The 71,832-nt window shown below is 44.5% G+C and overlaps 1 protein-coding gene across 2 annotated transcripts; it reads left to right on the top strand.

Moving 5' to 3' along the window:
* Positions 1 to 51,632: 51,632 nt before the first annotated feature.
* On the top strand, positions 51,633 to 70,122 carry CXCL12 (C-X-C motif chemokine ligand 12). 2 transcript variants are annotated; one of them, XM_074907391.1, is made up of 5 exons: positions 51,633 to 51,741; positions 56,781 to 56,898; positions 60,248 to 60,334; positions 64,021 to 64,118; positions 65,928 to 70,122. In XM_074907391.1, the coding sequence occupies exons 1-5, from the start codon at positions 51,681 to 51,683 to the stop codon at positions 65,957 to 65,959; spliced, it is 396 nt and encodes a 131-aa protein (XP_074763492.1). In that variant the 5' UTR covers positions 51,633 to 51,680; the 3' UTR covers positions 65,960 to 70,122. The 2 variants fall into 2 exon arrangements, with proteins under 2 accessions (XP_074763492.1, XP_074763493.1); XM_074907392.1 differs by lacking the exon at positions 64,021 to 64,118.
* The last annotated feature ends 1,710 nt before the right edge of the window (positions 70,123 to 71,832 follow it).

The following is a 71,832-nucleotide window of genomic DNA, read 5'->3' as shown; positions in this document are numbered from 1 at the left end:
CCAGGTCTCTCTGCAGAGCCTCCCTACCCTCGAGCAGATCAACACTCCCACCCAACTTGGTGTCACCTGCAAACTGACTGAGGGTGCACTCGATCCCCTTGTCTAGATCATCAATGAAGATGTTAAAAAGGAGTGGCCCCAAAACCGAGCCCTGGGGGACACCACTCGTGACCGGCTGCCAACCAGATTTAACTCCGTTCACCACAACTCTCTGGACCTGGTCATCCAGCCAGTTTTTTACCCAGAAAAGTGTGTGATCATCCAAGCCTCGAGCAGCCAGTTTTGCCAGGAGAATGCTGTGGGAAATGGTGTAAAAGGCCTTGCTAAAGTCAAGGTAAACTACATCCACAGCCTTTCCCTCATGCAATAAGCAGGTTGTCCTGTCCTAGAAGGAGATCAGGTTTGTCAAGCAGGACCTGCCTTTCATAAACCCATGCTGACTGGGCCTGAGCATCTGGTTGCTCTGCACGTGTTGTATGATAGTACTCAGGATGAGCTGCTCCATCAGCTTCCCAGGCACCAAAGTCAAACTGACAGGCCTGTAATTTCCTGGATTATCCTTCCAACACTTCTTACAGATGAGCATCATATTGGCCAATTTCCAATCATTCGGGACCTCCCCACTCAGCCAGGACTGCTGGTAAATGATGGAAAGCGGCTTGGCGAGCGCCCCAGCCAGCTCCTTCAGCACTCTTGGGTGTATGCCATCTGGTCCCATACACTTGTGTACATCTATGTGATGCTGTAGGTCACTGACTATCTCCTACTGGATTGCGGGGCTGTCGTTCTCCCAGTCTCTGTCTTCTGGCTGAGGAGGCTGGATTCCCTCAATACAACTAGTCCTGTTATTAAAGACTGAGGCAAAGAAGGCATTAAGCTCCTCAACCTTCTCCTCATCACTTGTTACCATGTTTCCTCCTGTGTCTAGCAGGGGATGGAGACTCTCCCTGGTCTTTCTTTTGCTACTTATAGAAACATTTCTTGTTATCCTTGATTGCTGAAGCCAGATTAATTTCCAGCTGGGCTTTAGACCTCCTGATTTCCACCCTGCATAACCTCACAGCCTCTCTGTAATCACTGTGAGTGGCTAGCCCCTTCTTCCAAAGGCTGTAAACTCTCCTTTTCTCCCTGAGTTCCAGCCAAATCTCCCTGTTCAGCCAGGGTGATCTTCTCTGTTGCTGGCTTCTCTTAGGGCACCTGAGGACTGCCTGCTCCTGAGCCATTAACACTTCCTTCTTAAAGAGGGTCCAGCCATGTGTAACCCCAGGAGCAGTGCCCAGAAGTTCCTGGGTGCTGGGGGACTCTCCTGATGGCCTTGATCCACCACCTGCTTGAGTTTCCCCTTCTACTATATACAGATATTAACCGGGGAGAGATTGTGAAGAACATAGTGACATACACGAACCGTAAGGCTCTCTTTAAAGAATTAACAAGAATTGCTGGCACTGGTGACAATAGGAAATTACATTTTCTGGGTAAAAGGAAAACTGCGCTTTCAGGCATTATAGTTGCTGGGAGGAGGGAGGCTAGTTAATGAGTGCATGTTGAAACATACCCACTGCCAGTGAAGTCACATTTGAAGAAAATCCAAACACAGTAACCAAATGGCTCAATTTTTTTCTTTCTAGGAACCAGCCCAAATCCAGTTCATGCTGGAGACTGACATCTGAGAACAGCCTGTGTGAGATTCTAGCCTCTCTCCCACCACCAGATGCTGGCAGAAAAAAAACCCCACCCATGGTCCCTGAACTCATGGCTTTAGACCCCAAAGAGGTATCCACTGTGGAGAGAGTTTTTTTCTCTGCATGGTTCATGTATGATGGGGGTGGGGGGGGGGGGGTGGGGGGGGGTGGCTAGGGGCTGAGAAGAGAAAATACTGAACTTGCCTTAGGCTGTAGCCTCCTGATAGTCAAGGAGTTAACATATTTTTTAGTGTTTTTGTGTTGGATGAGTCTTACATTATGAAATTACCAAGGAAATGGTACCTGGAATACCAGGAAGTCTGCTTTTGCACTGAAAGGATACATGAAGAAACCTTGTCTTTTTAGCTTTGCATTACAAGCTTCTTTTTGACTCCAAATGGTCTTTTTTCCATGCACTCATTCAGGAAATACGGTGATTTTTGCCACCATCCTGGGGAAGGGAACAGAAAAAAATGGATATTTCTACATTCATAAAGAATAGAATATGCAATTTCAAGCCATTTCACCCTTTGCTGTGAATATTTTCACACTGTCCTTCTGGGCGCTCCAGATCCAGATGGGGTTTGCACAGTGCTGCTGGGGCTTCTTATCCTGGGCAATACTGTTATCCAGTGTTAGGAGATGTATTTGCCATCGCAGCAGTTGTAAAGAGGACAGAGACCATCCTGGGCAGACTCTGGCCTGCAGTTCTCTGCTGATAAATAAACATCTCTGTTTCCCTTTTGCACTATGCAACTTCATGTTAAAGGTTTCAAAGAAAAGTTGAGCTGACATCAAAAAAAGACTCTCCAAGGCAAATAAAGGAAGATTTATTTTCTTATTCAGGTTTCTCAAAGGCTCCTTCTCTGTGCCCTTTCTGTACGCAATGGTTTTCACCATTGAGGAATGCTTTCATTTAATGTCTGAAATAGCTTTTTGTATCTCCTGGTATCTTTCTTTAACTGTAAAATGAACATTCTTTCCTTTACAGGTCTAAGGATGTGGGTTTTGTGGCAGCATGTAAATAACAGATCCAGAATACAATTATTTTACTCGTTGTACTATGAGACTTTACTTTTCACGAGGCTACTCTCTATGTCCTGGTCTCCTCATAAAAGTTTGGTCAGTATAATGCTGTAAAAATGTAATTTTGTGTTTAAGCCAAAGTAGTTACATCAACTCAGCTTTAGTGTCAAGATTGCCTTTTGTATTGGTACAACTCATCTCCCTTGCTGTGCAGGAACAGAAATGACAGGATGTGTTTCCTTACACTGGTATCAGGGCAGCTGTGGCGGACAGGGCTGTATTCATGCAAGTCTGCTGGAATAGTTATGGGGGCAGGTCAATAAATCCTTATTAATAAATGGGATCTACTGTGGGGCTTTCTCACAGCTGCTTTGCCAGGTCCATGCTGCTCTTGGTAACAAGCTGCTGGGCAAGAAGGACCACAGGGCAGATCTACTCTGGTTTCAACTTTATGACCTTCTCCGAAGACTAATTTTTCTGAGGAAAAGAACAAACCATTCCCAGCCTTCCGGGACAAGTAATTGCCACTAGCACTATTGAATAAGGCAGAGTGTGCTTTATGGTGCTGCTGATTTTTTCCAATTTTTTTTTAAACTACATAAATAAGATGCAGCTACAATGATGATGGGACTTAAGTGTATTAAACTGCAAACACTGGTAGGCAGGGATGCCTGCCTGCGAGATGAATTCCTGCACAGTGATAATGGGTTATCGGGATTTCCTGCATGGCTGTGTGTATCGGGGCCATCTGTCAGCAGCTTTCTGTGGTGACAGACCAATGCCAAAAAGACGGATGGAGGGAATCTGAAGCAAGAGACCTTCCCAGCTGTAGGGGAGGCTGAGCTGGATAGATTTACAGTCTGCCTCATTCTCTTTAGGAGTGATGCTTTCCTGATTTTTTTTTTTTCTTTTTCTCTGTAAATGTGATATTTTGGCATTAGGTTGTTCCCCAGGTACTGCATTAGCTGCTGGGAAAGAGAACTGCAGGGTCTCAGCTCAGGTAACCCCTGTACCTCCTGGGCAGCTGTATCTCAAAGCCTGCCTGAAAGTGGGAGGATGTTCTAGCCCAGGACTAACTTTCAAAGCCTGAGGAGAAGACAAATCAGGAAGGGCAGAGGGACCTCACTCATTATTTGTAACCAGACAAAGATTAAAGATATAGCTTGAAAGTAGCTGCTTTGTGCTCTGACAATAGTTTATCAAAATATTTACTATATCCCCCTTCACTTAATGTAGTTTTTGGTGATTCTCTGTGCCACCCTACGTAACTAATTTATTGCAATTCAAGTATGCCATTGTTGGTTTTGAACTCAAACAAATGGTTTTAGTGGTGATTTATGTTTAAGAAATAGGAGCTGCCAAGTACTGGTGAGCTATCCTACAACAACAAACCGGACCAGGCAGTGCAGTCCTCATAATAATGTTGTTTTGTGTCAGTACAGATTAAATATCCAGCATTTCTAAGATTTCTACGCTTTTTTTTGTGGTACTGGAATTGCTGAAGATGAGGTAGCTTAAGGCTATAAGCAAGGCAAGGATGCTGGAGAAAAGTAGTGTCTTTCATTGGGCAAAAGTCTTCACTGACCAAAGACTTGTCTAGTTTTTCAAGCTATGTCATTTAGTCTAATAAAAGATATTGCCTCCCCTTCCAAACCTTTGTTGTGGGCATTTTAAAATGGAGCTTACTTTTAAAGAAACTGAAAAATTAGAGAGGATGCAGTGGAAAGCCACATACTCCAAAAAATTATTTGAGATTTTGTGATTGCTTTGCAGTATGGGAATTTGAGTGCTCAGGCTACTTAGAGCACCAAGAAAAAAGAAGAGCCTTGCTCAGACTGGTAGGTGCCTTCATGGGAAGGACTCACCAAGTTTTGAAGGGCTTTTTACTTTTGTGGAGTCACGGCAAGAACCACAGCTGGAGATTAAATATGAACTAGGAATAATGGCATTATTATTTTTTTATGGTACATTGCTTTCTATAAACTTTTCTCTACATTCGGTTTGCAGGCTCAATTTGACAGTAACAGAGAAAATACAGGACCTGTACATCACATTGACTGATCCCTTCCCCTCTTACAAAGAGTAACTCTATAAATGAGTTAAAAGAGCATGGGATTAGTTCCAAAGAGTCTGAAGTCTCACAGTGTCTCTAAGGCAAAGGAGGACACATAGATTCCTGACTCTTTGTGTTTGCTATCCTCCTCCAGAGTTAATGAAATACCATACAGTGAGACACATACTATAAATAATGAATGACCTATAAAACCAGTTGGAGACCACTGAATACTGGAAGGATTTAATGGCTAGCCTAGGATTTAAGAGACCTGCATCAAAAGATCTGCTCTGTCCAAAGGAATTTGTAGCTCTTCTCTCATATTTATCTGTGAAGATAAATGCATTAAGGCTTGTGGGAAGCTCAAGGTGCTGCAAAGTGAAGGCCAGGTGCTTAAGAACTAGCCAGAGGTTGTGGAGATACAGTAAACAGGTTGGTGACTGATGGGACAGGCTTCTAAGAGGATTCAAAGCCTCTCCCCTACAAAAAGCAGAGTGAACATTTGTCTTCCTGACTGTTCAACATTGTCCAAGCAGTTCTAGTACAGCCACCTAATGTACCTGTCCACCCTGTGACCTGCTCCCACTTGCTTCTCAGTGGGGCAGCCACAGCAGCCTGGTGAGAGCATGGAAATCACAGGCAGAAACAGTGAATGCTGGCTGATGATTGAATAGCATAGCCTTGCACCCACTTAGCAAAGCCCAATTTAAAACCAACTCAAAATGAATGAAGAACAAGAGTGTGCACTTGCAAGTTTTTCCTCTCTTCTCTTCAATCGTTCCCTGCCTCTTGGCTTCCTTCGTCCCCAGAATAATTCTGCCCTGAAAATAATCAGGGTCCTCTAAACCACACATATTAACAGCCTTGTGGAGACAAAGCAGTTTGCCACCCACACGTGCTGAAGCAACCAAATTACACCAAAAGGCCAGTGGCCCACTTAGGGACCCCCTTCCTTCTGGCTGTGAAGCTGGAATGATGTTGCCTGACACACTCGATTTGCTGAGGACCAGTAGTGCAACATGTCTGACTACAAGAAGAGTGTCGGCAGGTCTCCCTGCCCAGGTTTAGCCTTTTATCTGCCTTGGGGGTATGAGGTGAATCTCCTACTGCATGAAGATTTCATCTGGGTGAGAGGGCTGGCAAGAGATCTCACCCAGGGAAGGAGACCTTTGTAGACCTTGTTTTGTACATTTACAGAGGGCAGAAACACCAAGCAGGAGGGGTGAGATAGTTAACAGGAGCTGCTCTTGATTCAGTTCATAGTGTGCAGTCCCCAGCCCCAGAGCAGCTGGTGCTGATGGCTGCAGCTCAGCCCAGGGCCTAGGTCTCCTGAGCTGTTACTTCCAGCCTGTTCAGGGAAGATCTGATCCACAGCCTGCTGAAATCAGCAGGGGTCCCTGGCTGACTCCGGTGATGGGGGGGATCAGGCTCGTACTAACAGGTGCTGCCCCTGGTGAGGCTCCAGTGCAGTCATAGTAAACTTGAAGAAATGGGGGCTGATAAAACAAGCCACAAAAACTGGCTTCCCACTGGCCCTCTCCTACCAGGCAGAGGCCCTCTCTGCTGTGCTTCTGTTAAGAGGTGTCAGGTGTCTGCTAATTACAGCTAATGAGGAATTTAATTGCCCTTCAGCACATAGATGGCTGTTCAGGCTGTTGTGTGGTTGGGGGTGGGTGGTGTTTGTGTTTCCTTGTTCTGTTGTGGCCCACACACGTGGCTAGAAGGGGCAGAAGGCCTTCCCCTGCGGTTTTGTGGGGAGGGCTTGTCCCTGACCTACAGCTCCAAGCACATGTAGATGTATGTGCCCTTTTGGTCTGCTTGCTTGCATCTGGAGGCCCTTACTTCTGGGATCTGCTTCTTCTGCTCAGTCTGGGGACTCATGAATGCTTCTTGGCAAGGTACATCCTTCTGAAAGGGGCTTTGAGTTTCAGCAGTGTCTGTTGTTGTGGGTTGTATGGAGATGGTGGAAAGTAAGATCCTGATGCTCTTCAGTGGTGAGGGGCTGGTGGGCCCCTGCTGACAGGCTGGGTCCCTGTGCCTTGCCATGTGCTGGGTTGCTCTGATCCAAATTGTCCTGCTTGGTCTGTGTGTTTGGGGGATGGAGCCAGGTGGGAAGAAGGTGCTGTGGAGCCTGCACAGAAGGGCAGGCATTGGCTTGGACACACGCTGTTTACAAGCATACTGTCCTATGCAGTGTAGCAGGCATGTCCTAACCCCATCTCTGATAGCAGTGTCTTTCCCACCCTGACTCCCCAGCACCATGCTCTGCCCTGTGTGCCTCCCCTATTCTCTGTTATGTGGTATGTGTAGCCCCTCTCCTTTCACCTAAGGATCTGTATGTAGACTGTGTACCTACTCTGAGAAAAATGCATCCATGCTTCATATTATGCAAAAGATGGTGGCTATGTTCAGGTAAAGTCCATGTGGGCAAGGAGATGTGTAACATATTGCATGTTTTAGGGATTTGTGTTATACCCTACAAGAAGCCTAACTTCCCTGGTAAGCATTTAACAAGTTAAAATTACTGCATTCCGGTTTACCAGTTCAGTCACCTTTTCCTTTACAAAAGTAAAACCTCCCTCAAAGTGTGTAAGTCCCAAACTAAAGTTGCTCTTAGACTACTTACATTCAGCACATGTCTTTTTCTTTCCTGAGGGTGGCTGATGTGTAACCAGGATTTTATAAAAAGACCATTACTGAACAGCCTAACATGAGATAATGCATTTATGTATGTTCACTTGGTTGTGTGACTCCAGAATAGCCATGCTGGCTGGAGAGTATGGCTGTGGGTTAGAGCTGGGGGTGATTTTACCCTCAGCAAAACTGACTGGCTCCAGCAAAATGTCCTTGTCTGTTTGATTACATATCAATTGAATGTGTTCTCACAGACTTGTTGAAAACTGATGAGGGTTGGATTTAGTTTGATAGGGCACAGCCAAGAGCATTTCAGAATTTTTAGCAGCAGTTTTTTGACTGCTAGGAAATTCTCTGAGACACCTAATCTGACTAGATGACTGAAAAAACCCCAAACAAGTAGTAAATGAAGGAAATGGGATCATTTCAACAGCTACCAGGTGGTAGGTTACAGGAGATCCAAATTCCCTGGGTATTACCATCTGATGTATGGCAGGCAGCTCAGGGTGTCCTGTGGGGAAAAGACTACAGGCCAAATTACAATTCTGGTCATGCTTGTGTAAGACTAGAAGAAGCCTTTCAGCCTGGAGAAGGTTAGAGAAATGGCTGTGTTCTGAGCAAGTCAAATGCACTCTGAAGAACTCTGTTTTGCCAGCAAAATACTGCAAATGCTAAGCTATGCATTGAAGCCTGTACTGAATCTTTGCTTTCCTGTAGAAGTGCCTCATTCAGTCATGTCTTTAAGCCTCCTTTTCAGTGGCTGGCAGGCCAGAACTGTGCTGGGGGGCTGTGCAATAGCCCTGTTGTAGTTCACTTCTTATTGGTGACGTGGGCTGACACTGTTGTGACACATGGGCACAGGGGGAGGCATAAGCTTTTATGTGCCCTGAATGCAAGGCTCTGGGTCAAGTCTCAGATGAGTGCACCTGCAAAATGCAGGAGGAGCTGAGCACCAGAGCACGGAAAGAAAGGGCAAACTTTCCCTGCTGCAAAGATACCCCTTGCTGGAGAGTGGGATTGGCTAGCCCTGTTGCCCAGTTGGGCGTCAGATCACCTGCTTCGGTCCCTTATGTTAATCCTCCCCCTGAATAACTCTTTTGAAGTCATTCTGCAGGCTGGCCTTGGCCCCTTCATGCTCTGGGATGGGTTCACTTCATTTTTAGTGCTTCCATTTCCACAGATTGTCTGTGGTTTCTGGCTTTGGTGTGTGTAGTTAGTGGATGTAGCACAGATGATGTACAGGGTGGGGCAGGAGGCTGCAAAGGCAGGTGCATCTCTCTCCTCTCTGGAGGACCTGCATTGTTTGGTGCCCATCTGTGAGATATAAATTGAGAAGGCAGGTGCATCTATGTTACAGGTCATGTAATAAACAGTTACTTTCAGGCAACATATAGCTGGTACACCTTAAAGTGGTACTAAAGGCTGTCCTGGATCACTTTCGGCTAACATCTGTGTGCTTTCAGTTAGAGCGCACTTCCACAATACTCCTTTTTTAGGATGAAATCAGCACGTGAAAGCTTAGGTAAAGTTTGACCCTTGCATGTGGGTCAGCCTCTTTCAGCAGACCTCTGACAACACCCTGCAAAATGAAAAGGGAAAAACCAACCTAATAAAACAAGTTCAGACACTGCTGCCAAGGCAGACAGCAGGGATAGATGGTACTCAATGTGTGGCAGAAAAGGTTGCACCCGCACATCTCTGAAGGCTTTTGGATGCTGAACTGCCCATGGTTTTTGTGGGAGAGGGGTCCCAGCTTTATCTGGAGGATGAGGATTCTGTGGCCACTTCCCTCTCCCGCAAGGAGTCTGTGAGCCTTAACTCTCTGCATATCTGCAGGAAACTAGAAAGCCCAGAGCTTCTCCCAACATAAACATCAGCATTAGCACAGACCCATGCAGCTCACCCCTTGTGGCTTGCTGGTAGCAACAAATACTCTTTTAACAGCTGCCATATCCCAGAGCACCTTCAGGTCTTTAGTGTTCCTTGGCTCACCAGCTGGCTCTGAACATCAGGGTGATGGTAACACGGATGTGTCTCTTGGAAATGCCTTGTGGCCATCCTGGCCTTCTGGCTGTGCTGGCTATTAAAGGAAGAACAATGGTTTGGCAAGATAAAGTCAAAACTTTCCAACAGGCAGAAATTTGACCTGTTATTTGCATGTCACCTAGGTGACAAGTGAACATCTGTCCATGGACATCTGATCTGAGCAGCATGGGCCTCCCTTTCTGTGTTGCCCTGGGGCTTTGCACCCTGTCATTGATAATTATATTATGTTACATATAGATCTAGAAGCTGACCCTGTGTAACACGGCATAAAGCAATGCAGGGAATATACTGGGACAATGGGTGGATCCTAATCAGAAACATATGTAGAATGTATTTGCTCTAGTGAAAACTGTCCTGTCTGGAGACTTTGACTTCTCCTTTGACAGGAGTCAAAGGAGAGGGCAGATCATTAAATGCTGAAGTATCCCTGGGTTGGTGGGTCCTGGAGCCTGAGAAATGTAGGACCTGAATTTCCCTGGTTTACACCTGGCTTACAGCTGTGGATATGGTGCAGAACAAAGAACTGATACCAGGGTAGAACTGCAGGGAGAGGGTGATGTTGGAAATTGGACACAAGGATAAATGACCCTTGAACAACTGCAAACTACTCTTGGTACTTGGGACCACTGTCATGAAAAGAACTTTTGTTCCCTTTTGCCAGCCAGAGTGGGAGAAACTGAGACTAAGAGGTGATCATCCCATTGCTGCCTTCACCATACTCATTGTGAACTTGCAGCACACCCTGTTTAGGATTTGAACATCTGTGGATCTATCTTTTAGAAGACAGAGTTTTCAAAAGAAATAGAAGATGCTTATGGTCACAGGGGATTCATAGGTGTCATGCTTCTCTTTTATTCAGTTAATACAACTGCCCCTGGAGAGCGTATGAGCTGTTAGGGCACTTTTCTTCCTCTAAATGACTCCTCTGGCAAGGAAAGCTGTGACTTCCTGACTCTCAAATTCAGGAGATTTTCAAACAACATAATTCCATTTAAGAAAAACTGATTAGCAGCAAAAGCTTTACACTGTCCTGTGAAAAGGGAGATTTCTCAGCTGTTTTCATTTCAGGATAACATCTAGAATAGGTACCATGAAGAGGGATTGCTACAGTAGAGCAGTGCTTGCAACTTCTCCATCTCACCAGCCACCAGAGTGCTCTCAGAGCTGAGATCCAGCATTCTTTTAAGAGAAGGGTATTATCTCAGCAGGGGAGCTGGGTCTCTCCAGAAGTGTCAGTGCAAAGTGGAAACTGCTTAGCAAGCTTTGTGTTAAGATCCTCAAGGTGATTGGTTTCATCCTGGTGGCAACGACTAGCCTCCATCAAGCCCCCCTGCCAGAGGCATGTGCTATTTCTTGAGCTGTTTTAATAGCCAAAATGTTGATGCTATCTGCCACAAGTGGTTGGTGTATCATTAGCCATGGGCTCAACTCTGCTCACAAATGGCTGTCTGGAAGTTTACTTCTCTGAGAGCTCAAGCTTCTCCAGTGCCACTGCTGGACTAAATGCAACATTCTTATGATTTAGCAAGTATCAGAAAAATCAATCTGTAGAAGCCAGTACTTTTTTACCTATAACCTCACAACCCTTGGCTAAAGTGGCATCACTACTTTAATTCACTTTGCATAGTGATTTTTTTGTATATTTAAAACTTCTAAAATAAGCAGACTTCAGAAGCAGGGGTGACAGTTTTGGATTATTTATTGCATGGGGAGATGGAAACCTTTGGTTTGGGAAATACTGCATCTAAAAACTTGCTGTGCTGTATAACCATGGATTGGTTTTTGGTTGGTTTTTTAGTGTCCACTTTCAGAGGTGATATTTTAAGTGTGTCAGAGAACTATGAATTCACATATAGTGTTTACACACTCTGTATTTTATTGATTTTAAACAGAATTCAGGGATCTAATTTCTTCTCTTGAGCTAAAGAGTTGCACACGTGTGCAGTGGAGTTGCTACTGAGTTGATCCACATGCTTGTAGAGGACTTCTGGCTGTATAGGTAGCCCTGTAAGAGTTACTGCACTTCCATGGAAGTATTTGACCTATCAGTATATTAGATGTCTGCACAGCCTGGGCAATGTTCACCCTGATAAAGCATCTGGCTGGAAAAACAGTTAATTTCCAGTGAAACCCAGGTGCATGGTAGTCTTAATTGAAACAAGAAGTACCATTTCCATGGAGCTTTAAAGATTTAAATTAGGGTATTATGTTGTTTTAGAATGATTTAAAAATTAAACCCTTTATAAGGAAGGACATAGAAGCCACTGTGAATTGGTGTCTAACTGTATTTACTCAGGAACAAAATCCATTTCCTTGACTCCCAATTTTTGCCCATTTTCAATTGAAAGCACTTTGCAACCAGTCAGTTTTGGTTCTTTAGACCTGGAAGCCCTTTGCCACTCCTCAGAGTCATTGCTTTACAGTTACCTTGGATTTTTAAACTCATGGGACTCTTATTCTCATTCTTGTGATTTTTATGTCCATGCATTTCCTTATGTCATTAACACAGAAGAAAAAAAAATAAAACGTGTTATTAAGGTATTTCTCAATATTATGAAGTTGGATAAGACTTTTTCAAATTACTCTGACATTACATATGTCTTTTAAGGATGTGAATAAACCATATGTTTCATCTATTTCAAAGATGATTAAAATAAGTGTTAAGGAGTAAATAGTGTAATTAGTTTACAGAGATGATTCTGAAATGTATATGCAAGTATTGATAACATTACTTTTCCAGTGCTCCTTAGGTGGAACTGAGGGTAGCTTTCAATTTTATTTTTAGCATATTGATTATGATTTTGCTATTTGAGTGGCATTGTTAATACAGTGATTCATCCTTAGCTTTTTTTTTCCTCATTTTTGCAGCAAGCCTTATTGTCTTGAGTGTGGGAAGTCAGGAGAGACTGGTCTGCAGGGTCTGGGCAATGCAGTGTGGGACATCGTTATCTGTGGATGAGCCTGTGCTAGAATTGTGCTGGTGTGTCCCTGTATTCCGTGTTGTTAGGTCTGTGAAGCATCAAGGGTCGTTGGCTGAAGTGCAGGACTGTGCTAGCAGGCCTACCCTGCTTCCAGGAGTGCAGCTGGCTCCTCTGCCCAGGACAGGCCTGTGATCACCATGTCTGGAGTTAGCACAGTGAGAGTTGATATCTCATGCACAGTCGTATCCTTGCCCTGATGTCTAAACAGATGCAGTGAGTGGAAGCATTGCTAACTGACCTCTTACAGATGTGAACCAATACCAAGAGGGTTGTCTTCAAGAGTAGAGTTGAGGCTGGTTGTCTTAACAGCTGTGTATTTGAAGCCCTAAACCAACCTTTCTTATATCAGGGTCTCTCATCTCATACCCCTTTCCCTACCTGTGGCTGGGACACAGTGTTACCAGCCTCAACAGCCACATCTTTCCTTCTTGTATCAGAGTGAGAGTACCTCACTGATTCAGGACTTTGAGCTGCACTACTGACCTCTGCAAGCCATCACAAATGTGCCATAGGGTTTAGTTTGTGCGGCTGGATGGCATCCCTTGCTGCCACCATGCCACCACATAAGCTGCCACTCGCAGGTCTTATCTGCCAGATGGGATGAAGCGATTACGCACAGTGGTGTTGTGGGGGAAAATAAAGTGGATGGGTGTGACAGTGGGAGTGCAGGCATATTTATTATTCCCCTTCACTTACTGAATATATGAATCCACGGAGGAGATGATCACTATGCACTGGAGTGTGGGAGGTGAGCACTGATTGGGGAGGCACCTGGAGAGAGCACGCTGCTGACCCAGAGGAGAAGCAGCAGGTGACTCATTGCAGGGTGGCCTCAGCAGAGTGTGAAGACCAAACTAAGTAATTGGACCTGTCCCCAGAGCATCAGGGAGGAGAATACACCACTCCAGTCTGAGAAAGATTTTGGCAGCATCGCTAACACATGGGGGTCTCAGCGGCTCCTCTTCCTTGTGAACCTTTCCAGACCGTCATGAAATCAAGCAAAAGAATCATACACAGAGCAATACCCCTTCTTAGCCAGTCATCACCAGCTATAAAACATATGTATGCTTTTCTAACCTCTTCACTGCCTCTCCTTTCCATGTCCTGTCTAATTACTAGAGGATCCTGGGTTTGACCTTCTTTATTCCTAGTTTTGCCAATGTTCTGATCCTTCTTATGGTCCTCCCACTACTGCACTTGCCACTGTCTTCCCCCCTCCCCATCTTGTTTCCTTGCTATTCATCCCTGTTTGTGGTGGCTTCCATCATTGTGATAATTCAGCCATTTCAGCTGCCTTGGACTCTACTGTACGTCTTATTTGCATGTCAATAAGCTTATGGGATGAACTTATTGCAAAATGTAGAGCCAGGAGCTTGTGGTGATGTGTTTGTGTTAGCATTAAACCCTATTGTGTGTAACACCTCTGGGTGTCAGCCACAGAGCAAGGAAAGTACTTTATTAATTTCTAACTTTACCTAGAGAACTGTTGGAAGCAACACACCCTTCAGCTTGCAACCCCCCCATTTTCACACAAAATATATTTTCTGCCTTTGGTGGAAAAATGAATCCATCAGACATTTTTTTACTAAAGAAAATGAACCCAATTGTTATTTCTATATCATGGAGGAGAAAACTGGAGCACAAAGAGCGTGAATTACAGTGAAAATGCTGAAAGCCTCAGTCCCTGCCCTCTGTGGGGTAAACCACTTTGCCTCACAGGGCTCTCATGGTTTTATGTGTTTACATTTCTTTGAGGAAGAACTCTTTAAATAGCCAGAAGTATGGGCATGTTTTTGCAGATGGAAAGGTGTCGAGCTTGAGGTTTTATGTGTCTGCTCTTTATGTATCTTCTATGGCTGCTCAAATATTTTTTTTTCATAAAAATTTAATATGAAAAATTAATGAGGAGCTGGCTAGTGAAAAGATACAGTAACTGTAGCCAGGCTAGAAGCGAGTTGTCAGCTCTGGACCTTCTCAGTCCAATAGGTAATTGCAGAACTGTGTGAGTGAGATACAAAGGGAGGCTCTGAAAGGTTCAAAGAGATTTATAGAATATTTCAGACCACAAAAACACATAAAACAAAGTCCAAAAGGTTTCAGAAACAGGACAAGAGGGACCTACTGTCAGAAGCAGCCCGTCATAGAGTTATGATTTACTGTCCCCTCCCAAGCGATCTGTACAATCTCTGTCAGCAACATGGCAAACAAATAGCGTTCAGGGGGCTTGAGATGAGTGTTTGGGAGAGAAGGCAGCAGTGACAATGACCACCATAAACTTAGGTAGTGAAGTCTCTGAAGAGCTCTTTCTGAGCAGAAAGCACAGAACACTTTTCACCTCTTTCTTTTCACTGTGAAAGGACAAACCTGGGTCAAGTAAAGTAAATATCCAAAAATAACAAGAATTTAACTTTGAGGTTATTCAAAGTCTACTAGGTAATTTAGATAGTAGTTAAAATTAATGGGATGGTGCATCTGAATCCCCACCATAACTGAAAATTCCAGTCTAAAGTTTTCAAAGCCATACCCTTCTTCCAAGTGTCATTTGTTTCTCCTTCTAGCCAGCCGTGGGCTTGTGTCTTAATATGATTTATATGTGAAGCAAAACTCAGTTCTGTTTAGATTGAGTACTTTGGACAACACTTCCATCTTTATAGCTTTCAAAACAGCAAAAGTTGATAAAATATTTTGCTTGAGATCTTCCTCCATGCACGCTTCAGGCTGTATAGAAGATTTCAATTAATGGTAATAGCATAGAGGTTTTAAAAGCATGTTGGTTTTTTTTCTTGATGTAATTTGAAACAAGGACAATGATCCAGATTGTTTGTCACTTTTTAAAACAAAACAGACTTACTGGGGTTTAATGGAGATGTGTGTGTGTTCTTTTTTGCTTGGGTTGGGGTTTTTTTGTTTGGTTTTGGTGGGGTTTTTTTAAGTGAACTCCTGTTCAGAAACTAGTAACTGAACAGACTGATAAATTCTGAAGAAGTTTATTTTGTGCCCACAGAGCTGGTGCTATATGCTTGTCCAGGAAACCCTAAACTTTTCACAGTAGCTTATCTCACTTAAGAACAGATATTAATTATGACATTAAAAACAATCTAGCAAAGCATCTTCCTTTATGGCTCATACACAGGTCCATTTCCACTGGTGGATAGCTTGACCCAGGGGGGTGTGTGTGTTTTGTGGGTGTTTTTTTTCTAGAGAGACTTCTGCATTGGGCCATCAAGGCATTGTTGTCATATTACTAGCAGGGCTGCTCCTCCATGCTATGTGTGTTCTTCCACATACAGTCTCCACAAGCACTACATGACCTCCTGGTTGATGCCAATGTATCTCCCTATGCTGAATTCCTCTGAGTTCCCCATGTCCTTTTTCTCTGTCTTCCCTCCTTGTTCTGTCCTTCATGCCTATTCTTTCCTTTATCTTTCTGCACATTATTATTTTCTCAAGCATCCCATTCCAAGTAATCTGTCATCCAACCCCCTTTTCCCAGATCCTAGACTTCTTGCCTAAGTTTCAGCCGTCTCAGAGATCTATCATCACTCTTCTGAGGAAACCTTTCTTTTCAAGCCAGCTTCCTTCTGCTATGAGGGAGGTGTATTCCCAGCTGCATCTACGACTGAGTCACAAAGTCTCTAAGAAAGCTCTATCACAGCTGAAACCAGGACAGGGACCTAGAACCACTCCAGGCCTGCATGCACAAATTCACATACCTGGCTAATCCTGTACTGTCAGCTCTTTGCCCTGGCTTGCTGTCATCCTGTCTGCCTGTGCTTGCGGGAAGTCCTGTCAGCCATGCTCCATGTTGAATGGCAGTTATCATCTACTGTCGTCTTGGACGGCAGCAAGGAGAAGGGAAAGATATCAGAACATAGACACCCTTGTGACTTGCTTTGATCTTTATAAGGACAACTACTGATGTTTCCAAGGGAGAAACCTTATTTCTTCCAGGAGAACTTCAGGAGAGCAGCCCTGTTCTCCCTGTCTGATGGCTCCTTTTCTCTCTGTGGAAGAGGACAACTCCATTCTCCTCCTAGATTTCCAAACAGGTGCTAATAACCAGGACACTGGCAAACTCCAGGCAGCATGTTCAGCACTTTAAAGGTGGATGCATTGCTAACATCCCTACTTTCTCGCTGCCATGTAGCACGTTTCCCTTTTACAGCAGGAAACAAGGTTCAGCAGCCCCTCTCTCCTTGGACTGTCCTGCTGGCACAGAAAGCCTTTGTGGGGAGAAATCTGGGGTTCTAATCCCTTGGTAGGTGCAGTCTCGGCATTCCTGTCACCAGTTTGATGTGTGGGCAGGGACTGAACAGCCAGCAGCAAGCATGCCAGTTGATTAGCAGCGCAGCATGTGTGAGATTCCTTGGCGCAGCACTAGGTTATTGAGAAGCTGGGCTGCATCCCAAACTTGCCCCCGGCAGAATTGGCAGATCACGTAGCTAGTGTCACTTTCAAGCACTTGGACAGGCAAAACCCACCCTTCCTCCATCCCAAGCTCCACTGTACTTGGCTTTGCACTAGATTTGTTCAGTGGGTTGGCTGCCTCCCCACCAGTGCATTCATAGGATTTGAGGCAGGGTGGAGTGTGTATCTCTACAGTAAACTAATTCCATCTTTTCAGAGGTATGTGACTGGGTATCAGAAGCTGCAGCTTCTTTTAAATTGATTTTTTGGCTATAGCTTTCATATGAAATATATATCACAAGGTTTAAATCCAGTGGACTTACAGCAATTTTAAAGCTAGCAAAGTGTATTTATTTTTTAATAGAAATTAGAGCTAGAAAGGTTTGTGATAATAATTCAAGTAATCATGGAATGATTGGGTCAGGACTCTTCCCCGTGCCACTGTGCACCTCTGCCCTCCCTAATATGCAACTTCAGTACAGGACTGGCGTTACTGCCCCAGGCTGTGCTCTTGGGAAGAGAAAGTCCTTAGCAGAGCTGGCTTTGATCACACCAGTGGTGTTCAGCTAAGGAGGCCTGTGCAGCAAAGACCCTTAACCCCACTTTTCTCATCTTTAATCCCAGATGCCTATTGCATTTTTTTGGTGGAACAGTAATACTGCGCCTTGCAAACCAGAGCCTCTCCACAACCCTAGAGGTCCTCAGCAACCACCTGAAGGACACTGACACCAAACAGCTGTCCCAGGCAAAGGGAGTGTGGAGACAGCCCACCAGGCTGTCTCTTGCTCCATTCAAGATGACACTTGGCAGCACTGAGCTCTTGTACCAATGACTCTGGCTGATAGTGAATAACATAAAGACCTCCACCAGTCTGGTGTCATGCACATATGCACAAGTATCCCATACCAGAGCTACCCAGTCTCTTCTTGGACTGAATACATGCTGTATAGTAGCTTTTGAGTGTGCGCTCTGCACCTGCACAGTGTAGCACAGCCCTCCTTCTCCCTGTCTCTGCAGGCTGTGGGTGAACTTCAGAGCTGGCCCTGATGTGTCTGAAATAGAAGTGGCTGCTCCATTATTCAGGAAGTCCTTGAATACTGGGGCTGAGCTTTTGCCTCACAGTTGTCTGTGTTACTGCTAGAAAGAGAGAGCCAGCGATAGCTGATAAGTTTCTGGTTCATCAGTAACTTCTTAGAAAATTCCAGAAGGCGAAACCAAAGGCATTTCATTGGCAGCAAGCCTGATTTGATCTGTGTGCCCTGAGCTGGCAGGGTGTCGCTGGGCATCACTATTTCTCTCCAGCATCACTGATTCTCCTGTCTCCAGGAGACAGCAGTCCCTGAGGGCACTTCAGGGCAGGGCTGGGTGCAGATGAGCTGGCTGGATGGTGCTTTTTACACAGTAGGACCCAAATCTTTTATGTTAATTATCCTTGCATTTTTTTGTGAGTCTTGGGGGATGCTACCATTCCTAAATAAGAAAAAACGCAAGCAGCAGCCTGCTAGTAACTATCAGAGCTTAAAAGGTTCTGGCTTAGGTGAAAAGAGTTTGTAATTAGCTGCTTACATTTGCATTTCAACTACAGAAGTGGAGCAACTCCAACCCAGAAGTGACTCCTGTGAATCCTTTGATTCAGGGTTGCAGTAGGTATCGGCAGGCCTGTTGCAATCTGTCACTAAGTCTGCCTAAAGAGCTAGACTTGGGGCAGTCAACATACAGTGCTATTGAGCATGCCACACCATAGGATAAAAGCAGATGGCTGGTGGATTTTTATCTTTCTCAAAAGTGAGAGATGCCTTTTCCTTTTGAGGAGAAAAATGTTACAGACTTGGCTCTGTTGTTAGTTTACTGGACACTGACTGTAAGTTTTCTTTTGAAATGCCTAGCTATGTGCAGACAAGACAGATGCAGTGCTTTGGAGTGCACAGGTTTCATGTAATAGGTTGTATGAGAGTCCTAATTGCAAATGGTAAAGAGATAAGAGGTAAAGTCTGTTCCCCTGACTCCTTCATACTGAGGTGGTCACCAGCAGAGGCACCAACATTTTACCGCAAGCCTGGTAATGACTGTCATTTACAGCTGACTGGGCTGCTGAGTGTTAAGGTCTTCTCTTAGTAAAATTACCCTTCCCTTTCCCCCTCACCCACGTCTCTGAACATGGTCTTGTTTTGATTCTTGTGGTCCCTTGAGCATCTGTATCTGCCTTATGACTCAGGAGGCTATTTTTCTGCCACGTGCTCTTGAATAGGGTAGTTTAGAACAGTTTTAGCCACTTGTGGCTGTGAGCCCAATTGGAAACATGTGTGCTAGTTAAAGGCAGGTGGAGGGATTTCTTTTGTTAATTAGGGTTCAAATTCCATTGTGTTCCCTGTAACCAGTGGCCAAGGCTCGAATCTCAGTAAAACCAAACAAACCCCATTGGTGAAGGAATAACCCTGGATTTGCACTGCTTATATACCTCATAAGTTTGTTTTGATTTTTTTTTTTTTGCCTTTGCTTAAGACAATTGCATGTGGCACTGATTTTTCTAAAAATAAAAGCCTCTTTAAGCCTGGAGGGGGTAAAGAGAAGCTTTTTGGGACCAGCAGTGCTGCATGGCCAAGGCCAAGGTGCTAGGATCAGACAGGAAAAGCCAGGGCTCCTTTCCCACCAGCATGCTGTCCTCCCTCCTCCCCCCAGCCTATTTCCCTTCTGCTCTACACCCAGTTGCTAATTTGATCTCTGAATCAGGGGGCTGTTTTGCACTAGGCTGGGAGCTGCTATTCACCTACTGTGGGCTCCATGAGTAATTAGAGTAACACCTTGTGTAATGGTTTAAGCAGCAAATGCCTGTAGCTTCTGCCTGTCCCAGATACACCTCAAGTTCATGATCACTTTAGGAGTTCTGGCAATAAGTATTGTGGGGTCAATCTTGTTGCAAAGGAGAGTTATTCTTATGAAGAGTGTCTTGTGGGGATGGCACAGAAAGAAACAGGAGTCTTAGAAAGTTAACTGGAAGGGGGGTCCTAGATTTATTGGCCCCTCCAGGGGCTAGGTGAAGGCACAAATGGGCCACTTACCATGTGACTACCTTAGTTGTCTCCTTCCTATGGACAGAAGACCTCAGGCTTATCTCCTCAGCCACGCTTACTCCCTGCATCACAAGGGGTTTTGCTGTGAGTTCGACACCTTGAATGCATTTACTGATTTGGCTATCAGGTACTTGCTGCCCATTAAAATCACATCTGAAAAATGTAAACATCTATGAGGTTTTGTTTCTTTATCTTTTGGGTTTTCAGTATGACACTGCCTGCCAAAGTTTTTGGTTTGGCAGAAAAGCCACTGCAGCATTGAGCCTCCAAGGTTTGAGGAGTTTTTATGGTTGCCACCTTTCCCGTTTGGGATAGGTAGCTGGTGTGTGCACCGCTGTGCTGCAGTGCCTCAGCTGCCTTCCTGACCCATTGGACAGGACTGTTGTTAGATGCCATCCTTGACCATGAAGACAATGGGATTTGGAGTGCCAGTACAGGGAGGGTGAAGGAAAGAGGGAGACAATGAGACCAAAGCTCCTTGCTCTTTTTTGCAAGTGAGTTCTTGCACTGCACCCACTCCTGAATGCTATCTATGAAGGGACAGGGAGGGGGGATGTGAATTCTCAGGGTAGATTCCAGTGTAAGCAGGAGGATCCAAGGGGCAGAGAGGTGTGGTCAACATTAGCACTGAGATGGAGAAAGCGGTACAACTGCCATTTGAGTATCAGGCTCCAAATGCTGAGGCTCTTTGTAGATTGGACCAGATAAAAAAGCTGAAACAGCAAAGTTTTGTGATGATTCACTGCCAAGTGCCAATGGAGCCACTGTGCTAAGCCTGGACAGGAGAGCAACAGGGCAATAGTGATGGGACCACTAGGTGCCAGAAATCACAGTAGATGTGATTTTATTTGCTAGGTCGGTTCAGAGTGAGATTCCCTAAGAAGCTTAGAGAAGCTGTGCATTTAACTGCCCTGACCCTCAGGGAGTTCCTGGGGTGTGAGTCCTGCTCCCAACCTCATACTGAGGAGAGGAAAGAGGATGCTGAAGTCAAAACCTTGCAATACTGTTTCTCCCTGCTGTGTCACCTGGTTCCTTCCTAGGTTGCTCCCAAAGTCTGGACCTCTGGAATTGCTGTGAACAAGTAATCACTTTGCACAAATATGTATGCGCTCCAGTGTGAAAGCTAGCATCTTCCCCTTTCTCCACTTTCTATTTAAACTGTGAAGGCTATAGAATTAGCAATTCACATGACATTTCCAGAATGCTGTACCCAATACAAGGAGGTGGTTGAAAGTTTGACTCAAAAATACTTTTCCACGTAGGATTTAGGACTTAAATAGAAGGAAACTTTCAGGGGGGTGGGGAGGTGGAAATGGTCTCCTTCCTGCAGCAATCTCCAGTTACATTTTTCAAAACCTAGAATGCTTTAAAACTGAATTATTTTAGCCAAAACATCCTAGCTAAAAGACAGAACTCCACTTTGAAATGCTCTCATAACGTCTCATGGGAGTTACTTGCTTCATGTCCCCATGCAGCTCTGTGGTCTGGGTGCTGTGCTCAGCACACACAGAATCACAAGTCTGTAGATATAATAGGAGAAGATACCTTCATTGAATGGGTCATCTAGCCTATCCCACTGTCCTAATGCAAGATTAATTGCACACATCCTCTTTCTCACATGTTTTTATCAATCTGTTTCTAAAAATCTGCAACAATGAAAGCTTCAAAGTTCTTCAGGCCATATATTCTAGTACTACTTTATTTATGGCTATTGGAAATTTTTGTTTTCTCGTTTTCCTTTTATTTTGAAAATTTGTGGCCTTGAGGTTTTTATTCCAAAGATTACATACTAGTTTTAAAATTCTTTTCCTCATGTAAGGGCTGGGGTTTTTGTTTGGGTTGGTTTTTTGTTTGGTTTGCATTTTTTCAGTCCGCATTATTGTCACTGTTTTTAGAGAAATCTCCTAAACTGATCTGTATCTTTAGTTCAGTGACTGAAACTGCAGTCCATATTCCAGTTGAGACCTTTCCATTACTGAACAGACTGGAAGACTTTCTTGCAAAATCTGTTGCAGGGCACTTCTGTTTATTTCAGGTTGGCTTTTTTCACAGCAGGGTGGGAATGTTGACTGTCTTTCAGATGTTTATCCACTGCAGTCCCCAGAACACTTTCTGCAGACCTGTTGTTTTCTTGGTCATTCACCATCTCTTGATTCTTGTGCAGTTGTTTATTTCTGCCTAAGCATAGTATTTAGCCTTTGTCGGTACAGATTTTCAACCAGGCAATCTCCAAATTTTCTTTCTAATATTGTTGCAAATGGTCAGTTTTGGTGTTTGGTTGGTTTCTTTAACTTAAACACAACGTCCAGACTTTATTTCCTCTGCTCCATCTCACTACTTTGGTATCATATTCAGGCTTTATAGGGGTAATCCCTGTTCTCCTGCCAAAATCATTAACAGAAACAAAGAGTAGTGCCAGAACAGACCCCTGAGTAATCCTTCTCAATATATCTTTCTAGGGTGAGTCTAACCGATTGATAACTGTTCTCTAAATTTTTTTTTTTATCATTTTGGCATTGAGTCTTGAGAACCTCCATTTAGACTGTGTTTCCCTCACTGTTTATGAAAATGTCACCTGGAACAGTGTCATAAGCCTTACTGAACTCAAGATATATGTAACCTATTGCTTCTTGCTTCGCTCTAAAGGCCTGAGAAGAGAACAAGAGGAGAGAAGATCATGCATCACAGGAGATCTAGCCCAACCTAGGATCGTGCCTGGGGGACAAATGGGAGTGTGAAGCACATGAAATACAGCTCCCAGAAGGTCCCACAGGCCTCCATGACAGAGCTGTTATGGTTTCCAGCCAAATATTTTCAGGTTTTGAAATTTTACCATTTAAAAAAACTATCAAGGAACATTTTCTAAATGGCTGTAACACACTCCCAAACCCTGTGTGTACATGTTAAATAACATCATGCCCTGTACTAGACTGGTAAACTAATTAGCACACTGATATACTTTGTCCTTGGTGTCTGGTGAAGTACATATTGACACAGAAATCTATACTGAGAGCTCAGCTGCACTGCAACAGGAGGTGATAGAGGTGTTTTCAACTTTTTCCTGATGTGCATACACTTTCTGGTCATTTCTGACTGTATCTGAGACCCAGTATTCTGATCTTGTGGTAGACTATCAGCTTGAAATTTATCCTTAAGGCCCCCGCATCCTTATCTGATGAACCCAGGTGACTCTCAAAGCATGTTGCCCTGTCATCAGAAAGTAGAAAGCATATGCTGTAGGGAACCAGTTCTGCTCAGCAAGCAGTTAAATGGTTCTTCAGAAGTACAGCAAACATGCTGATCATCAGATGAGCTACTGTTATTCTTGTTCAGTCTCTAGATTGTGTAGTGCCTTTCAGTCACTTGGTCCTGAGTTTAATTTGGAGGTGGCTCAATATACTCTAGAGGATCTAGTTTTTCATGCTCAGGGGAAGGAAAAGGGACAGGAAATGGTCCCCTCAGCTTGAATGCTCTATTTCTAGTTAAAGAAAACAACTAAGGAAGAACAAATTTGAAAGCTCCCTATCACTGTTACAAAATAATATTATTTCCTATCTTCAATCTACTTGCCTTAAATAAAGGTGACACAGATATGAAGGCCAGGAAAAGGAACTAATCTTGGGTCCCCATCAGTTAATTTATTTTCTCCTTTTAGACAGGAGAAACACTGGGTTAAAGAAGGGGTAGGATTCATGTGAGAGCTTTTAGCTAGTGGTCAAGGTAGTTTCTTGTAGCACAAGATTATGTAGAAAGAAACAGCTTGCAGACAAAGGCTCTTGACTATTGTCTTTCCGTGTTTAACTGTGTGGGGACAAAAGCACTAGTTGTAGAGGGATGCTAATATGTGTATCTCCTAAGAATGGGCAACTGGAAATGCCAGGCTTCAGTTTTTTATTTTTCAAATAAACCTGCAAGGGAAATGATCTTCATTGAAAGCAAAAGTGGAGGGGGTGCTTCCATCTGAGTTTATTTTGCTTAGCGGGTAAAGATCAGAAGAGGCCCAAACAAGGCTCTTTATTTTCAGCAACACTGATGATCTGCTTTGAAGTAAGATCCAAAGAAAGTATACTCCCTCCTTTGTCCCAATTAAAAAGCAATAAAGGCTATTTTCATTTTTTAAATATTGAAGGTAGGATATCTGCCAAGAAATCATTTTCCTTCAGAGGGGCAGATGTCAAACACTGTGAGGCTGCATTCTCATCTGGTATCATCCAGCATTGCTCTACTGGTCAGTCCAAGTGGTTCTGAGTTGTGCTGCCTAAATGCCTGGCTCCTCACCTGGCAGTGCCATGCAAAGATACAGCTCTGCAGAGGTCATGTGCAAACATGATATTTAGAGATAATGGCTCAAACTATTGCTAGCAGTTTTACCTAGCAAAGTATATGACCTTCTGCTTTTTAGTGATCTTTTTCACCTTGAAGGCTCCAGCAGCGCAAGGGTAGTGCTCTGTGCAGAGCAGGAATCATTTAGGTGATAGGGAGGGGCAGTCATCCCTCAGGCAGGTCACTAACCTTTTCCTGGTACCTGGATGAGAACAGGAAGAGAGATCCTATCTTCAGCTAAAGTAGGGCAGCTCATGGAGGCATAAAACCTGGTTTTCCACACTCGTATCTCTAAGAAATTGAAATTGGCATCTGATCTACAGAAATATGATTAGGAGTTCAGTTTTAGTTAAAAGCAATGGATCTACTTTACTGCTGTGTTCAAGGCAATTTGCTCCTTTCTGTCCTGGAGTGTATCTAGTCTTATATCTGAGTTAGTTTCCTTTCCCGCTGCATTTATAAGGCTCACCAGTGAGAGTATAAAAGATTTCCCTGAATAAAGGAGTGGAGAAGTCAGTAGGTATGAGAGAAGGGGGTGGGGGGAAGAGTGATAAGAACAATCTACCTTAATGTCATGAAGACAAATCTTCTAGTTTCTGTGACTTCATAATTAACCACAGATGGATATGTAAGACAGGCTTTGAGCTAGGAATGGGTCCCAAAGTTAATCACTCTCCCACTGTTTCTTCCTTTGCATCTCCTGCCCTCTCTTTCTGGAGGAAGAAAAGAGTAATACAGCTGTCCAAAGTGGGAGTGATAAGGCTATATGCTCAGGGATGAGTCAGTAGGGTGGAGCAGCACAAAGAAACAGCCAGAACTCTCCTTGTTGTTCTTACAGAGGTCTGCAAATGCTACTCCCACTTATCCTCATGTCTATCAGTAACAAACTTCTTGGATTCAATGGAAGAACACAGGGTTAAAGCCAGTATGTGAGGAGAGGCCAAACAAAAGGCCGCTACTCCCAGTTTTAAATTAATTCCTAACAAGAAATAAGATCCATTATGAACTTAATCTACAATCTTAAGTGGATTTGAATATTCTTCGAGCCCCCATAGGATTTTTGCCAGAGAGCTTGGATCATAATTTGCTGCTGTTTCAGGTGTTCTGAACTCAGTGAAGAATAAAATGCTACAATAAATGTACTTGACCTCACATCACATGTTGAACACAACTATGGGCAAATCAATACATACATAAAGCTTGCCAGTTTCTAGAATCCAAATCAAACTCTGTTATTCCGGTTAGAGCCAGAAGCTGTTCTAGCAAAATACAATGGCTTTCAATGGCATTTTCAGCTGAGTCAGTAGGTTCAAACATTATAAATGCTTGAAACATAGAATCACAGACAAATTTAGATCAGAAGGCACCTCTGAGGCTCATCCAGTCTGTATGCTCAAAGAAGGCCCTACTTCAACATTAGATCAGGTTGCTCAGGGTCTCATCTAAGGAAGTTCTGAAAATCTCCAGGGATGGATATTCCACGTCATCTCTTGTCAGCTTGTTCCAATACTTAACTGCTCTTTCAGTGATGAGTGTTTGCCATACATCCAGTTGGAATTATCCTTGTTGCAACCTGTTTCCATTGTGTCTTGTCCTTTCACTGTGCACTTCTAACAAGAGTCTGGTTCCATCTTCACTATAAGACTTCAGGAAGTAGAAGATGCAATCAGTTTCTCCCTTCTCTAGCCTTTTATTTCCCAGGTTGGAAAAACCCAACTCCTTTAACCTCTCCTTGTATTTCATGTGCTCTAGACTCTTGACTGTCTTAGCAGCATTTCTTAGAACTCTTTACAGGTTGTCAGTATCTCTCTTATATAAGATGGCACAAAAGTGAAGTTTAGCTATTGATCTAGACCAAATGACGTCTACGTTTTGTAAAGTTCACCCATCATTTTCTGCATAAGGAAGTCTGCCAAGACTGTTGTTGTCTTTGTCTAATTTTACCTTATGTTCTTCTGATAAGAAAACATTGAGAAAACCAAAAAAAGATAGATCTATGTGATTTTTAAGCTACCAAGGACCTCTGCACTTATAGCATCGCTATCTTGCATATCTCTACTCTATCTGGATGGGGATGAACCCTCTTGTTGCCCTGAGATAAGCAAGAAGAGTATCAGACCCATAAACTGCATGGGAGACCAGGAAGCTGTTTGGTCCCGTCATTCCCCTTCCCCCCCCGGGCTACTTCTTTCTGGAGGAAGCCATTGATCTTTGGGAGGCAGACACAGTTGAGCATTCAGTCAATCTGTCTGTGACAGGCTAACATAAACCAGTGGTAAACATCCTCCAGTGATCTTGGGGAAGGGCTCCCTGGCTGGTGAAGCACAGATTCAGCATTCATTCGAACTAACTTTTGAGGGATTTTTTTATTACAGGAAACAACAATGATAATAATAATCTGGGGAATCTCTGTCAAGAAAGAGCCTTTGGATAATCTCAGGACAAAGACATCCAGACAAGAAGTCTCACCTGGTTTTGTTCATTTAATGAGGTCTTACAGGTCTCCAGAAATAGCTTTTCATTTTATTCTGAATGGAATTTATGGTGGAATACGCAGTAGTAGACAAATGTTATTTAATTCAACTTTGCATTAACTTGAATGAGCACTTCCAGGAGAACCTGAATTTCAGAGAAACTTTTTGGTTATAGACAGCAGAGTTTTCCTGGGGTGTCTCTCACTCCACCCTTGGAAGCTGAGCCCAGTTTGCTTTTTCTGCTGTATATTTTTTTAGTATTTTTTTCTAGTCTAGTTTTGTGTATTTGAAGCAGGGAGGAGATTATTCCTCTGAGTAGTATCAGCAAATTCCTCCTGACAGCCATGCTGTTTTGTTGATTTCCTTTCTCTGTCCCTTCTTATCTATCCTTCTGGCACCTCAGTGAATTTGTCTGTTCTCCATCGTGCTTGCACACAGGGTTTCAATATCTGTAAATAACTGCAGTGTCTCCACACCTTCCCTAGATCACTTTGTCAAGCTAAGCAGAATGCTACTACATGTCAACATTGCAGCTCCACAAAAGGCACCCCTAAAGGGTTACAAGATGACTAGCTTTGCTAGTTAATATGTACTTCTTCCTCCACTTCTTGATAGCTTTTATTGAAGTCCAGGACCATCCTTCACAGGAAAACATTGGTCAGGTATACTGGGCTGTTTGTGGCCATACGTCACCCCCTGCTTCCCACAGCTTTGAACAGACTGCATGCAAAGAGACAACTATGCTTTTAGGGACCTGTGTCTAGGCCTGGGCTGACAGGGTGATGTTATGTGATGTACTTCCAGATGGTACAGCACATAACTCCCATCCCTGGGAAGGGTTGTGGGATGGTGGCTTTAAACCATGTTTGTGTCTCCTCAGCCCCAGCCTACTGAAGGAGCTGGAGAAAACTGTGCTATAGCTGAGACCAAAGTTAAGGCAGCCTGCCTGAACATGTCTTTTGGACTAATGTGTAGCTTAGAAATTCCTCAGCATTGTAGACAGAATTTGCACACCAGAATATATCAGTTATCCCCTACCTGAAACCCTCCACAGCAGATCCTAGGAGGCAGCAGATGTCCTGAGAATGCTCCCACCACTGGGAGTTTTGTTAGCCCAGTCATACTGCCATGATGCTCTGCCAGGTGTTAGCACAGGAAGAAATATCTCACTTGGATTTACTCCTGGATTGGGCAGATGCTGGAAAATATCAGTACAGAACCCACTATGCTGTAACCTGGCTAAAACTGGTATTATTTAACATGATCTGCTCTCTCCCTCAATAGTAGGCTTGCTACCTTATTCCACTGAACTCTCCTTAGCTCTTTTGATTAGGAGAAAAGGCCATAAACATCATAAAGACAGAGTGGACCAAGGGCATCTAAGGAAAAATTGGTGCCCAGCACTCATTTCTAACATGACCAGAATCATCTGGGAGGTCTGTTACAGGAGCAAGAAATTTTGGGGCTTAGCCTGGTTGTATAAGCAAGAACTTAATAGAACCATGTGTCTGGTAGAACTTCCTGGGCTAGAAAGTGGCTGTACTCTTGTGAGTAGCTGAGGGAACTGTAGGGCAACACACATGGCGCAGGATGAAGGAAGCTGTAAGAATTTAGGCATGTTGTATTCATTTCACCAGCTTTCCCCTCAGCAAGCAAGGGCAGGGGATAAGTAGGATGAAGGCTGAAGAGTTTCCACTGTTCCCTCAGCCCAGCTCATTTAATTTGTGGACAGGATTGAGACGTTGCTTGGTGAATTGGTGGGTAGAATGGCCATCATATTTTTAGTGATTTTGAGGAATGGACTAATCAGGAGATAAATTGCTAATAACAAGCAAAGTCCTGCATTCATGAACAGTTTCATCTGGGGATGCTGGTAAGCCCTCATTTTATGCCTTTGCATTTTTTCAGCTTTTAACTGAAACAGTCACAGTCTGGTCTGTGTATACAGACACACATTTACATATTGATTAATCATCTCTGGCCTACGAAGACTGCGTGACTGATGACTCTTCCCCATCAATTCAGAGGCCAGTCAATTGCCTGTGCCTGTGATCTAACATCAGAAGGAAAATGGTATCATGTTCTCATTGCATATTTGCAGGGGAGAAGCTGGTTACGTTGCACAGACCTAGGGGATCAGACTCCTTGGAACATGAGATGTGTGTGGGTGAACTTGGCCAAGAAGACAATTTACTAGCCCACCCCTGAAGAACATGATGGGACTCCAGAGGATGGAATCGGGGGCCCATACAAATACTTAGAGAAGTTAGTAACTTTTTTTGTATTTCAGTGCTAGAATTTTAAGGCTCATATTAATTATCCTTCAGCAAAGAGTGTTTTACTATGGAAAAACAATTACATGCATAGTGGGAGCTCTCCTGACTCTAAATTGAAGCAGCAAGGGTGTTGAAATTTTAATGAAGACCTTCTTTTCATGCAGGGTTTCTCAGGTGTTGAGTTAAACCACTACTAATAAAAAGCAAACAAAACCAAACACAAAAGATACATATATGCGTAAACCTAAGTCCACCATAATTTAGCATGACTCTAAAGGTCAGTGTCTTCCAATACCATACCACCAGTTCTGAAATATCCATGACATTCTAAGATGGAAAAAGGACAACATTTGCAAAGGTCATAGAACACAGAACAGGCAACCCAAGTCAAGTGAAATAAATCACTTTCTAGCAGAGTGCCAGCCTCCATCAGCTGCCACCATGCAGATACAGGCAACTTAGGAAAACATGCCTCATTTTTAGACATCTAAATTTTGACTGGTTGAATTTCAGCCTAAGTGGGATGTAGGTCTTTCATTCACTGACAGTTAACTTACATTGGAGCTTTGACTCTACTTGTTTTCAGCAGAGTTTAGGAAATGCTGACTGCCCACGTTACCTCAGTACCACTCAGGATCTAGAACTGTAGCACTTGCAAAAATGTGCATTAGGCCCTACAGTGTCTTCTGGAGTCTTTCAACATCTGAGCTGGTGCTCTCTGCTTGCATGGTCTTGAATTCTTATCCAGAATTTGTATCTATGGCATACAATCCTGGACCTCCGGAAGAAAAGAGGAATTTTCCCTTGGGCTCCAGCGAGGTGTGTAGTCATTCCATACATAGAAACAAAATGGAAAAATCTCTTTTAAAGTCAGAAAACCTTTCAGGTCTAATGTGTCCATGTTAAAGAACCAAAAAAAGAATGTGTATCATATGAGGTTTTTTCATCAGGTTATTCCTAAACAGTGGGATTCACTAGCATCCTTTGAAGATATTACCGACTTCTTACAGAAGAGCTGGATTCCAGAACACTGAAAAGCGGTGCATTTTTATCATATACTCTTGGGCATCAAATCACTGAAGTGCCAAGGGAAGGAGCAGCTGCTTTTAAAAGGTAGTGCAGAAACTCATGGAAATCAATGCTGAACTCACACAATTTGGTAGGATTCAGACAGAGACTTGTTCTTTTCTGTTTCCTCTCTAATTTTAAATGATGATTCATGTAAAAGTGAGGCTAGGACTGATGGTGGTATTTGTCAGACAAATCTCTTTACTCTCTCCAGCCACTGCGTGCTCAATATTTTTAAGCTTTGCCATATCCAAAGAATATTGGGGCATTAAATCTAATTATGCACCTCTGGGAAATAATCTATACCTTGAGGCTTTTGAGGAAGGGAAAATTCCACAGTTGCACCTGGTCAAATGGTTACACATGAAGGAAATGACCCATTGACCCTTTTAGGTGCTCTGAACATAAAACTTGTTTAACCCTCTCTTACTTGCACATCTACAAACAGTATTACTGTTCACAAATCTATGCTGCCCATTAAAAAAAAAAAACAAAAAACAACCCCAAAACAAACTATTTGACTAACCTTCAGCAGTAGAGACTTTTCTAGGTGGCATGAGAAAGCTACAGAAATTAAAATTTACTTAATCCTGAAAGTCCTGTAGGGTTAGGAACTGCCTGTTCTGTATGTGAGTACAGACCTTAGCTTGGTAGTATCCAGGTCCATTCTGGAAGTCTCTGGGGTAAATGCAAAATCAGCAATGCTATAGCCATGCTATTTGTTGTGAGGAGAGGGCTGTATGCCTTATTGTCAGGATATTTTGTCTTTATATGGCTGAAGGCAGCGTATCAAATGATTATTCCATTATGAATAATTTCATATTTCATCAATAGTTTATGGCAGGTGTATAACTATTGCAAAGCCTTTGTATGAGAAAGCACTGTCTTGCTTTGTCTGTTGAGAAATTTTACAAAGATACATTGATAAAGGAAGGTCATAGAGGAAGTTCAGATTTGTATGTGTCACACATTCCTCCAGGCTCCTGACAGTGCCTGATGCAGGAGATGGTTGCTCCAGACTCTTCCATTATTACTTCCCCTTTGACTCTTTTGTATTGCCTCTGAATTTGACCTGAATTATCTATCAAGTTAAGGGTAAGAGTGGTATCATTGGTAGCCTGGTGTAATTCATCACCTGAGTGGCCCAGAGAAGTAAAAAGTAAAAGGAAAAAATGAGAAGCATGCAGAAAGATGCCAGTCAGAGACAAGTTTTCCAATTGAAATGCTGCTTGGTTTTGCTCTAGGTATATAGAGTGTTTTAGGTGTCTACCTGGGGCTGTAGATAGGTAATAAAGCATATTACACCATCTTGTACATCAGTCTCTGAATTTGGCCTACAGGAGGAATAGGAACTCTGATCACTGATTACTAGGAAGCAAAAGTTGTGAAGAAAGAAAGTATTCTCTCACTCAGCCAAAACATATATCTCAGAATAAACATGAATAATGAGGTATGAAAGGGCAGCAGTCAGGAGAGAGGCTGTGAAGCTGTGTCAGCCCACCAAAACCCCTTCATAAGGCTGGGCACTCGCACGTCAGGGTTACAGGTCTACAGTTTCCCATGAGACATGCCGTGTTCTCATGCTGCAGGGGAAGAGCCCACTGCTCCAGCAGCGTCAGTCCTGCCTGCTAGACGAAGGCGCTGTCACTGTTTCCATTATTTCTATTTCAGGGCACTCTGTCTGCTGAAATGACTTGTCCAGGCACAGGAGATCTTGAGCCAAAGGCAAAACTTCCTTTCCCCATGAGTTCTTCATAGAACCAATTTTTAAAGAAAGCAGCATCCATTCCTGCTGCAGGGCTTTCCCCTTCCAACCTGTAATGAAACTGGTTGCCATATCTGATAAGAGCACTGAAGTAAAAAAAGAACGTCAAAACTGATGGGAAGCAAAGTGGCCTTTTTTGAACATGGCAGGGCTTGCCATAGCAGATGGCACCTGCTGAGAGCTCGAGGCTTTAGCAGATAATTACCAAATCCCTTTAGTGCTCTCCACCAGCTGGGTATGAGTTTTCTGAGTGAATCCAGAGTGGCTACTGTGTTACGGGCACAATGACACAGTCTGCTGCAGAACACCAGCACGGTTGTGACCTGACTGATCCTGACCAAGTAACCAAGTACAGCCTTCTCAGTGCTCTAAAGAGGTGTAGCCAGCACTTTTCTTCTTGAATCACCTATATGAGTAAGAGCTATTCCCTTGGATACATACATAGCTTTCAGTTGCATCAGGACAGTTCAGACGGAGTGTGAGGGAAGATGTGGAGAGTGTGAATGTGGTAGAGAATGTTGCATCTCTCAGGTGAGAACCAGCACCTTTACCCATCCCAGGGCTTAACAGTGTCAAAAGGTTTTACAAGATCCTTCTGTGCCTTAGCACAATATTATACATTGTGCAAGAGTCCACAAAGACAACCCATTAGCCAGAGAAATCAAGAGCTATGCCATGAAGTGGGTACCTTTATGGAGTGGTAACTTCATGGTGCCCTCATGGGTCTCTAGTTAGACCAAAGGCTCCCCTTCATTACTAGAGACAGCTGGTGGTCACCACCAGGCCTCCTTCAGCACTGTTGGGCAGTAGAGAAATACTGTGAGCTAAATGCATTGTGATGCAGTAACAGTGTTGACAATCCATGCTCTGCTCAGCCCTCGTTTGTGCGGCATTTCTGACTCCAATATTGCAGACTTGGAGCAGTTTGGAAGATTTGGAAGGGTTTGTGAGATGCTTTCCCAGGATTAATTCCTCATTTGGTGGGAGGAAGGAAGTTTGAACTCTGTATCCTGTTTGCTGTTATTATACACCTCTTTTCTTTGATACACATTTTCAGTTCAGAGTTGAGAGCATGTCTTTCTTGTGATAAAGAAGAGACAAAAAGAGAAATCTGAAGATTGCCATTTTGTGCTTAAATAAGCCCAAAGCATCTAAACTCTCACACTCCCCTCTATTAGTGCAAGGAAAACAAAGCAGAATATTACATTTCTCAAACCTGCGCAGGTTTTGCTGTCATAAACGCAAAATTTAAAAGCTTCACATTTAAAAAAAAGCCTTACATTTAAAAAACCCTCACATTTTCACCAGGAGACACTAGTTATAACAACCAACCAGGATTCCTCACAGCTCCAGTTCCGGTATCGTCATCGTTTGCTGACCAGGGATCTTTCCCAGCATGGAACACAGACACACCAGCTGGCTGGACTACCACCATCAGTAAATACATTTGGAAATGACAGTGCTATTGCAAGGCCTTACAAATACATCGAAGTGTGCTACATGCACAGCTTGGATTTGTCTCCATGCCTGCTGCCAGGAGCCTGTGAAGTTCCAGCTTCTTCCCCTCAGTCTTTTCATCCATATATTCTCAGTTCTTCCTCCACCCTTCAAAAACAAGCTAAATGGTGTATTATTAATGATCTTTTCATTAAATAGCCACACCATTACAGAAAGTCTGAAAAGAGATCATTCCACATGCCAATAATCTGTCCATCAATTCTTCCCTCTTAGTGTCAGATGAGCGTGCAAAGTATCTTTATTACTATTTTGGTTAGATTTAGTTCTCAGGCAAATAAGAGGCCCTGACTAGAGCTGAGGGATAGTGCTGGCAAGCAAAATGAGAAAGGACAAGGCATTTCAATCCCAAACTTCATACTTAACAAGTGATATCACCTTGGGCGGCTGGCTGTGTTAGGATTGGTCCAGCAGCCAGGCCTGGGGAGGAACAGGATAACTGAGCATCAGGGGATTCTGTTCTGGACCAGGCATGGAAATTTTCAGGTCTCCTATAAAAAATGTTAACACTACATTGCAGACAACTTCCTGTAATCTTTGTGACATGGATTGTGCACCAGGCTCTGGAGAATCTTTTTGTCCAAAAAGCTTCCCTTGGTGGATTTTCAATGATGCATCTGGGAGGCAAACTGGGTCCATCTCATTTGTATCAAGGATTATTGCAGTCTCTGTTAATTCTTGTTTCCTGTGTTAACGATTTCTTTCCGACAAAGTGCTCCGAGAATTTTTTCTTGCAGCATAAAGGGATAAAAAACAACCCCCCACTGCCTTGGATCTACTGCCCATTTCTGCTGAGCTAGAGTGAAGATGGAAGCAGAAGGTTTTTGTCATTCTGAATTTCTTGGACAGTGTTTTTTTTGTTTTGCCTTTCCCTGTATGGTTCGTGGATACCTTTTACCCATTTGGAATTCAAGTCTCCCTGTTTCCTATGATGGTGATCCTGCCTCCATCTGGGTTTCTACAACATAAAGTACTTACAGAATTAAATACTGGAACCAGGAGTCTTTAACTGCCTTCAGAAGCATCTTCACCACTAAGCAGTGTTAGACTAATATTTGAACTATGGAAGGTGATGAGAACACCAGATTCATCTAAGGTGCCCACACAGACCTCCCTGACACTAATTTTTGGCTGATTTCAAATTAGTGAGAATGGTTCTCTGCCCTCAGACATCTCCTGTCTGTGTCAGCCATGGAAAAATATGGTGCAGGCAAGCACTGGAGTAGAGGAGAATTTCTTAGGAAGTGGAGGGCAAGATCCCCCCCCCCCAGCATACACAGCTATTTTGACCCTCTTAAGGAGCATTTGCCATCAATGACTGGAGGCCATTCTAACCTAAATCAGGTTGTCTTATAAGTTTGATTGTAATCACAGCCCTTAAGGGAAGCGTTCATAACTTTCCTGTCCTGCAACCAAAGCTGTCACCAATGCAAAAGCCCCAGTGTTTACAGGTCAGGGCTGCCTTCAGAGCACTGTGAGTCAATAAAGAGATGTCAGCACTGGACATGCTATAGTAACTTTGCTATGGGTTGCCCAGAAACATCGTAAAGTTCATATTTCACAATCATTAGCCTCAGCAGTGCCCATCTGTTAAGCACTGGTAACAATTGAAGTGTTTCATAGCAGATGTTCTCCCTGAGCAAGTGCCCACACAATGTTTGCTGATTTCCTGGATCACAACTGTTTATCCAAAATAACTCTGCAAATAATTGCCTAAGGTCAGTTCAGAGTGAATGCCCTGTCTTCTGAATTTACGCTGGTATGAGCAGTGCAGAATTGCACCCGCCACACTTTAGCCCTTTTCTCAAACACTGGTACAAATCAAGAGGGGAGTCAGGGGAGTATAAAACAGATGGAAGTGAGATCAAAATAAATCCTTCCACTTTTTCCTTGTAATACTTCAGATCACAGATGGGAGAGCTGGGATGCAGACAAAATATGACAGGGGTTACTTGAACATCTGGAGTCCAAACAAATGTTTCTTTATATAAAATAACGTTTAGCAAAGAATGCCTAGGAAATGTGAAAACTGGACCCAATCCTGGTCCCATGGAAGTTGCTGCCAGCACTCTTGTTCACGTCAGCAGTCCTGCTCTAATGACATTACAAATGTCATGTCTGAGTTGCATCCGATGGTAAATGGAATTTTAAAAGCTTTCTCTAAATCTTTCTGGTAGAATTGGCTTTGCCAAAAAAAGCTTTGCAAGGATATTTCAGGCAAGACCTAGATGTCCAGTATTTGATTCTCTCTTCAAAGCCACAAATATCTGTGAGGGGTCCAACTCCTCATGAGAGCCACTGAGAAACAAGCACTTAATTCCGCTTTGTACCTTTAGAAATGTCCCATAGATTTTGACATAGCTGTTAAAATGGCATGACAATTTGAGGTAACACTGTTGTCCAACAATTTGTCATTTAACCTCTTTCAGTGAGAAGACATTATCTCACAACTATCCAGCTATGAAACAGATTTAGATGAGCATGTCTTCATGTCTTTCAGTGCAGCATCAAGCTGCTGCTCAGAGATGACATAAACTAATCTGGTTGGCTTTGCACTGAAGCTGATGAAACATGGGCTATTTTAACAGTAGAGTAAAAGGGAACAGAATCAAGCCTGCTGAATGTTAAAATCCCTGCATCTATACAGAGCCTCAAAACCTGCTTCCTTGGGAACCCGATCTTTTCAGTTCAGTTGGGAAAATATGAGAATAGGGTGAGAACAGATGTTATTTTGTATAAATTTTTAGGAAAAGATGTGATAATAAAGAAGGTCTTTGGATTGCAGAGAAGGAATCTGGAATTCTTGATACATGATTAGAGTGGACGAGCTCTGCATATCTGAGTGTGTGTTTATGGTTTGTATAATGAAGGACAAATAGGCAGCCCAGCCTCTACCCAATTGGAAATCCATGTGTGATTAAGGAAGAGAGATGTTCTCCCTTCACTACCATTAAGTGGGGTGCTCCCTCATATCACTGTCATGGACCAGGATCTGATTTAAACCATGTGCTGTGGCTAGTAACCTCAGATAAATCAATGCTTTGTGCCTTTCTAAGGTATTGTCTGTCATTGTAGGACATTTAACAAACTGCCTATGTGGGAATTGCTTGTTTAATCTAAAGCAGAAATACAGCCATCTTGGGGTGGGAGGGCAGAAACAAGACTAACAGGACTTGTAAAAAATATGTGGAAGGTACTGAAGTGACTGAGACTCTCCACTGCAGGTGGTGTGTTGCATGCACGTGGAGGAGGGAAGTCCTCTGAATTGAAGGTCAGATAGGCAGTGCAGGTATACACAGCCAAATAACATTGACTGAGCTCAGTCCTTTCTGCGAGGTAAGCGGCATGGTGACAGAGCTTCCTGTAGGCTTACACCACTGCGCGGCACCTTGCTGGCCCAGCTTGAAACTTGAGCCTAATCAGAACTACCCCAGCTATTATGCTAGTCACATTGCTCTTTTGGGTAAGACTGTGCTGACCTTGTAGACCTCTCAGGCTTGAATGGTTGTATCTTTTTGAGGGATTCTTGGGGTGTGTGTGTGTGTGTGTGTGTGTATATTTAAAATTATATATGAGTTCTCCTCCTCATTTTGCTGTAGACTTTTAAATGAGGAAATTAGATGAGATGCAGATTTCAGGCAGCTCTGGATGAACTGAACAGTATTCCCAGATGGGATGCTTATTCAACTCCTGAGAAGGACAAGGATGGGGAGGCAGTATAGAGAACTTTTCTATTGCCTCTTCAAATGTAAAATCCTCAGCTGTGATCCAAGGGGAATAGCCATTTTATGTTCAGATGCAGCCTAGGGTAGACATGTGCCTGCACCTCAGATAGTTCCTTGGTTGTTCATTCAGCTTCAGATTCAACTCTATCTGTATCTTGCATTTCAGCTGCTGACTATTTAAAGCAACCAAACTTAAATGGACCAAAGCCAAAGAGGTTGTCACTAGAATAGACACGTTATGTACAGTGTATGCCTGCCGTTAAATGCTGTTAATTGCCTTGACTGGGCAGCCTGCTGTTCCCTGGTTCGTTTCTGCTGCGATCTCAGCCTTTGTTCCTCTTCTGCAATGGAAACATTTTCCCCTTATTTATTTTTGCGTGAGAAAACATGTTTCCATTCTGAGCCTCTAGATACCACTCAGGTGCCCCCCTGACCTCTCCTCGTGGGCCCGGCCCATGTAAATGACCAGACGAAGGAATGTGGATGAAGGAAGTGCCATAAAGTAGAAATATTGCTGGCTCGTAAATTCCCTCCACCACAGCAAGATTTCAAAATAAACAGAGCTACAGTCACATAGGACAGCATAACTCAGCAGTGCAAAATTCATCACCGGTTCTTGCAAAGAAGAGCAGCTTGACATCAAGATGAAACTCCTCCAGAAGTCCCGTCTGCCTCAAAGCCCTGGCATCAGACATGCATTACATTTCCACACAAACTTCACCTGACTTTGTTCTCCAGGTTATTCCTCTCTTCACAACCCCTACCAAACTGAATCCGGGGTGGGAAGCTGAATTATAGTTCTTATTCAAGTCACTGGGATTTGGTGGTCCTCATATTCTCTGGGTAGCTTTTATAAAAATACACAACTTTCGATTTAACTGTACTCCTCCAGTCTGTAGCATGAATATATCTGTATCACCTCCAGTATCTGGGAGTCCAACTGTGAGTGCTGCCAGCTGCTGGATGCCAGGATTGCACAGGCAGGTTCAAGCGTCTTCTTGCTGCTGGATCTGCTCAGCTGCAGATCACTCTGGCTTCTGTTGTGGTGACACTTCTGTCTCAGTTTATAAGGGCTCAAGACCCCTTATTTCAGAAAGAAGATTATCCAGACACCAGATAATTCCCAGGCACTTGAAGAAGAGGCAGGCTTATGCACCACACGGGCTCTCAGCTTCTGGGTGCAATATTCTGCTGTCAGCTGTCTCTGAGAACAGGAAGGTTTCTTGTTGGACTGGGAGTTTTTTGAAAAGAAGGGAGCTTTCTCCTAATACTGAATCTGATAGGTAACAAGCAAATGGCCATCCAACAGTTTCCCAAAACTCCATACTATGTCAAGAAGTGGGATCAAACTGGGATTCCTTGAAACAAAATTTTAACTCTGAAACACAAGTCAAAGCATATCTCTCAGCTTCAGACACAAGTCCCCACTCAGAAGCCTGTCTTATGACTAAGAGCAGCAGAGTCAATAGACTGGCAAGCAGACACCAGTTGCTATTTTTCAACACTTTTTTGGGTTGACATTAGAGATTTTCAGAAGTCAAAATTAAGGAACGTTTGATGATCTCGTACAGCTTGTTGAAAAATATTCCATTTTGACACAAAACATACTGCCTTTCCACTGAGACCCTATATCCTCCTGCTCTTCTCCCCTGACTCTGCTGTTCTTATCTAAAAATAATTTGGTTTGTTTACTCAGTGAAAAATTGAATGTTTCCAAGGGCACTGAGACCTTTTTTCTCTTCATCAAGAGCTCAAATGTCCACCGAAAAAGCTTTGATGAGAAATTTTCAATCAGATCCAGTGAAAAAAGAGAAGAGGTGGGGGAGGAAACCATGACTTTTTTTTGTTGAAGCACACAACAGAGTTCCTTAACATCGGTTGTGGGAATGAAGAAGAAAGTGTCTGCCTTTGATCTGAAGGGAATCCTTTAGTTTTCCTGAATTCTGCCAGCTGCTCCAATTCTGCACTTCCACTCAGACAAAACCCTACATTATGACTGAGCCTGAAACTAACATAAACAATCCTGTGCCCTTTTACCCCTGCCGTTCTAAGATGGAGTATCAGTGGAGCTGAGAATTTACTCCATACATCTAAATGAAGTGTAACCTTCCAGAGTTAGATGGCACCAGCTAGATAACCCCATTTAAGTGGAAATAGGTGAAGTATGACACAGAAGATTGCATGATGGGGCCATAGCTGATAGTCCTGCTTGTGACTTCTCTAATAACTGCACCGGACATACAAACACCAAAAAGTTTGTCATTACTAAATCTGCAAATACTCTCCAAACGCTAAAAGTTTTGTCTGTAAGTAGAGGAGAAGAGATTCATTACACCATAGACTGTATCATGCAAGAACAAGTTAGGGAGGAATGGATGAAGACTAGACTGAGGCAGCAATTAAGAGAAAGTCCTCAACTTTTAAAGCCGGCAGGCTTTGGAAGAGTCTGCCAGCATATGGATGAAAGAGATGTAGAATAAGAGGATTATTTGTGTAATAACAGTCTGGACTCAGCCCAGAAGATCCTTCCCTGTATCATGTGACCTTAGAGTCCACGAACCTTTATGTACTTTTTAACCTCCACAGCATTATAGCTCTTATAAATTAAATGTTTTCTAGAAAATGTGAGAGAGGAGCTAGTATTGTCTGAAGGTCTCAGAGGGACGCTGAAGGAACTGTCTGGTGTCTGGACACAGACACTCCCACAGAGCAGAGGACACAGAGGGCAGGTATTTCTGAGCCCTCCTTCCTGAATGCAGGATCATTGCTCAGGAAGGACTTCACAGGATGTCTTGGGCAGTGTCTTGTAAAGGTGCAGGTTCTATATGCCCAAGGGCAATGCTAGTGCTTACAGATCTCTAATGGGCAGTGTGGGACCCACTCTTCTAGTACATGCTTCCAATGGAGTGGAGCCCCTGGGAAGGGCAGGCTCTGGATGAGAAAAAGGAGGCAGAACAGAGGCAGAGCAGGACAGTGAAGAGAGAAAAGGAGGGAGAAGGCAGGGAGAAGTAGAGAGCTGGAGGAGCATAAATAAAAAAATATGGAAATCAACCAAGTATAAATGTGTGAGACAGGCAAAGGGGTGGGAAAGAAGATGAGAGGGTGACAGAGATAAGAAATGGGGAGACTGGACAGAAGGGCCACCTGCTGAGCATGCCATAAGCAACCTCTGGGCTTGTGGGCAGTGGAAATTAAGGAAGCTGGCAACTCTGAGTCAGATCCCAGCACAAGTACCAGGTAGCTCTTGTTCACCTGTCTGTGTCCCTGCTTCACAGCAGTGTCCTACCTTGCTGCACTGGGCTGTTTTTTCTGATAAGCATGACCCTCCCCCTCTCTATTCCAGCCTCACAGCCCTGCTAGAGTCAATGTTTGGGAAATTCCTGTTCCTCTTGTTTTGTAGCATCTGGAGTTAGGGCTGAATAAAGCCCTTCAGGCTGGGAGGTTTTGGAAGGAAGCCCCACACTCACTGGGCCTTTTGCCAGCAAGTTAATCCTTTTGGTATTGACCCTTCTAGAAGCAGCAGTCTCAGGCCACTAGGGATCTGATAGCCTTGAACTCTCTATGCCTGGAACTGTGCTTGCTGCTTTTTAGTGCTGATCTCTTCCCACCAATTTCCTCCTAAGGCCCCAGGTGGCAAAGCGGGGGCCATACGGATCAGCCATATCATTCCTCATTTTCTCAATCAATGTTCTGATGCAACTGTCATTGTGTCAGTCAAGACAGAAGATGCTATGCCATGCACTTCAGCTGCTTTTGTTTATGTTGCTGCTGCCTTGCATATGTACATGCCAGAAACTCTACACTTCCCTATAGACACCCGAGACAGTTTCCCAGGGCCATTGGCTTCGATCTGCATAGATCATTGCAACATCCCTTGCCCGCTTGCCCAAAGCATGGAACTAAAATCATGTTAGGCTTAGGAAGAGCTGAAGGTACAGAGCAGTTAAACGGTGCTTGCTGAGTTGCATGTCTGAGTGTGTTCGCGTTCACAGGGGTTAAAGGCAGCACAGACATGTCCTGGGCAATTCAGTGTAGTATGCAAGAGCATGCATGTGCTGTATGAAGAAGGTTTGTCCTGTGTCCCATGGGAAACTTTTGGTCAGTTCTACAACTTGGAGTAGGTAAATGGAAGACAGGGAGTATTAATTATCTCTGGAACCATCTGCAAGTCTCTCAGCTTTCACAAGGAGCCATTGTAGCTGAGGATCACTGCAGCTATGGCAGTAAACTGCTCTGCTTGAGACCCCAAGCTTAGCCTTGTCTTTAATACAGACTTTCTGTTTAATCCCAAATTCCATAAATAGCTCTTAGTGCCATAGTGCCCTTCAGCAGCTGTTTTCCAAAGGCCAGAACATTCACACCAGGCACTAAGGTCAGCTGGAGCTGGCAGCACTCAGCATCTTCACCAAGCAAGGTTTGGCCTCCCAGATACTGCTTCACCCTGAACAAGGAGACACTCTTGCAGCCATTGTCTGAAATAACACTCCACCTTGGTTCCTCCATCCTTAAAATAGGAATAAAAACCCAGGATAGGATCCTTTGGGTAGGATTTGAGTGCCTAGATGGAGGCTTCTAGTGCTGTCCTGAACAGCTCAGGTATGCAACATGCCTGCCAGGTGATGATAAGGAGTTTATAGACCCTGTGTATTTCTGAGATGACAGCTGGAGGCCAGGCAGGCACCCCACAGGCTTACAGTGACCACATGTCTACATTCAAGGAGCTGACCCCCCTTTCTGCAGGTCTACGAGGTGCTAAGACATCCTCGTAAAGAACTTTGTAGCAATGTCTACATAAAGATATATTTTACACAGCCAGCCCTGCTGATTTCTTCATCACCTATATTGTGGACAACTCTCAGGCAGGTTCACTCTCACTGGCACATGTTAGGAGGAGTGCAGAGAAGCATCTGCCACCTGGGTTTTTCTTCCACAAATAAAAGCTAGGCCCAAGGGTTTTTATGACCTTTAAACAACTTACTCTTGCTCCTGCATCCCAGCTGCAGGCAGTCCACCTGGTCAGGGTGTTTGCTTGGGAGAAAAAAGCTACCTTCTGTGGGAGATCTGAAAGGCTTTTGTTTCCACATCAGATCTCCTGTTTGAAAGCATATGCAACACCTCCAAGAAATGTAAAAGGGAAAACTACAGCCCCCACGGAACTGATGAGGCTGTAAATCCAGAGAAAATCTTCCAGTGTCATTTACGAGCCAGCACATCAGATACTGGCCTTTCATGCAGAGTGACTTGGTCCAGGCACATTCCTTCCCCCGGCTACAGGAGCAGGGAACATATGCTGTGGTGTTGTTCTGGGAGAAGGGATTGCAAGAAACAGCATTTATGTTCTTAGATGGACACACTACAGAAAATAATTTTGTTCTTTTTCACAAGAAAAGGTAGTTAGCTATAATCTGCCAGCTGGACATAGGGAGAAACTCCATTATAACCTCCTGGATTTAGCATTCTAGGACTGATCCTGCAAGCCTAAAGCCTCTCTTTGCTCTGAATTCCCTGGCTTTCTGGTGCATGCTGTCCTGGCAACTCTACCATTTTGGCTTTTCCCATGAGGTTATTGATAGGTATTTTATTGCACAGGGATACTGCCATCATCTCCTGCTGGAAAAGGAAGGTTCCGTATTACTCTTGTTTCCAGGTGTTCTTGACTTTATCTTCAGGGCATTTATTTACTATTCCATAAATTCCATCTGCAGTTTTTCAGATATTGCAGGAGCTGGAAAACACTTTATCATCAGGGGTGGGGTGGGGAATGAAGCTGGGTTTTGTTTTTCAGGGAGAGTGGTGCAAAATTTTTAAAAAGTAGTCTACATTCTACAGTTCCTTATTTCTACTGAAGTTTCTGATTCCCTGCTAAAATCAAATGATGTGAGAGCTACTTGGAACTGCTGAAATCAGTAGGAAGTTAAGAGCTCCACATCTTTGCTGGAGCTGAGCCCAGACTCTTGGCCACATGCCGAGAGGGCATGCTTCAGGAAGTTTCAGCCATACTTGCCCTCCACCCTTGAGCATCTGCTCTTGACCATGGCTGGAGAGGATTCTGGGCTACATAGACCTTTGATCTGAAATAGCGCGGCCTTTGTATTGCTGTCATGCAACTTCCTCTGCATTCTTTGCATCTGTAAATGTCATAGTGCACATTAGCTGGTTGTGCTCTGTCAGTGAAGCCCTCTCCCTCTGTATCACACCAAGCTCAGGTCCAACACCATTCCTGCCCCCAGACACTCACCACCAAGTGAGCTGCACCAGGGCAGGATGAGAGCTAATGCACTGGTTGGACCTGTGTTGGGCACTTCATCGCATGTGGGGAATTTCCAGCTGCAGAGCTCTAACATGTTGACACCTGTGTGCTGTGTTTGCTCAGCCGAGTGGGAGTGGGGCCAAGGATTGGGCCCTCAGTCTGGGGTATGCTGTCAGAGCTTCATGTACACGCTAAATTAACGCACACCAGAAAACTGAAAGTCAACTGTGCTACAGATGATGGGGAATTGATTGTATGCATGTGTGAAGGGGGTGACTGTGCCAAATTTAGACACCTACTTTATTCCCTTATGGGAGGATGATGTTCTTAGAGCTTAGCTTAATGTATATGTCACAAAACAAGAGTCTCACATTTCTCCTGAGAGAGGAGGTGCAGGACTTTACATGCATACAAGTATGTAAACCTTTGAGCTAGGTCTCTTTCACAAAAATGTGAGCAATCGCTGCAAATTTCAAATCACCAAATCGCTGTGAGGAGAAATGCACAACTGTCTGTCAAGTTTTTCTTCTAAATTGCCTTGTTGTTTAGATCTCAGCGTTTTTTACAAAATGAAGCAAGTCTTGAGGAACCAATTCCTTCAGATCTATAGTTATGAATATACTGATTTTTCTGAGGTCAGAAATTTTGAGCAACTCCTAAAATTGAGATTAAAGGTCTTCTAATATACTCTTGTCAAATGTTTGCCATTTGCACAACTGTGTTCCAGTCTGGTCCATTAAAATCACAGCTGAACTTCTTGACATTAAATTCAGTCTGGATGAGTCGCTTACCTGTATACTCTTTGCCAGGTTGAAAATAACATGCCAAACTGCTTTTGATGAGCTAACAAAGCCACAAATGCTTAAAAATATAAAACTGCCTGCACATCAGCAAATGTCGGTACCTGTTTGTGAACAACAAGAGCAACATTTTTGTGACTCATGAGATAGGACAATGAAATAATATGGGCATTTATCATTTGGTTGTGTGGGTCAAAGAGGAAATAGAAACCATCTCCAGAGAGGAATATTCCAAAGTATTAAATGAGTATAAATAGAATTTTTACACTCCAGAAGGGAAGAGTTAAAAACAAAGAGATTAGGAAAAAAAGATTTCTGATTGTATAGTGTATTGGACTGTAGAAATACCTCCTGAGGGAAGAAATAGAAGCTGAATCTTGAAAAACTTTTAAGCACAAATTGAACACAATGGCAATAAATCTTCAATCAGAAACAACCCTGCACTGTGAGAAAAAAAGGGCTAGATGACTTTACTGTACTTCTCCAGATCTTGTAACTGAATGACTCTTTGATGCTCTTTGTGGACGGTTTGAAGTTTTATAAGTAGCTGGGGATCCATTAGGTTGAAAGACACTGTGGGAGTACCAACTGGTCTCATTCCCTCTGTGTTTCAGTATGTATGGTGATAATCTCCTGAAACATATATTCAGGCCCAAATTCTGAAGCAGAAGTTAGGAAAAGTAGCTACAGCCACAAGACCAGACCTACCCAAAAGAGGAGAAATGAGTAGCTGATATTGGGGGAGTGCATGGGTGTGTACTTCAGGGACCCATTTCTGGCCGAGTATTTCCCTTTAAGTAAGCAACGTTTTAGGAGCTGGCTTTGAAAACCTCAGTTTATACAATCAACTATTGGTTATAAAATCTAGTAAGGCTCTGAGTTAAAACACAAGTCCACCAAGTAAGCAAATGGTAGGATTTGGCATGTCTCAATCTCCCACATCCCAGTTAGGTCCGGTCCCATAACACACATGTCCTTGTGTGAGTGACATGTATGTTAAGTGATGTTAATGATTGTTTATTGCAAACTAAACATTTTTACCATCTGGTGACTTTAGATGACGAATGTCAGAATAGTTCCAGCAAATGAAATGTTTCCATCATGATAAACAACCTGTTTGCTGGATCTCACTTCAATGTGAGATTAATACAGCCCATAGTCCAGAGAACAAGTTTCTAAACACAAACTAGATTTAGTTTAAATTATCTGCCTCGTGAGTTCTCTGTATTCAGTGTACATGCTGCCCAGGCTCTGGGCACACAGCATGATATCCTTTCCCTCCCACCTGATTGTTTTTCTTCTTTCTCGTTTTTATCTTACCTAGTACTCTGGGCTTTTAAGTGGTGTAACTTTGTAGCTACTTTTTCCTGAAATGGCTATATTCATGGTTTTAATTGACAATAGGACTTCTTCAAAACAACACTAAAATAATGAATTCTGAATTTTTTTTAAATCCAATTGTCGGAAAATTCCTGAATATTCACAGAAGGGGAGGGGGGGGAGGAAAAAAAAAAAAAAAAAAGACTTTTCAAAACCAAAAGCAAAATACAATGTTTGAGGAAAGGGTTTTCACGGTATTTGATGCTCAGCTAGTGCCCAGTCTCCAGTCACTAGAGGGCACCCCAATACACCGAAACCGACAGCTGCGTCCACCCTCGCCTTCAGTCCGGGGAGCTGCGGGCTGGTACCCCGGGTTGCAGGGGATAACAGACCTGACTGTTGTGTCTCTGAGGCTTGCACCTACGTTAAGGTTTTAATTGGGATCAAGGATGTGCTTTTGGAGTGGGCTTCTTGAAGCTCTATCCCTATTTACTTTGCATCACAGAGGTGTCTCTAAATATGTGAATTAGATTGCTTTGGGATGAAACAGTCATAAAATGAACTCCAGAAGGGCATGTACTCCAGTTGCTAAATAGGAATTCAGTCCTTAGGACAAGATTACAGCTAGACTAAAGAAAGCCCCTGAAATGAGACAGAGTGTCTTCTTTGTTCTACAGATCTGTTCTTATTGCACCATGCAAGTTGCTAATATAGACAAAACCATGAGGCCCCTAGACTTTGCTGAAGGAGAAGGCAGCTGGAAGGTTTGTTTCAGAACCTGAAAATCCCCAAAGTGTATAGATATTTGGGTTATGGTGTTTCATTCATGCCTATTTTAAATTAAAAGCCAATGATTAAAAAAATATCCCAAGAGACACGTGACTCACATTTGATTAGTCAAATGAAAGCCTGAAAGAAATGTGACGGGTGCTATATGGACCTCTGAACATTTTGACTCGCCCATCAGGCTAGATTTTTTTCTGCAGATACAAGTCTGTTTAGTTCTGGTGCTCTGGTCTTCTGCACATCAGTTTCCCATGGAGATAGGACAGAAGCAGAGCTGAGTTTGACCCTGGCCAAGCCTCCCAGGTGCCTCCTCTTGCTGGGAATAATTTTATTGTTGAGGTCTATGTTCCTTGAAGTGGCCTGAAAGCTCAATGAACCTGAACACTCCAAGCGAAACCCAAGCAAAGCCACACAGTTTTAAACACTGTTGGAATAAAATCCCCTCCACGGCGTCAGCTTGGTGCTCAGGGGAAGAGGCAGAACACGCCATACTTGGCTCTGGTTTACCCCAAGCTTTCAGGAAACTCCTCACAGCGAGGCCAAGAGCTGTGTTCATAACAAAACCTAAACCCAAGCAAAATTTATCACGTTTTGAGTTTCTTCATGAAAGGTTAGACCAACTTGGGGTGTGCTCTGCTGGGATAAGAGAAAAGATGAATTCTGCCCTTAAGGGCCAATTTCACATCCATTGAAATCACATACAGAACTCCCAGGGAAGCAAGCTTAAACCTTTAAACACTGTTAGAAAAGCAGCTACCACAGTTCTCTGTCACTCTAGTTAACCATCTATAAACAGTTACTCACTTGACCTCTATTTGATCTCTCCCTCTGCCCTCCAAGGAATCTTTCAGGGCCAACACACATTATGGATATCTCTGTGTACATTAATGTTTGAGGCTATTTTACTGCAATTGAACAAACTCTTGCAATTCTATCTGAAACCTGGTTAGTTGGGGAGATACTTTTTTTCCTTCTGCAGAGCAGACAAATCCAGCAAGTCACTTCTCTTAGTTTATATTGCTTTGTTGCAAATACTTAATACTAAAAGTCCTGTTTGCTACACATATAGATGGATCCTGGCATAGCAATAAGGAGGGAAAATAGTCTTAGCACTTGAAACAAGAAGGTCAAAGACAAGAGTCAAGAAAGATCTTCAAACTGCTCTATGTTTATCCTCTTCTAGCTGCTGCTTGGATGAGCAGCAAGATTTGCAAAGGCTTCAAGCTTTCACCTGATTGATAGTCTTGGTAAAAAAAAAAAAAAATTAAAAAATCATGTAGGAATGTCACAAGAATAAGACTACTATTAAAAAAGGAATTATTAAACAAAACAAGAATGAGAGTAAGATGGAAGTAAATATAAGGATATATAGTCAGTTACTGAAGAAAAAAGAACTTTATAGGGATGTCTTTTTTTTTTTTTGAAAGTATGATAAATCAAAAAATTTCAGTTAAGTTAAAAAAGAATCTTTAAGCACTCTCAACTCTGCACCAATAGTTAATGTTGATATTAGCATTTTAGCTTCTTTCCTTTCCATCACAGCATCATACTATGTGGAAATAAACATTTTAAGCATGTTTTTAAAAACACATCTTGGAAAAAAAGTGCTGCATCTAGAGACAGAGATACTAAACTGCTGTAGTCATTATCATGTGGGTTAGTGGATGTTACAACAAGGCAGAGATAAGGTTGATTTGGTATCTCAGTTGTGCAGTCCAATAGCCTAATGCATACTGATTTCTAAATGTAATTATCCTTAATTTGAGATCCCTGAATTTCCTGGCATTAACATGCTTGGTTTGTAATGTATTTTACTTCAAACTGCTGAGATCCAATGCGAATCTTAACTCTACTTATACGTAGATTCTGCCTGAACACTATGGCAGTCCAAAAAATTATGTGTTTAGTTACAGATAATAAGTCCAGGAAATATTAAGAAAGATCACAGTCAAATAGTATTAGTGAGAACAAGATGAAAACAGGGCTACTATTTTCCCAATCTGAGGACATTTAGTTTATTTCTTAACTCACAAAAACGTTGCTTAATAATAACGAGTTGTGTTGCAGTGACCAGAAATGTCTTACTTCAGACATAATCTGTGCGGATTTAAAGCAACTTCAGATAATAATGATTTCATTGATGGGTTATGTCAGTCTAAAATTCTAAGCAACAGAAATGTTGCCATCTCATCATTTAAGAGGAAATGTAATTTGATACAAACACACTAAAAATTTGGATTATTGTATTATTAAAAAAGGCTGTCTCAAGCTGTGTTGAAATAAACAGTAGGTCTATTTAAGGTTTCTGAATTCATTCTTTCTTTTTTAGCATTCAGATAAAAGATTAAATTTACTGGCTATTAAGGAGTTCTGGATGCAGCTGGTTGGGTGTTGGGGGAGGTGTGGGATTCAGCCACCCAGCTCATCGAGGGATGTAGAATAGGTGTTTTTTAGCATACAAACACTGGTCAATTCTGTGGGAGTTAACATTAAGTTGAAACGAACTTTTTAAGGAATTTAACAGTTGCCGAATCATTTGACTTCCCTTTTAAAGGTACAATTCGTTCAGATTTCCCCGAGTTCATAACTCTAGACTGGGGCAAACCATAAGACCCTCGTTGAGGGTTTTTTTTTGGTTTTGTTTTGTTTTGTTTTTTTTTTTCCCCCTGGTTTGGTTTGGTTTGGTGTTTTGTTGCTGTTGAAGTCTTAAACTCAGAACCGTTGTACCGTAGGCAGCTATTTCTTCTTGATGGAAAAAAAAAAAAACAAACCACTCGGTGTTCAGATGAGCTCGGTGATTGTACGAAGATTTCTTCCTCATCCCAGTATCAGGAACATACCAGTGAGGTCGTGAAGGCAGCCCCACGGCACAGGGCTCTATGCCGGGCAGGTCTCTCGTCCCCCGCCCGCCCCGCAGCCCCGTTCGAGGCTTTGCAGGCTTGGGTTTGCCCGGGCCCCGAGCAAAAATCGTCCGCGGAGGGTACCCACCGCGAGAAATTCTGGGCTGGTCCGGTAAAATTGCCCTGGCAAAATAACCCCGACGCTCGCTTCGGTTTCACTGGTTTCTGTGTAGCAGAGAGCATAGCTATGGGTGTGTTGTGCATGCGCGGGGGGGGGTGAAGGAGTCGGGACACAAACCACCGGCGGTTCACCCGGCAGCCGTCGAAGCGGGCGGTGCGGCGCCGCGGGGTCGCCTTTCCTCCGGTGCGAAGCTCTCCGGGGGACTTTGCCCAACACCCGGGCGCTGGCGGCGGCTGCACCCCGCTGCCAAGCGGGCCCCGGGAGCCCCCGCCCCGCCGGGGTCCCCCCTCCCGGGCCGGCCCGGCCGGAGGAGGCAGCTCCGAGCCGCCGCGCCACGGCCGGGGGGCGTCGGGAAGGCGGTGGAGGGATGCTGCCGGGTGCGGTGTCCCGGGTACTCCGACTCCCTTCTCCTCGGGAGACTTGGTCTCCCACGCAGAGGCAGCTGTGGCAGAGGGGAAGGACAGCCGAGGCATCCTCCTGCCTAAGGAGAAATGCGCAAGCCCTGTTTGAAGCTGGCTGCACTCAGACATCCAGAGGTGTAGGGAGAACCCTCGTAGCTGTGTGCTGCAGCTCTTCGAGTCAGCTCCAAAGGTCTGTCCAGGCATTTCCTCGGATCTGACCAGTTTTCCCCTTTGGTTACAACACGTGTGCATGTCTGAGGATGCCGAGAGGGAGACTGCTGCTCAGATGTAACTCTGTAATTCCACATCCATCCAGCCTCTTTGATTAGATCCTTGGACTGTTTTTCTCTGTGTCTATAGCGACAGCAAAGACACACTATTGCTCACCTATGTGGATGTCCCCAGGTGCCAGCCACAGCAGTGGTGGGACAGCAGCACTGCTAGCAGTGTTTGCAGTGGGATTACGATTTGCTTCTCCCATCCCTGCAGTGTTAGAACTGTCACAGCAGCTGTGGCCAGGCTCACAGCACTAGTTATGATTATTGGCCCTTACAGTGCATCAGGTTCCTGTGTCACTGTGGTAGCTTACCCAAAAGAAGGGGGCAGAGCAAGATCAGCCCAAAATTCAGGGTTCCTTGGTAAGCTGAGACAAAGAAAGAGAAATAACTAGATTTAGGGAGATGGATGTGAGAATCAGCCTCACCATGTCGGGGTGACAGGGTGGCAGCCAATTCATGGCCCAATGTCAATGCAAGCATTTCCCCCAGTGTTAGAAACAAGCTCCTCGAAGTGAAACAGCCCCATCTTAGCACAGGTGCAGGATCTGGGCCCCTGTTTCCAGCCTCATGAGCTGTGGCTGGCAGAGTTTGAAGTTACCCAGGGTACAAACCGACGGTGCTGCTGTCTTTGGTGGGCGTCATGGATCTGTCCTTTAAACACCTCCAGACCAGGATTAGCATTACCCACTACCCCCCCCCCAACCTTCAGTGAGGGCGCCTGTTTTAAATGCAGCCGAGGGGTCCAAATTCAATCAAAGCCTCGATGTTTATTTAAAGTATTGAATGGCAACAAACAGGGCCCCGTGGGCTTGGACTGCAGACAGCGAGGACATGCTCAAGTCAATTACACTTGACAATGCTGTAATGGCTCATGGTAATGGCACCCCTCAGACCTCCCGGCTCTGCAGCGCCATCGGGGCTTCGGCCGAGGTGCCAGGGAGCCCGGCAGCATCTGCAATACAAAGGAGGCAAATGTATAACAGTCTTCAGCTAATACGGGGAAAAGGTGGTGTTTCGAGCCAAGCATGCGGAGGCAAAAACTGAAAGCCTCCCCCTCTCTCTCCCCACTCCCCCCCAAACCCCAGATAAACTTCGGGGAAGATGCTTTGTGTGAAACTCTGGATCTGATGTCCAGGGCGCCAGTGTAAATCGAGGTTCGCGCCCAGGAGAGTGTGTGTGTGGGATTTTTCTCTTCTTCCCGGTGTGAGTGCCGAGACGTTACAGGACGCGACCCCACAGCTGCCCCGGCTCTAGCAGCTCAGGTTCAAGGGCAGTGGGGCCGGAGTTCCCAGGGGGAACGGTGCTGGCGTAGTTTGACGAGGAGACTTTCTCCCCGGGCCCGGGCTGGACGGAGAGGCCGTGGTCCCGGCTCCCCGCCGGGCCGCAGCCCCCAGACGCCGGGCGAGGGGGACCCCCGGTCCCCCGGCCGGGCCGCGGCGGAGGGGGGAGCGCAGCGCCGCTGCTGTCCCACGAGGGCTCGGGTCGCGGGGCTGCTGGGGCAAGCGCTTAGCCTGGGGGAAGACTGCCGGGCTGACGGAGCGAAGAGTGAAGCCCTCGCTCTTTTGGTTCCTTTCCAAGCATTTTTAACAGAGGAAGGATGTAATAACATGCCACGGGCAATAAATCATAGGCTAGCTACTCCCCCTGGCTCCCCTCCCCCAGCCCCGGCGGTCCCGGCCCCTCTATAGAGGGAGGGGAGGAGGGGACTCCAGCAGAGCGCAGCAGCCGCCGGGACGAGCAGTCCAGCGCCAGCCGTGCGCCCCGCCAGCCGCCCCAGCATGGACCTCCGAGCCCTGGCTCTGCTCGCTTTCGCCCTGGCGATCATCTCCCTCTCGGAGGGTAAGTTGCTGCCGGGCCGCCGCCGCCCTCCCTGCCTGCCGCTTGCACCGCTCCTGCCTGCGGGCGCCGGGGAGCCCGGCCGGGAGTTACGGCCCCGCGGAAATCTCCGCTCTTCCCCCCTCTCCCCGCAGCTCGCCCGCTCTGCCGGCTCCTGCCGCGGCTCGGATGTGCGCGCCTGGCGCACCCCGAGCGATCGCTGTTGGGCGCTGGGAGCAGGCAGGCTCCCCCTCTTCTCTCGCTCGCTCGCTTTTTTTCAAAAGAAGGCTGGTCAAAGCGATCCTCTTTGCCAAACATCCCACATTGAAATCGGCTGGGGGAAGACTTTCAGCAGCGCTCGGTCTGCAGGGAGGTCGTTTCCTTGCAAAATATGCATATCGATTTCCCCTTTAAAAACCCATCCCTAAAAGTTGCAAGAAATGAGAAGCAGGCGGTTGTTCGGTTTTCTGTCCTGTGTCGTGATCTATCTTCTCTCCATCAGGGCAGAACTGAGCCAAAGCTGTCACTCAGCAGGAATTCACCGCACCCCCGGCGAGGGGGCGCGGAGAGGTTTCGAGGGGGGGGTGGGGGGGGGGGATGTGCGAGGAGAGGAGAGGTGCAGTGGCGCTGGCACTGGCGAAGGCTGGGCAAATGCGGGCAGCGACACCGCGGCCGCTCCCCCCCGACACCCCCCCCCCGACCCCGCACAGCGCGGCAGCGCCGTCTCGCAGCCCGCCGGGCCCCGCGGTCCCGCCTGTCCCCCCGGAGCCCGGGCGCAGCGGCAGCTGGCCACCTTGCTCGCCAGCCGGCCGCCCTGGCAGCCGCCGGGCGCGGGCAGCCCCGAAGACCGCGGCAACCTGCGTCCCGCATCCCGCGGGGAGCGCTGTGCCGCGGGCTCCAGGGAGCGGGGACGGCCGGGGCAGCTGCACGCCCCACGCGTGGCGGGGCGGGGGGCTGTCCGCAGCCTCAGGGCATCTCCCGGGCGCTCCTCCTGCGGCTGGTTTCTTTCCTGGCAGAGATTTGCCACCTTTTGTTCCCTCATCGAAATCTTGGTGGCTGGGTAACGAGCGCCCTTTCAATCCTCCGATCCCATCTTATTCTCCCATTCTGCCGACCGAAACTTGGGTGTTCCCCACCCAGGGCGGCAGAGGATGCCCTCCGGTGCCCTCTTTGTTTAGCCTGAGAGAGTTAATTGCTCCCGTGTACTTCGCCGACGCCTTTCCACAGTACTCTCGCTGCAGCAACCGCGGCCCGGTGAAGCGCACGCAAAGCTGGCGCGGAGCAAGCGCTGCCGCGCAGACCCCAGCAGCAGGGAGGCCCGGCCAGGTGGGCTCCCCCCGCCGCGCTGGGGCTGCGGGCTGAGCAGCGAGGGCGCAAGTAGCCAAGGCAAACCCGGGGGCCGCGGGTGGCAGGGCCAACCCCGGCCCCCCGCCCTCGCCCTGCACGGCAGCACCCTTTACCTGACAGCAAACGGCAGCGGGTATCTTTATAGCAGGGTAAACATGTCCGGGACCCTACTACCTGAGTGAGGAAACGGCTTTTTTGTAGAAAAGTGGCGTAAGGAGAGAGACCTCACCGGCTTCCAGTGATGAGTGAAGTTTTTTGCCTACATCTTTGCATGTCATGTACTGCTCTCAACACTGATCCGGATGAGGGCTTCAAGGGCTAGCTTGTCCTGGAGGGCAGGTGAGCTCGGAATTCTTCCTAGCCACCCTGGTAGCGCTGTATCTGTCTATCACAGCCTCACTTCCCAGGGAAATGGAGCTGTTCTAGTGTTGTGAGCCCTCTCCTGATGTTGACAAATGCACCCTTGGATGAACAGGAGCAAAATGATGCTTCCATCAAATGTTTTGTCTGTTCATGCCCGGCTTGCTTGCCTGGATATAGCTTCCTTCTCCATTCAAGTGCCCAGAGCTTTCCAGCCCCTGCAGCCAGTTATGATGGTAACTTCACAGCAGAACTGGTAACTCACTTCCCTTTCTGCCCTATTCCAGCGTGGCTGAGGCAGGGCAGATCCCTGTGGGGTGAAATAGGTATCATCCAACGTTGCTACGTGGCCACTCTGTGAGGGAGATTTTTGTGAGTGCTTTTGTCTCTGGAGAGAATTTGCCAGCAAAAGTGGGTGTTCAGACATAGCAAAACTCAGCTTTGAGTTAGAAAACAGTTAAAACTATTTATTATTTTAAAAAAAACCCAAACTAAGAACCCTTTGGACCATTCTAGACAAGACCAAAATGAGTGTTCTGTTTTTCTTTTTATCTAAGGAAATAGGGCTGAAGGAATGACACTGAGATGTCTGAATAGCGTCTGGCTCTTCTGAAACTTGACTTTATTCACCCATTTTAATCAAATGTGCCAGACAGATAAAGGTCTCAAAAGTTCCATGTACCATCAGTTTCATGAAAACTGGTGTTTTCATGTAATAGTGCAATTAACAGACTATGCTAATTTGTCCTTCTGAGAGAATGGCTTCAGTGTTTATTAGACAGCAGAGAGCCCACAGATCATTAACCTTTGCAGTACAAATTTGTAGAATTGGCTTGATCAGCTCTACTGTGCATGGAACAATTTGGTTTGAATTTTGAAATGAGATAGGGAAGACCAGAAATGTCCCCTTCCCAAATCGTTGCCCCCAAATGACCCCTTCCCCCTCCTACTTTATGATGATAAGAGTTCATGTGTCAGAAGATGCCACATACAGGAGTTTTCCTTGGATTTCAGCCTTTCTGAGAGCAGAGTGAGCCACAGTCAACCTGGAGTGCTGGAGGGGCAGTGGCAGGAGATACTGGTTCCCTGTTAGTGATGCTGAGAGCTGACCCTGTTGGCGCCTGTGCTTCTGCTCCCTGGTGCTCAGTGCCTGCTGTGGATCGCCAAGCAAGGGGCACAGAAACACCAAAGGGATTCTTTTGCTGGGAGGGGCGTTGGCATTCCACCTTGCACTGGGGGTGACAGAAGAACATCAAATGCTGGGGCTTCCCCTCTTCCTTTCTGTGCTGGATGCCCTTTCTTGGGCAGGAAACAACTTTGGGGCTCACAGACATGTTAGTCACGGTTAAACTTTGCTCCTGATTTCAGGTAGTATGTATGGGATTGAAAGTCCCTCTTCCAGTCTCAGGACAGGATTGCTTTCTCAAATCATAGATCTGGACAGTTTATCTCTTGTGTGTTGTTTAGGATAAAGCTTGCTTAAACTTGGTTGATACAAGGTTGCAGAGACACTTCCACTGCAGCTGTGCTATGTGTTGCATTGACTGCATTCAATTTCAGCCTCCCTTTCCTATACAGACTCACTGATGTGTAGCTATCAGGCACAGATTTGTAGTGGGAAATCCTAGCACCTTTCTCCCTCCCTTCCACATGCATACTAGTCAGTCTAGTGCATGTTCAGGGGGCTCACCCTGCAGCCTGCCTTCCTCCTCCCCCTGCAGATGGGAGCTACTTCCATTTTTAACTCATATATTGTATCACTGTTTGGACTCCTATAAAACTGATAGAAAAAGGCCTCCAATTTAGTTAACTCACAGTCCGGATCCTAGTGTGAATCTGGAACAACTCTGCTTACACTGATGAATTCCTTTCTGCTTGCCCAGCCTGCCTGTGGAATCTGATTCTGGCTCATCTCTTGGTGAAGGCACTTGGAAGACAGGGTTTTCCCTCCTGAGGACAGGGTAATTTCATCCTGTTGTCTGTGGTTATATGTGCTAGGGACAGGCATTGGTATATGTGCAATATATGCAGATCAGATGCACTTTGAAAAGCTGTCTCTTTTCTCACCTTCCTAGATGGCATTTTAGGGATTCCAAGCCTTTCCCTGCTTTTTAGCTCTCCATCTGCCTTTAAGCAAACTGGGTTTGGATGCTGTGAGTGCTCCTGTGTGGCTAAATAAACAGGACGGCAGTTTGCCATGTTGGATCTAAAGCCCTGTCAAATGTAGATCTGACCATCTACAGCATGAGCCAGACCTTATGGGTTAGCTATATGAATTTAATTCCTCCCAGAGGCTGAAAACTGCTCCACTGGGAAATTGTTTAAAATCTTAGGCAGCTCCTTCTAGACTTCCAGGCAAGGCTTCTGTGTTTGTATTTTAGCGTGCACGGAGCTTTGAAGCTTTGAGGCTTACGCACAGAGTGAGGACCTTATTTATGTGCACTTGCTTGCCAGTAATTAAGCTCTCCCATGGAGAAGTCAGGTAGCAGAACTGCATCAGAGGCTGTGGTGAGCAAGTGCCAGGCTGCTTTTCTCCCTTCTGCATGCATATACATTGGTGATTTTTAGCCTAGGGAGCTAAAATTAATTCTGTCCCTAGTGATGCCGGTGACAAACCTCTCATACAGTCTGGTGGGCCCTGATCAGTATATGGAGAGTGCACTGTCTGATAACTGTCTGCTCCATTGCTGTTACTTTGCCACAGGCTGGGAGTTCAAAAGACTCCAAATCTCTCCTGCCAAACCACTGTGATCTCGCATCTCCGAGTCGCACCTCCTTGTGCGAATATCTCGACTGGGAGTAAAGGTTGGCCGTAGTGGAAAGGTCAGCCGCTGGGCCCTGGGAAAGCCTGAAAGACTCAGGGCTTTTCTGTAGCCAGTAAGTCCCCCGTGAAAAAAGCCTGCACCTGAGCCGAGCGGTTTTGATCTGAACTCTTTGGAATTCATCGCTTTCTTCTGGCTACCTTCTAATTTGGCCTCGGGTCAAAATCATTTGACAAGAACAACACTGAGGACAAGTGCCCCCCTCTTTTGGCCTTTATCTTGTCTAATTACCAGGAGCATCCCTGCACAATGGAGCGGCTCCTTATTCTAATCTCTTCTTCTTTACTTATCTCCATTTTGTCTCCCTCTTTTGTCTTCCAAAATCCCACGCACTGTTATTGAAAGGCTGGGTACTCGGGTAAAATGATTGTGCTGTGAGCTGTGGGCAAATGCCCTCCCAAAGCTACAGCTTTTTTATCGCCTTTTTTCACCTGCATATTTGAAAGGAGTTTCTGTCAGCCCTGGTCTGTGTTACTGTGCTGCTGACTGGGAGCAAGATGGAGTAACGTGCCCTTTCTCTCCCGTGTCCTGCAGAGAAACCTGTCAGCCTGACTTACCGATGCCCCTGTCGATTCTACGAGAGCAACGTGGCAAGAGCCAACATCAAGCACCTCAAAATCCTCTCGACACCCAACTGTTCACTTCAGATTGTGTAAGTCACGCTTTCCAGCTGGGTATAATCTCAGGTGTCAAAAAGAAGTCACACAGCTGGTTCCTGATTTGGTGGCTGCAATTCTGTCTCATGCCATGATTTCCAATTTGTCTCTTCACCCCACGTGTCAGATACAGCTGGATCCTGCTTTACCCCACACAAAGTAGCCCAGCTAGATGCTTTCCAACTGTGTTCTACCTCTGTGATCTGCCTGTGACTATGACCCCATGTCCTGTTCCCCCATTGGGTATGTGAGAAGGAATGTCAGACAGGCTGTCCATTGCCTTGGATGTGGAGCTTCACACCTTGGGGGAAAGACTACAGTGGTCTGAGTCTTCTAATGCTCCACTTCTCCATAAAGAGGAGCTAAATAAGCAAAAAGGAATTCCTGGATTTCCTGTAGACTCCACAGGAGGTACATGTGCTGGCCTGATCTAGGGACACACTTAACAGGCAGTGACTGACTCCACTAAATCACAGATCACAGCAAGACAGAAATGATGGATTCCCAACAGAAAAATAACCTCTTCATTTTTGATGAAAAAGAAACACTGATTTTCAGGAAAAAATGGGGTTGTAGATTTGCATGTGTGTGTTTTTAGGAAGGTCCTTTTGGTTCATTTGTTCATTGGTTATGCTCTCCCTCCTCTCCCAACTTCAAATTCTTCAAAAGAGAAAAAATAGCATTCATCTTTTCATTGCAAGGGAGCCTTACTACTATCAACTTCTGCTGACCTCTGCAAGAGGGTCTCAGTGATTAGATTGGGTTTCTGTGCAGTGCTCCCATCACTAGATCTGTCTTCTGTTCATGCCAGGCTCTTCCAGTTGCAACTCAAATGCCGTAGAAATCCATTCTTTGTCATCCAAAACATTTCTGCACTCAGAAAACTGATGTGGTTTCATGAGATTTCTCAGGAGTGTACAGATATGTTGAAGAGCATGTATCCATTCATGATCCAGTTTATATTCATATGATTTTTTTCTTTTTTAAATCACTCTAGGTAGATCATACAAATTTTCTCATGCATGCTTCTGCCTTAGGATTTGGTGGAGGAGGACAGTGAGAAAAATATAACCCTCAGCTGACAAATAATTTCCTTTCACAAAAATGGTAAAACCAGCTGTGACTAACTCTGACCTCTACCTATAAACAGTTTTGGAGGCAAGCATCCAAAATGCAGTAGTGTATGGATTTGTACTCTGGGACTGTTAATGGATGTCATAAGGGTCCCAGTGCTAAGGCTTTGTAGAGGATTTGGAATTTTCTGGAGTAGTTCCAAGAAAAGACAGGCATTTAAGAAGGGATAGAAGATACATTTATCTCTTAATTAACATGGGATCATAGTCATTAGATATAGGTAAGAGCATCAAATGCAGAAACTAAACCGTTCATGTTCTTGTCCATTCCTCACACAAATGTGTGTGTTTCCAATGTGATTAGTGACACACAGAACACATGAACCTGTAATTCATCATCTTTTGTTACTTTAAAGGTACTTAAAAACTCACCTCCAAATACCCCGGAAGCATCATGGGTTTGAATTAGGTCTTTAATGAAACAGAAGCTGAAATGGAACCAAAACTAACATAAATCTCTCATCTTGATTTTTAGCATACTCTGCATTTAGTGGATAAGCTTTATACAGTGAAAGTGTAGGTAACTTTAAAACTACCATTTTTAGGAACGGAGAATCTCAGTAAAATCATGTAGTTTCAAGGAAAGATTTTTTTTTTTTGCACCCTTTATGGTTGAGGGGAATTGTACCTGAACGAAAAGCCTAAGAGCAGGCTTTTCTATTGGAAGTCATCTCTTCAAATCTAGAAATCTTTTCTTTGAATGTCTACTTCTAGAAAGCCCACCCTAAATTAATTCTCTGGTTTTCAGTACAGGAAATTAGGCATTTTTGGCACGCAATTAATTGCATCCTAAAGTAGACATCTAACGCAGTTCAGATTTAACGCTCCATACAATTGCCTAGGTCTCTGCTGTGACTGTACAAGGAGCAAGGACTGACAGGCTCAGAAATGTTCTAAAAAGTAAACGTCTTAATATTAGGTGAGAGGGACTGCATTGCATGTGGCTGGAGGCTAGTTACGTATGCTTTTGGTTCCATACCCTGCGAGTTCCCAGGCATTGCTAACATCAGCAGTTCCATTCTTACTCTCTGTTGGTATCACTTCACTGGAAATACTCCAGCTTGGCACTGCTGTAAGGAAATATGAATTGGGCCCATTCATCTCTTTATTGGCACAGGGCTTGCAAGACTGGCTCTTCGATGTGTTTATGTTACAGCTGTGTTCTTGCACAACTTCAGACCAGGGAGCCTTTTTGACCTGTTATTTCTTACGCCATAGTTTTATATTCTGCAGATTTCATTTTACAAAGTGGGGAACATTTTGGCTTCCATCCAGCAAAATGCTTAAACAAATACTGAACTTATTCCTATGGGCATTTCCCTGAAATTGCTGTTCTTGGCACTTTTGCATGGCAGGCAGGCTGTTTAAGGGGAAATTTCTGAGCAGCTGGGGCAGAGGCAGGGTGCTTCAGGGAACATGGGAGACCACAGCACTCTCAAGAGGCCCTGAGATGCCTGGAGGGTGAGACCTGCTGATGCGGGTGAAAAACTATTTCTACTGCTTCTGTATGAAAGATGCAGATAGCCCAAATGCCATATTCACAGAGAAGTCAAATCAGCTAAACAGGGAAGTGCAGCTTGGACATCCAGGAGAAATCCCTCAGGAGGTTTTTGCTTTTGTTTCTAGTGCTGAGTGAATACATGAGGGAGAACTTGCCTCTGGCACTATGGTACTTCCAGTTGTTTTCTTGCCATCAACCTGTTAGTTCAGTCTTGTATAAAACAGAAAGCCAAGAGTGACCAAACCCTTTCAGAACATCCAAGAGGTATGGTTTCGTGCCTGTCCTCAAAACATGTCAAACTTCAATTTTGGGTTGAATCTTAAAGCTGTTCTTAATTACTTGCAAAAATGACCTGTATTTACCATGTCGGTATTTCCAAATCAAATTTAGCTGTTGTTGGCACTGAACTCATAACAGCGCAGTATGAATTGGAAAACTTAGATTCAAACTCTGTATCTGTCCTGCCCCTACATGCATCCCAGTACAGACTGCAAGAATCCGCATAAGAGGAGACAGATGGTACCAGTGCTTTGAAACCAGGGGTATTTATCATAGGTGCCTCGAGGATGGCAGGGACAACCCATGCTCTTCATGGGTTAACTGAGAGCAGGACTGGCACCCAAGGAAAATAAAGCATCTGGGGGTGGGTAGTGGGTGTGGGCTGAGGAGCAGTTACACACTAGACTCACTCTGACTTTTCTCCTTTGGCAGTGCAAGGCTCAAGAGCAACAGCAAGCAAGTGTGCATTGATCCCAAGTTAAAGTGGATCCAGGAGTATCTGGAAAAAGCTTTAAACAAGTAAGACAAGAGACAAATGGACTTAACAGCTAACATCCTGAGTTATTAAAGGGTAGAACATTAAGGGCTGGCTTTTACTATGTGGACAAAGTACTCATGGAATCAGATATTGTTTTGAAAATGGGTTTGGAGTTGACCTAGTCTGTATGAAAACAACAGCTTCTAGTATATTCTAAATGTTAAACTAAGAGTTTTGCCAAGGCCTGAGGCAAAAACTATCCTTATGAATCTGTTCTGGGGTACCCAGCTCATCCTCTTTTAAAAAAAGCCGTTCTCCCAAGGAAAAGGCTTCCTTTATGCCCCCTCTTCCCCAAGCCAAACTACAATTACTTCAGAATCTATATTGTTCCAGTTTCTTTGGAGCCCCTCTCCATGTTACACTGTGGGGGTCTGTTTGCACAGGCAGCTGAGGCCTAGGGGGTCTTGGCACTAAAAATTGTTTCTCTGCTGGGCAGTGTGGAGTGCTATTAATATCAGCCAAGGCGAGATGCGCCGCCATGAATAAGGCTCTCCCACAAGGCCAGGGGAAAACCAGCCATACTTGGCAAATTCAGACTTTTAAAATCTATTTTTATTCCCCTTGAAAGCGGGTGATCCTGGCTACTCTGAGGTGGACCCAGCCTGTCTCCGTTCAATTTTACGGTGAGCAAGAGCAGCACAGAGAACATTTCTGTGCTGAATTGCAGGGCAGGGCTTCAGCCTTCCTGGGATGGAAGATGAGGCAAGTGATGGTACAAAGAATTTCCTTTCTTGCCCAGAGCCCTGGGCTGTGCCTGATCAGCAGCAGCATTTTGGCCAGCAAGCCTACCTGTGCACTCAGTATCCCTCCCACCACATTCCCACCCCTCAGTAACCGCTGAACCTTTACTCCCCCTGCATCTGTAGGGTAAAAGCAGGGCTGGAATCCAGTCATTTGCAAAAGCAATGCATTCCTGGAGAAATGTGGGGAAGGGTATTGCCTCAGGGGAGATGTGAGGCAGTACAGGTAGCTGAATGCCCTCCACTGTTTGATTTGTAAATGCATCTGCCAAACAAGAGGTAGAGTTAAAAAAAAGAAGTCTTTGTTCCCCTGTGTTTTTACAATAAGCAGAGGGGAAAAAATGCAAAAATCCATAAGCAGAGAGATTGCTCCATGTGGCCCTTTTGGGACCACACTGGGGCCAAAATTGAGGAGGGAAGGAAGCCAGCTAACAAACTGACTGTGATTCCAGCCCTGACAGCTCTTCCCATCTCATCCGATGCTCAGTGCCTTCTTTGCTGCCACCGCTCAGCCCTTTTGTCCTTTGGGCAAATTCTCTGCAGGATAATCCAGGTTAATGGTGCCAGGATGGTTTTGAATTTAGGCACAACTGAATCCAAGAGCAGGATGTGGTCCATGCTGACTCTCCTAGGGGCTTGAGCTACTTTGTTTTCCAACGTGGGAAAATCCTCAAGCCCCTGCCTGAGTTTCTGTTTGCTGTCATCCCCAATGAAGTTCTTGGTGCTGTTCATAAGACCTAAAATTTAGGAGGCATTTAAGAAATTTGTAGGGTTGGGCAAATGTGACTGTGCTCAGATCCTGCCTGCCTCACTTAGGGGAACAACTCAGCTGGAACATGTTCTGCTCTCACTTCCACTAGTGAAGATCTGGGGCCAGCTCTACTGAAACCAGTGAGCCCATGCCCGATCTCCAGCCAGATTCTGTGTCTCATTTACCTAGTGCTAATCTAGAAGCAATTCTACTAATTTGGTGGATTTCATCATGGTTTGCATTGAGTAACAGAAGAGAATTTGGTCCCAGCTCTGTGAAATAAAATGAAAGAAAGCATATATCTCCATCACCTAATCCTGTAATCATGGCATTGTTTTCATTTTCCAACTAGTAATGCTAGCACCGGTGGCATTTTCATGCTTCACAGACAGTCAGAACTCTGTCTGTAGCATTTTCACAAAGCATGTTTTTGATATATTTTAGTGCACAGCTCTGACTTCTTCAGTGAAATGTACTTTGGAATATATTTATAGCGCATCAAACAATTCATATATTTGAATTGGAGCCATATGAATGTTGGTAGTTTAAAACACCGATATCCCTCTAAACTACTAACAGCTTGTAAAATAAATATATATAGATCTATAAATGTTAATGTAGCTATCAATTTCAATCAGCTATATATTATATTTTTTCACTTGTACTGAAATTGTATGAAATGTGACATTACCCTATATGCACTAGCAATAAAATGGCTAATTGTTTCATGTTATGAAAACCCAATTGTACATGGGAATTTATTTTTCTGGAATAAAATCAATACGTTTTGTAGAAAGGGCTCTTGTAATTGCTTAAGTGAAATCCAAACTGTCAAGACATCTTAATCTATACCAGTGCTTCAATATGAGAGTATCTTCTGTGCTATCATCTGCAGCTAAGGGCAAAGAAAAAGTCATGGAATATAGTAGTCCGATACAGTTGATTGTGAAACCAGAGATGGCTTTTAGTAGGGAGTTATTTTGATCACTAATTCTGCTTAGCCTTTATTATTGCTTTATATTCATCACATCTCCATGTAATATACACACTTATGAGACATCAGTAAAATACATTCAGGCTATCAAGAATCCAAATTTCTTAACTGGCTTTAAAAATCATTGCGCAGCTGCTGTGGCCAACATCATTCAACATTCATCCATGTTATAGACAAGGGGCAAATTAGTCCTTTCTTGAAATAACTAACAAATCCTGTATCACTTCCAGGCAATCCCTGTCATCATTTGCAGTACATTGACTGCCTTTTTCTTCTTCCTTAACGCAAGGATATGCAAGATCAGACCCTTGCAGAGTTATCAGAGCCCAAAATAAACAGACACCAGCTTGTCTGCTGTCATGTTAATACAGTCCCACCTCAGAACTTCCCTTAGTCTGAGATGATGGAGTTCATTAAGCTCAGTGGCTACTACTGGCACAGATGAGAGAGCTGATGGATCTGGAGAAGATAGAAAAGTCAAATAGGAAAAACCTTTCCCTTGAGCCTGCTGGGAGAAAGGAAAGGAAACTCCCAGCTTCTAGGAACTGACTGTGATGGGAGCCAAGCCCTGCTGCTGCCTTCCTACACAGTATTTGTAAACCCTGGTGTGACTGCTCGTCCTAGTTTCTGACCTCATTTGTAAATAAGGGCTGAATTACAACATGCCAAAACAACTACCTCCTGATACCCTACCAAGCCTGTGCTGGGTGAATGCCCCACACAGTGGAGGACAATGTAGGTGACTACCTTTACAGCCTTGTTTTAAGACACTAAATGTCCACAAATTCCATAGAGTAACCACCAGTTCTTGTTGATTGATGTCAGTTGGAATGCTGGGTGGGAAGCCAGAAATCCATCCATCCATCCTCTGCTTTCAATTGTACCTTGGGGTCTACTATGTGGATGGTGAGGCTCCTGGCTGACAAGTTCTGGCAGGCGTTTGGGGAGACTTCGGTGTTTTGGGGAAAAGAGTTGTTCTGGCTTCAGAATTTGTAAATGTCCTGTCACCAGGGAACTTCCGTTTGCCTAGCATTCCTCTGAGGCAGAGGGTATATGAAAAGGCATGTTACCTTGGTTTGCACCCTGCCAGCAGGATGTGAAGGGACCATGGGATAAATGTGAATAAGGCCTTTGTATATGAATAATTTATGGCAGTCTTTTTGTATTTTTCTTTTGATTTAGACCACGTCATCGCACTCATAAAAAAAAGCAACAGAAGAAACGGGGCCCACTCTGCCCTTCCCGTGCAACACCACTAAAGTCTCCAGGGAGAAAGAATGGTAGGAGGCATTAGTTTCTGAGCTGGGATACCTCAGATTCAAGTCCCTGCTCTTCCACTGACCATCTTATGTGACCTTCGGCAAATACATTAGCCTATCCAGACTTCCATTTTTTCCCATATTTGTTGAGGGATAATATCTGTACCCTCCCTTCAAAGGGATAATACTCTTAAAGCAGGGGAAAGTTTTCCCACTTTACAGATGGGAAAATGGACACCCAAAGAGGCCAAAATAACCCTGAAGCAAAGCCAAAGTCAGAAACATGGTAAAGGTTTTGGAAGCTCTATTTCTTTTAGCTGGCCATATTCCTGCAATACCAAACTGACAGAGTTAAACTGTAAATAACAGCTGTGAATTTGTCACTGGTGTTTTTGACAAATGACAAATGAAATGCTGGGTGGTGACAACATGATTTGCTGTGTTGGTGACTGGTTGACACCTCTCCTATGGGAGATGCTCAGCAAGTCCCAGAGAATGGTGTTACATATGCCAATGCTCTGGATGTCCCAGGTTTTTTCCTACCAGGATGGTGTATCCTGCCTTTCTGCACCGGTAGGTGTGGGATATTGGAAAAGATATCTTCAGAGAGGAAAATTTTGCTTATGGCTTAGTCATCCTCTTTATACCTGGATGAATTTTCCAAGGCTACCTTCACTGAGAGTAGCCACAGCTGTGTCTGACTGTGGTCACACAGTCTTAGCTGTCCAGCAGGCATTGAAAGGGATGTTTGTTCTGATCCTTTAGGCTAGACAAGACATGCTGGGACACCAGGGGTTTTGAATACCTGGTGTTTACTCTCTGACACTTGTAACTGAGCCTTAGTGACCTCATCTAGATTGCAAAAGGCCAGTCAGCCTGGAGCAGGAGTAGGGGTCACTTCAGACAAACCCTGGAGGCCACCAGCACAGACTGGCTCCTTATTCCGAGTGAACCCTGCACACAATACACTTGTACTTTGCTGTGATGCCTAACACACCACTCCCACTGGGTACCATGCTCACACTGAGCATGGGAGACTTGATTTTTCTGTCTCCTACCCTGAACTCCCTACCTCTGCACTTAACACCTCACATATTTACTGTACAGCGTGTGGCTGCTTGTCCTCCCCATCATCCCACCTTCACAGGGCAACTGGTCACCACAAGCTGTGATGTGCTACCCAGCAGCTCACAGCAGGTGAGGTCCCAGAGCAGGGAGGCCATGGGGATGGCTCCTGGCTGGGCAGCACACTCAGGGGCCTCGCTCTCTAGCCACACTATGGTGCGAGCTGAACACCAACAAGAGCAGAGCATGGGCTGTCCTCTGTTCCCCCATCTTCACAGAGATCTGGAACCCCGTGGAGCTGTCCATGATCTCCAGCAGAGCTGTAGGGTAGGGGCAGGTAGAGGAGACATTAGCAGTGCATTTGCTCCACTACTGGGACTGCTCACAGATGATTAATCCTTCCTTTCCCTGCTGGTTTTTTTTTGCCAATTGTCTTTGCCCACTGATAATTCCCTGCTCTGGCTTTCAAGTCCAGAATAAGCTTCCTAGCCAGCCTTCCTTCTATGTTAGCTCTGAACACCTTACTAACTGTGATGAGCACAACCTGCCCAAAATAACTCCCATTACTGGGTTTGCCCTGCTGGGCACCTAGTAGCTGCTCATGGAGAACTTCCCCCAAAATGTTTGGCAAATACTGGTTGGAGGGGCTGCAAAATGCCTTTGGGTTAATCCAGACACAGATTTGCTGTTTGACTAGGCCTGATATCAAAGCTTTTGCAACTGAAATAAACCTTAATAGTGTTTCACTCTGTTCTTCATCAACAGGAGGTTCAAGATGTAAGAGGCAAGCATTGTAAGCCGTCTACAGGATTTCTTACTGTAGGACCCAGAGAGCAGATAACCAGTATTAGGGAATGAATACATTTCACTATTACCGTGCAGCACAAAAGCAACGCTTCATACATTTCCAAAGGTTTTTTATGTTTGGGTTTGGGGGTTTTTTTGCACAAATTGGCTTGCTTTCACAGTGCTATTTTTATATAGTAAGATGTAACTATTTGAGAAAAAAAATGTTTTTATACATAAAAATAAACATATTTTTATGAAAAAGTATGTTTATTACCTGGCACTGAGGGCAGATATGAATTTAAACTAACCCTGTGTTATTACATAATATTTTATTTCTTTTGCTATGTAGAGGTCCTGCTTTATTTAACTTTCTTTTGGTTCATGCAAGTCTCCTGGAGTTTTAAACCTAGAAGGACATGAACTGTACAGTGCAATGATGTTGTGTAAGTAGTGGAGGAACTCATTGCCTCCAGAAGTCACCGAGGCAAAGAACATAGGAAGGCTAAAAAGCATCAGACATTGATGAAAGTGGACAACATTACCATGGGTGGCATTTATAGGTATCTTGGGTGAGAGATTAAACTCAGGGCTACAGGGCTAAAGCCCTTCTCTGAAGATTAGAGACCTTGGTGACAGCTATGGCAACTGGGTCAATGTACATTTGGTGTATTACAAGGTGCTAGTACTTGATTTGTAGTAGTTATACTGGGAGCCACAACACTGATCTGATGTCACCTGTCATTTCCTATGTTCTTGTGCTTCTGATGACAAATTCTAGCACAAAAAAGAATGGTTTATTAAAGGTCTCACCACAAGATCATGTTGCAAGTTGTTGGAGGAGTCAGATATGCTGCCATGCACCAGGTGTCTCTTCCCACCCATCCACAGGAGGTGGCTTCATCTCGCCTGGCTAATTTTGCACTGAAATAGGCATAGATGCATCCACGTGACCCTTCACCAAGGAAGCTGTGGCCTCGGCTATTGAACAGTCACACATACCTGAGAGCAGTGACATCTTTGATTGCTCCAGAGATACCTAGAAGAGGATGTCTGGCCATATCTTTGGAGAAGAGATGCCTGGGGCAAGAGAGGGTCTGACCAATTTGTGGAAGGAGTGGTGTGTCTTGGGTGTGAAAATGAAGGCTAATGCTCATTGTTCACCAACGGCCGTGGCCCTGTTTGCTGGTGAACAGGATAGCCTCTGTAATTTCCTTTGCAAAGTACACCCAGGGACAGGTACCACATGTTGCACCAATCCCCTCAGCCAGAAATGTCTTTCTCCGATTCTTACCTATATACACTATATCTTTGCTATATAGTGTATTGAAAAACACCTGCAGTACTGCAATAATCATGTTATACTGTGCATTGGAATCTGGGCAGAAGCAAATTTGTGCAGCACAGTGCTTGTGTTTGTATGTATCTGTGTGTATTGTAAACAAAAAAATGTAAGATTGTGGGGGTTGATTTTGAGCGGGTTGTTTCAGAAGGAATCTTCTTTATTCCCTGCAGCCTGTGTTGGGAACACTGAGGGGGGTGTTTCACTAAGCTCTTCTTTTTGTGGCAGGCATCTTTAGTGCCAAAGAGACGCTTTGGCTAGCCAGGGACTGCCTTATTTCCATGTGGATTCAGGTAAAAATCTTGTATTTTCCTCTCTGTGAAACAGTGCTGTTACGGAGAGTGCTTCAGCTGGGACCACATCACCTCATTTGCTCTAAAGTAGAAATCAACTGCTGTGCCTAAAATGTATGTCTGTGTGATTTTTACATTCCTTCTAGTGTTATCGTGGTGCTTTTAAGTATATTGTGTCTCTTTTTTGAAAGGTCTGATACCACTGTACTTGATGAGAATTGAGTATTGATTTAGTGTGAGAAAGGTCAGATCCTCTGTTGTAAGTGTAAAGACAGACAGAACTTTTATGAGAAAACTAGTTTCTTATATCTTCCCCGGACTGTACTTTATATCCTAGGATCCATCTCCTGTCCCCATACATGCACCTGAAATTGCTAGTAGTTTGTCAGAGGCAGACATGTGAGTGTCAAAGCCAAGAATGTCTGTCTTTGGAGAAAATGTCGAATCTTGGTACTGATACAGACCCGGAGCTTGTCCTTCTCACGCAGGAAGGTGCATTCTTCACACATGCTTCCCATCAAAGGACAGCTTCAGGTCTGATCGATTCCTATTGGAGTAAACAGAGAATTAAATATTCCTCTGATTTTGATTCAGCAGCATACCTTGCTAATGATGATAGGGGCCATGAAGATTTTGTTTCTAGGGGAAATATTTTCTCTCCAGTGAAAAGATAGGGTGGGTAGATGTGACTACAGCCTTGCCAGTGCTCTGCTGCAGTCCTTGTTAACAGGGAGTGCATCTGCAGTCAGCACCAGCAGGGAAAGGTGTCGGGGGACATGCCAACCTCCTCACATTACAGCCTGGGAAAACAGACCACTTTGACAGAAGCATTGAGATGGGCAGTGCTGGAGCACCCAACCAGACCCTGGGGTCCTAGCTCTGGACAGTATAGCCAGGTGGCAGAGTTACTGCAGGAAATGGGGTTACCTGTCAACCTTCTCTTCTGGGGGCAAACTAGTGAGTGTTGCAAGGGTAGACTTGCTAAAGGAAGGGCTTTTGCTCCTGGGAGAAGTGCATGAGTAGCAGCGGGAAGGAAAGGGACTCCCTGCAAGGCTAGGGAATATTTACAGTCAGGTGGTGGTTGTCTGTGTGCCTGTGGGCTGTCTGCCCCTGGCATTCCTTGAGACTCACACTGTGACCTGGGCCCTGACACCGCTGCGCTGGTGACAATTCACTATTTGTGTAGCTGAGACTACTCAAGGCATGGGGCTGCTCTTGGGCACCAACACCCTCCCTCACCTGGGCAAGGTTGAGCACAGTGTGAATACAGGGGTGGCACAGACCCGGCCAGGATTAACTGAATAACTTAACCAAGTAACTTAAGTAAGATCCTGATAAAAGCTTTCTCCTGCTTTAAACCAAAATTCAACCTTGAGCAGGAAGCTTTGCTTCTTGCATGACACATTGGGAAGAGCATCCATGCCCTTCACACTAGAGAAGTCAATTACTTGGCTGCCCCAGCTTCCCTGTGCTACCCTGTGCATCACATGCTGTTCCTCTCCTGTGCACACCATGGTCTCAGGCTGAGAAGCAGCACTAGCAGAAACCTGCTCTGGGAGAACAATTCATTTTCCTTTCTGCCTTTAACTGTTGACCAAAGACTGAATCAGGGAAAGGAAGCATGGGGAGATAGGAGTGATGTAGGGTCCACACATGAAGAGAAAGAGGGGAAAGAGAACACTGAACTGGTGCTGAAAAAGCAGCTTCTGTAAATGTGAAATCATCACGTGGTATTTTCAAAGTGCAGCTGGCGAATCCTAAGGTTGATTTTTTTTTTTTTTTTAAGAATAGATGGTATTTATTGCTGTGCCAATTTATATTTATACTAGCTTTATACTTGTATGTATGAATATCTTATCTGAATTCTGCCTGAGGAAGGATGAAAGGTGACTTTCTGATGTGTTTTTAACTAAGGTGTTTGAGCAAAGATGACTGTTCATTTTGCAATGAAGGCTATATTGGAAGTTAAATATAAACATTTCATTGAAAATGCAGTTCCTATAGAAGTTTTTGTTGCTATTTCCCCTTCATTAGCATCTAGAGGGTTCTTCTTTTCTCTGGCAACTTGTTTTGAGTGTTGTGACTTATAGTAACCAGAGGTTTCTGAGAAATCACCTAAAATCTGGATTTTTTTTCTTTACCAACATCCCACCAAGACAAGCCTTGTCTGCAAACATGAAACTGGTGGCCACAGAGAAAACATGTATCATGATGAAAGGGCTGCATGAACCTCCTGTCTTCCAATTCTTAAGAACTCAGTGTTGTCAGATTGTGGTAAATACTGTATATTTTTATTAAGTAAAAAGAAATATCTTCCCAAATAATGTGAAAAGGGTTTTGTATTTGTGTTCCTGTAAGGCAGCTTTTTTGGAGGAGTTATATTATGCTTTTGAAATTACTCCTTATATATTTTTAAAAACACTTTTATATTGTTGTAATTTCTCCCATAAATGTGTATGTACTTAAAATTTTCTTAATAAAAATGTCTATATAAATGAAATTGTTACTTGCTTCTGATTTTTTTTCCTCACAAACAGCTAAAAGCTTCACATCAGAAAAACCATTCAGATATAGTTTAAGTGTCCAGTTTCAAGGATGCTTCTTGTAGCCCCATGGGATCAGACTCTCTTAAGGAAACCACAGGGTTTGGCAGGGAGCAGCAGCCTAGCAGATTGAAATGTGCCATCTTCAAAAGGAAAGGCTTAACAAAGGCTTAACCATTTGCTCTCTAAGCAGAAACGCAAACTTTTTAAACTCCCCCCCCCCCCCCCCCCCCCCGCCCCCCGCTTGTCTCCTGCAGCAGGTTGACTTCAATAGAACTGGAAACTGAGCTGGTTTTGCTGCAGAAACAGGGATGTCATCGTTGTCTGTACTGGGGAAGGGATGAGGTTCTCTGAAGAGCCTGAGGGGCTTTAGGGGATGCATTTGACAAAAGAGCAGATGTGATGAACAGCACCCTCCTTCGGGCTGTTTTTTCCAGGGCATAGCAGGGTCAACCTTCAGTTTGGAGGTGGGGAATGGTTTTAGGGGCTTGTAGGACTGGCCCGAGGTCCTGGAGGTATAATCCTATCTTGGATGATGTTGCAGGAAATTTGCTGTGAGTTTCAAAACCATGAGTTGAAACCTGGCTTTTGTCAGTGCCCTCTCCCACCTCTGAGTACCCATGGCAGGGGGAAAGTGTTTCCTCAGGTCATCTTGCACCCTCCACAGCTGCCCTGCTCCAGCATGCCAGTCCTGCTCCATTCATCCACTGCAACAACACAAGTGAATCCCAGCACCATGTACATCTCTGGCTGGAGCAAAGGTTAGGGATAATTTCGTGGAACAGTGCTTGAGCCTTACCAAGCTTCTTATTCAATAAATATTTCTTGGTCAAATAGACACAAGACAAAAGACATGCAAAAAATGGAAAAAAGAAACTCAGATGAGTAATGATCCCTTTGCAAATCCAGCAGTGATTTAGTAAGAGATTATCAAAAACTGAGCAGGTAATTGTGAGTGCAGACCGTCAATCAGAGATTCCCAGGCCACTGGGAAATGCACTGGGAGTAAATAGCTACAAAATGACACGTTAAGGAAAGACCCCATGTTTTGTGGAGCATTTTGCTGTGCCTTTCATCAGGTCTTTTCTGTTGAATGTGAAAGTTTTGGTTCTTACTTCCTCAGCAAAGCATCATAGCAATGTATATGCGAACTGCCTAGGAATTAGAGGTGAACCCACCTTATTAGCACATCTAGCTCTTTTCATAGGCAGCTTTCCAATAGTAGCAAGCTGAAGGAAATCAGCCACATTTATGGCCTCAGCCATTCTGACACTGATTATGGACTGGATTTATTAGGCCCTGGTGTGGTATAGGTCAGAAGACAGCATGGGAAATGTCCTTGCTTCTTGGGACCATCTGGGTTACCACTGAGGATGTTACCTGGGAGCTGCTGTGATGCTACATAATGAAGGGCAGTCCTAGCTCCTGGTGAGCATCTCCCTGTTTTATAAGCTACTTGCTCTAAAGTCATTCTGAGAGTCCCTCAGACAAAACAAGTATGTAGCTTTGAGACTAGCAAAGGCAAAATGAAAAAAAAAAAACCAAACAAAAAAACCCCAAAAAAACAAAACCCAACAAAAAACCCCAAGGTCTAGAAGCTGAAGCCAGAGAAATTCAAACTGAAAACAGATTTCTAAGTGTGGAACTGATTAGCCTCTGGAACATGTTCCCCAAGAGAGGGGGAAAGCCCTGATCCTTCTTATGTC

The sequence above is a fragment of the Athene noctua genome, chromosome 5 (assembly GCF_965140245.1).
Source record: "Athene noctua chromosome 5, bAthNoc1.hap1.1, whole genome shotgun sequence".
Classification (NCBI taxonomy): Eukaryota; Metazoa; Chordata; class Aves; order Strigiformes; family Strigidae; genus Athene; species Athene noctua.
The sequence above is the reverse complement of the archived record's forward strand: the minus strand, read 5'-3'. Positions and strand labels throughout refer to the sequence as shown.

Coding starts and splice junctions, on each gene's coding strand:
- CXCL12 (XM_074907391.1), top strand. CDS start 51,681: ATGGACCTCCGAGCCCTGGCTCTGCTCGCTTTCGCCCTGGCGATCATC. Junction 51,742..56,780: donor GATCATCTCCCTCTCGGAGG/GTAAGTTGCTGC, acceptor CGTGTCCTGCAG/AGAAACCTGTCAGCCTGACT. Junction 64,119..65,927: donor GTCTCCAGGGAGAAAGAATG/GTAGGAGGCATT, acceptor CTTCATCAACAG/GAGGTTCAAGATGTAAGAGG.